Source organism: Fundulus heteroclitus, chromosome 1 (genome assembly GCF_011125445.2).
Source record: "Fundulus heteroclitus isolate FHET01 chromosome 1, MU-UCD_Fhet_4.1, whole genome shotgun sequence".
Lineage (NCBI taxonomy): Eukaryota > Metazoa > Chordata > Actinopteri > Cyprinodontiformes > Fundulidae > Fundulus > Fundulus heteroclitus.
Window position 1 is genome coordinate 36295524 of NC_046361.1, and position 71818 is coordinate 36367341.

Consider the following 71818-nt stretch of genomic DNA (forward strand, 5'->3'; position numbering starts at 1 on the left):
GTAAGGGCCTGGTGAATGATACAAAACAATAAACTTGATTCTGAACAAAAAACAGAAGAGGTTTTATTATCAAAATAATTGTAATTATTAATTTGCCCGGACATTTCATGACATTGGTGGAGAAGATTATACTATAATATAGACGTGTCCAAGCTGACCCATTTCCCCCTAATCAGTCATTTTGACCAACCTAAGTATCTCAGCCTCTGCGTCTCCAGTGTCTGTTGTTTCCGTGGCAACTGCCTTTTGCAGCCCAGTCTCAGTAATCTAATAATCAATAACATAGGTAACGCAGAGCTTGGTGACAATAAAAAAAGTTTTTTGCCTTACCAGGTAAAACAGTCGCAGTCACCTTTACAAGACAAAGAGACTCGTTAAAAGAAAACACAAAAAAATCTTCACTTTGATTTATTTAAATTGCACAGCTACTACAAGTAAATAACAAGTAGCTATTTTGGTCATAGTCTGCATGACTGCTTTCTCTACAAGAAGAGATGAAGAAGCAGCAGTCGCTCACATTTCGGATGTCTCACAGTGAGTTATCACATGTTTTCCATTTACTTTAATAATCATTATTTGTCATTGCAACATACATTTCAATGAAATCCGAATTTAACCCATTACTTAGGGAGCGGTGGGCTGCCACTTTGCACCATCTAGGTAGCATCATGGGGCTGAGGGTCTTGCTCAGGGACCATGAGTGGCAGTCTGTGGGATTCAAACCCAGAACCTTTTTAATGTTCTTTTTCAGGATTTAATAAATATACAATACAAAATGGCAGTGAAAACAACAGTCTGGTGCATGAGTTCAATTATTTAGCTGAATTTAATGGCTTTGTCAAATTCACAATTAATGAAACAAGTCTGACTTGTGTTTTAATTCACTATTTACATTCCAGGCATCTGGCAACATAACTGCACAAGGGAAAATAATACATGAATGCCTGAAAAAACAACTTTCCAAACAACAAAGAGAAAAAAAATCAAAAAAGCAATGATGACTTATCTGAATGAAAAAATCAACGGTCAAATGTCTTCTTGCTCTGTCTGTGGTACAGGCACAGACTGGGATTTTGACTGAAACAAACGACTGAACATCTGTCGTCCTCGCTGCAACAGCTGCCTGAACTTAGTTCCCAAATCCTCATTTACGTGGAGATAGACCAGCGGGTTGAGGGCGCTGTTCAGGCTCACAAGACCACGACTTGCCTGACGGGCATTGAAGACTACCCTTTCCCAGCTGGGGCATATTTTCTGCATACGAAGAAACCTGGAATACAGGCTGAGGTTCTTGAAGATATGGTAGGGCACATAGCAAAGTGAGAAAAGAAGTATCAAAATAGCCAACAGCTTCAAGCTCCGTCGTTTCAGGTCCTTTTTAATCGTATTGGAGCAGCAGACAATGATAGTCACATGTCCGTAGCTGCCAATGGTGATTAGGAATGGGATGCAAAATCCAAAGAATGTCCATGTAATGGTGTAGTCCAGATAACTCTTAATATGTTCGCTAGAGGTTGTGTCAAAACATTTTGTGTTATTAAATGTTTTGGGGTAGAACATGTCTGGAAGACTCTGAGCACTCACCAGAATCCAGACAATGACTGAAATCACCACAGAGTGAGTCGCTGTTAATCTCCCCATGGCTCTCATTGGATGGACGATTCCCAGGTACCTGTACACACTTATGCATGTGAGGAACCCGATGCTGCAGTATAAGTTCAGGTTGAAGCAGAACCTTGTTACTTTGCAGAAGACGTCTCCAAAGATCCATTTACTCCCTTTAAGGTAGTACACTATTAGAAAGGGAAGTGTGAGCAGATACAAAATGTCTGCAAGTCCAAGGTTTAGAACAAAAATATTAATATTTCCAAGTTTCTTCCAGTTGTGCCACAAAGACTTCAATCCCAATCCGTTGGCTACCAGTCCAACAATAAATACCAAGCTGTAAAGAGTAGGCAGAATTGTATGTTCATATAGTTTCTTGTCCAGTTTAACACACCTAGTTCCATTCATTTTGTCAGAAACAAGTCAATTCAACCCGTCCTATGAGGTGCCACTCACAAATGAAAGTAAAGTGAAAGAAAACTGGACCTAAATAACTGCCTCTTATAAGCCTTGCCCAGTCATATTTGTGTGTGTGTGTGTGTGTGTGTGTGTGTGTGTGTGTGTGTGTGTGTGTGTGTGTGTGTGTGTGTAATTATTTACCTGTTACTGTGAGCTGTAAAACAAATAGTCCTATGGGGACAATAAAGACTCCTTGAACCTTGACCAAATCAATGAATTCTTATATTCGAGAATTATGTAGAAAGCGAAAAAATTTTAAATAACTGGGTTGTCAGGTTCTTAAATGTAAAAAGAATATGGTGACTATTTCAAACATATAAAAATGATAAATATATTCATTAAGTTTCCCTTTTTTACTGTTACACAAACTTACCATTTTGCTGCCTTCTTTGGGAATCTTCAGAGTAAGATAAGTTCACAAAATGAGAATTTGTGTCTAAGAGCCTAACCATTACTGTGTTTTTTTTAAACCGTGTTTTATGAAACCTATGATAGGTTTAAGCTCTAAGTGCCTAAATAATTAGTTAATCTCTCTGAGATATGTAAAACTATGTCTCTGTCTCTCTCTCTCTGTCTCTCTCTCTCTGTCTCTCTCTCTCTCCCTCTCTCTCTGCTGTAGAGTCATCCGTATTGCACATTTTCATTTTTTTTCTGTAAATGTCTTGATGTTTTCTCCACTGCTTTTAAGCTGTTTAACTTGAATGTTTAATCTTTTTTTTACCTGAGTATGTCATATTATCAATAATTGTGCAATATTAAATAAGGTATTTAGTTTTACTTTTCTTTTTCTTTTTCTTCTGCTGCTTTATAACTAACTTTACATTAGCTTGGTTTTTATTACTATAAACTGTGTAACTTTGTATGTCTCTCATGTCCAAATTATTTTGTTGCCCTTATTGTGTGGCAATAATGGAATCACTTATCTCAGATCTGTTCAGACACGCAGGCCTATAAATTCTAAGATAAGAACAGGTAATCAACGGCATAGAAGGATTTGAGCAGACTTGCCCTTGAGACAAAACATGAAGATAGTAAAAATGAAACTGACATCGTGTTTGAACTGTCATATCTCAAGACTGACTAGGTAAATGCAAGTTAATGAGCTCATATACCGTTAAAACTGCATGATTAAGGTTCAGTCTACATCTCCAAAATTGTAAAATTAGTTTTGAAAAATAGTTAGCAAATTAATTTAAAAGTGCTATGCTTTTGGCCATTTAACAGCCCCAGTTCCACCTGCTCAGTTTAGGCTTGCACTGTTCGGTTCTGGCCACTGTTCTTCAGGGCCAGCCCGGGTTCGTCTGGGTTTGTCTGACCCTACTCAATAGCAGGTTCAAAATGGGGAGATTTAAGAGGTGTTTTGAGTGAATACACTGCTTTTCAGCGATTGTTCAAGGGGCAAAAATGTTTTCTCCGAGGAATCCCAGAAAACTTGAAGGGCGACAACATTGACATTGAGGACTACCATGAATAGTGGGTCAAATCAATTTGCCTATCGAGCAGGTAGGAGAGTAGAGAATGAAAAGCTTTTTTTATTTTAAATAGCTTATATACACATTTAGACAAACCAAAATGTCAAATGCCAGCCTTTGGTTTGCAGACCTTACTTCAGCTTTTAATGCAATGCAACCACATATTTTAACAGAAAGGCTGCTGTGTGATTTTAACTTGCCACACCAACTTGTTTTATATATTTTAGATTTTATGATTTTAGATTTTAGATTTTTTTTCTCTGTCAGAGACCAGTTTTTTTTTGTAAATGGTCATTTCTCAGACTCCTTATTGCTCTCTACAGGATCACCGCAAACGGAGTGTCTTTTCATCCCTTCTTTTTATCATTTACACAAATGGCTACAGAAGCACCCAGGAGATCAGCTGTTTATTGAAGTTTTCTGATGACATTGCGTTGTGGTCACTCCTCCAAGGGCCAGTATCTGACCACAGGAATGCTCTGACTGACTTTATCTCATGGCGTGATTACCATTTCCTTGACTTAAATGTATCTAAAACCAAAGAATTAATTATTGACTTTGGGTGAAATTGAAACTGCTTGAGAGAGCATCATACATAATGAAAAGGTGGACATTGTCTCATCATATATATACTTGGGCACGGTTTTTGATGACTACCTTGAGTTTGATATAAACAGGGCTGCCATTGAGAAGCGAGGGCAACAGATAAATTATCTAAACTCCTTCTCTGTCACGCCAGTCATCCTATGTAGGTTTAAATCAGTCTTTTATTGAAAGTCTTTTAAGTTTTTCTTTTATCTGTTGGTTTCAGAATCTGACAGTTAAAGACAGGAACAGCCTGAAAAACATTGTAAAAATCCAGTCTAAAATCATTGGTGTGAAACAGAGAGACCTTAATGTCTTCTGCAACCAAAACGAAGACAGCAGGTGTGCCAGCCTCTCCAGGTCATGCTCTGGCAAGTTAATTTTCTCTGTCGCCTTCTGGGCGTCGTTATGTGCTTCCTGTGTGTAAGCCGCACCAAATCCTTCATTCCTTCTACGATCACGCTTTTATACTCTGTGTAGGGTTCTTTAGGGGTTTTAAATGTGCTTATACTGACTGCTTGGATGTTGTGAATAATGTGTGTGATGTTTGCTATGTACTGTTGGAAACATGCTGCTCTTAACTAATTACCTTTTGTGTGATTAATACATTTGATTGAATTGAACTGAATTACTAACTAGTGTTCACATAAATCCTATAATCGTCTACTTATAATCTGAAAAAAGTATAAGGATCTTTTAAGCGTTAATAACTCCACACATACACTCACCGGCCACTTTATTAGGTACCCCATGCTAGTAACGGGTTGGACCCCCTTTTGCCTTCAGAACTGCCTCAATTCTTCGTGGCATAGATTCAACAAGGTGCTGGAAGCATTCCTCAGGGAGTTTGGTCCATATTGACATGATGGCATCACACAGTTGCCGCAGAGTTGTCGGCTGCACATCCATGATGCGAATCTCCCGTTCCACCACATCCCGAAGATGCTCTATTGGATTGAGATCTGGTGACTGTGGAGGCCATTTGAGTACAGCGAACTCATTGTCATGTTCAAGAAACCAGTCTGAGATGATTCCAGCTTTATGACATGGTGCATTATCCTGCTGAAAGTAGCCATCAGAAGTTGGGTACATTGTGGTCATAAAGGGATGGACATGGTCAGCAACAATACTCAGGTAGGCTGTGGCGTTGCAACGATGCTCAATTGGTACCAAGGGGCCCAAAGAGTGCCAAGAAAATATTCCCCACACCATGACACCACCACCAGCAGCCTGAACCGTTGATACAAGGCAGGATGGATCCATGCTTTCATGTTGTAGACGCCAAATTCTGACCCTACCATCCGACTGTCGCAGCAGAAATCGAGACTCATCAGACCAGGCAACGTTTTTCCAATCTTCTATTGTCCAATTTCGATGAGCTTGTGCAAATTGTAGCCTCAGTTTCCTGTTCTTAGCTGAAAGGAGTGGCACCCGATGTGGTCTTCTGCTGCTGTAGCCCATCTGCCTCAAAGTACGACGTACTGTGCGTTCAGAGATGCTCTTCTGCCCACCTTGGTTGTAACGGGTGGTTATTTGAGTCACTGTTGCCCTTCTATCAGCTCGAACCAGTCTGGCCATTCTCCTCTGACCTCTGGCATCAACAAGGCATTTCCGCCCACAGAACTGCCGCTCACTGGATGTTTTTTCTTTTTCGGACCATTCTCTGTAAACCCTAGAGATGGTTGTGTGTGAAAATCCCAGTAGATTAGCAGTTTCTGAAATACTCAGACCAGCCCTTCTGGCACCAACAATCATGCCACGTTCAAAGTCACTCAAATCACCTTTCTTCCCCATACTGATGCTCGGTTTGAACTGCAGGAGATTCTCTTGACCATGTCTACATGCCTAAATGCACTGAGTTGCCACCATGTGATCGGCTGCTTAGAAATTAAGTGTTAACAAGTAGTTGGACAGGTGTACCTAATAAAGTGGTCGGTGAGTGTATATCCAGATCACCAAAAACTATTGTTTTTGTATGGCCTAGCAAGAGCCCAGAACTAAGTTCAACACAAAAACTCCGAGTTCACCCGAAGGGGGCTGTGGACAAGAGACATCCTCACATTCAGATGTGTTTGGAGAACTTTATCAAGTCAGAGTGGGCAAATATTGCCAAGTGTGTGATGCTAATAGACTCCAGTCAAAAAGTATGAATGCTCCACAGAAATCACAAGTCGGTCTAACAAAGTATTGTTGCACAACTAACCATGGTAACTGTAACTGCACTTATCTTAGTTTTCCCCTAAAACGGATTAGTTTTTAATTTAATTTGACAGGATAAATTTTATATGAATTATAGGGGGAAAAGTTTTTTAAATGAATTATCATGGCCTTTTAAAAGGGGTGTGAAGACTTTTGAGAGCTACTGTAGGTATGGATTAGTTGATAGAATCCAGCATAATATTTGGAGATGTCCTGTTTGGTGGCTCACGGTGTGGTCAGTAACAGTTGTTACAGAGGGACAAACTGCTAATGAGGCATGATATGTAAAAAGAAAAGTTGCCTCCAAAAGTAAAAACAAAAACTTGTTTTAACATTTGTGTAAAAAAACAGTGGGGTTTACTACAAGGTCATGGTGGTGGGGGACGTATTTCGGGGAGCTAATTAAACTTTTGTAAGGAGCTCTCAGTCTGACTAGTGTACGAGTAGGCCCTGCGTTTTAAAGATTATGTCAGGCTGCCACCCTGTTCTATGCTGTAAAGTACTGTAGGTGATCTACTTTTAAGATCTTCGTTGTGATTTTACTGTAATCCCTCCCTTTGCTTCTACAGCTAAAGAATCCTTGGTGGGAGCCAAGAGCTTTGAAAAACAATTTGCATATTCGTCTGGAGGGAGCTGCCAAGCAACGAGCATGCATCAGCATGCACAATACAAAATGGGTGATGTGCCAAAGCCAGCAACGTAGCTGCACGTTATACCTTCTTCATGGAGGGGAGGGGAGCATAAGAGAAGGAAAGAATGGGTGAGAGCAAAAATGCATTTATCCCTCTAGCTCTCCTTGTTTAAATAAAGTTATGGATTACCTTTTATTTTTTGATATAAACATATTCTTAGGGTCTGTCCTAATTCAGGGGCTGCATCCTTGAAATGACCCAGCCTATGTAGACCAGGTCCTTTGTGGACCTCGAAAAAGAGAAGATTTGAGTGCCGGTATGGGGTATGACAGTTTTTTTTTTACCCACAGCATAAAGACGTGCAAATAAACATTTCCTTTGTAAAAATTTAAATCAAAAACTGTAAATTTAATTAATAAATTAAATGTATTCACACGAAAATCTATTTATTTAGAAGAAGTCTTCTTCTATGCTTCATTTTAAAATGAAAGATATATATGAAGTTATCTTCTTCTACACATACTGTATGTGCACACCTAGCTTGTGGCCTCTACGTCATTCATTCTCGCAAATATGCTCAATTGGCTGAAATAAGGGAAACTGTCATGCAGGTGAGACATCTAAGGTCAAAGTTAGTAATGAAGAAGGAGAGGATGCAGCTGGTGGGAAAACTGACGGTTTCTTGGCTATGTTCATGCACAGAGGTGTAATACTTTTTATCGTGATTCAGACAGGTGCAGTTAATTTTAAAGATGCGGTTTTACCTCGAATTCAGACCGGAACAGGGAAACCAGCAACCAGGTGTGGGGGCTGCGGTGAGCTGAGGTGTGTTGCCACGAGCGTGTTTACCTGCTGAGAAACAATCAGGAAATAACTGTTTATTTCTCTGATTAATAACAGCTTTACGGAGCACTCTGTTATTCTTACTCTGTGCCTCTCCACCAGTTTTCTCTCTCACTCGCTCACTCGTTATCGAACACAAATCAAATTAGACTTCTTTGTGTTTGTATCTTGCGCCATAAAGTCAGACTCAGATTTAGAAGCTGGTACATGAAATAAGTACAGTGAAAACACACACAGGTAGATCATCAGGGTTTAGAGACGTTTCAGCCTGTAGAGGTGTGACCGATCTTTCTCTCGCTCCATGCTGAGCCACCAATGCACCTGAAAATCCTTAGTATCCTGTTGTGTGTAACTTTATTGCAAATTAATTCAAAATATGTTTTATTTCAATAACCTTTGTTATGATGGCTGTGTTGTTGTAACTGCAGCTTTTTTTTTTTTTTTGAAGATTGAGGGTGCGTCAACCCGGTTGGGACACAGAAGGGGGTGCGCAGCTAAAAAAAATTTGGGAATTCCTGCTTTAGATTAACAGGGGAAAAAAAAGAGAAAAAGAAGAAGAAGAAGAAGAAAAAAAAAAAGATTAACACCTGCTGCCTAACAACCAAGACAGCATGATGCAACTATGAAACTAAACAAACGGACCACAAAGGTTTTCTGCTCTGTAAACAACTTCACACAGTTTTTATTTCCCCTGGCCTTTACATATTCATCATGGCCTTCAAGCTTTTATTTAAAAAGCTGCTTTATCATCTTTTATTTTATTCTAATTTATTAATCAGCCAAATGTTGAATTGTATGTTGAACTATACCGCGTAACAAAATTCATTGATGACAAATACCATTTGTGTAATTTATTAGAGTTATACGGCTGTTTTTCCCTCGGGCTTTTCCCTACACCTGTTGTCCCAGGCTTTTCCCCACGCCCTCTGTTTGCCTGCCAGCGTTTATTAAAAGCCTTTTTCTTTGCCAGCGTATTAGACACTTTTTTTTTTGTTTGTTTGCTATTTAGACGCTTTCTTGTTTGCCTATGTTTTCTTCTTTATTTTGGTTCGCCCTGGTCGGGTAGTTTTTTCTTGGGATGGCAAGCCAGCTGCAAGCCGACGAGGCGAGCCGCCTGTGGTCCAACCATGCCTGTGCATTTTTAAAATCAAGCAATATGTCAAGAAACCGTGCAGATATTTCTGTTTAACATAGCTAACTTCTTGCTTAAAAACGTTTTTAAAAATTACTTTTATGTCATAACAAGCATAATATATTCAACTCTTTTCACAGCTTTTCACTCAACTCCACCATTACTGCTTCTGGTTAAAAAGTTCTCTTCAACCTGCAATGAATCATGGGATACGATTAGCAATGAAGGATGCACCGGACCCATGAATTGAGACACAGCAAAAGTACTACATTTTGTACCTGACATATACATTTTGCTGTCAGTGTTGGTAACTTTACCCTGAACCTACTGATAATGTGTAGAACTCTCCATTCTGCACATTGTCAATTTGCAAATGCTCCTATTGTTTTTGGAAAGGATCAGAACTCTCCAAGCTGACTGGGTGAAGCGACACCTAGTGCCTGTCTACCAAAGGTTGGTTTCAGACAATCACAGTATCAAATTAAAACGTAAACAGCACTGTCATGCTATACCACAAGAAGGTAAGCTAGGCAAGGCTCTTCTTGCTTTTCTGCTTTCTAAGAAATTGTGGATTGTTATAACAGCAGCAGTGTCCTCATGTGCTGCCAGGTGTGTTTTGGTTCGGCTCTGGGCAAAATTGTAGCCTCTGGGCTCGTCAGCTGCTCTTTCGTTGCACCGGTATATCCCGCCTTAAACCTCAATAATGCAACGTGATTGGCCCGAACCACTTTTGGTTTGCTCTGGTTGAATCAGGAGCAAACAAGATGGATTCTCATGTGTTTGTGAACACACAAACACATGAGAATTCACAAGAATTCATCTTGCAGGCAAGGTTACTCAGACATGGCAAACCCAAAAAAGGTTGAAAAAATTTTTACTTAAATTCCATGATTGAAGCCATTTTGTTCTTCACCCGAAGGGCTTTTTCAATTCAAAGCAATCATACGAGAAGTTCCAAGCCTTTTACCTGCATCAGTGTGATGTAATTACACCTACCTTTGCTTATATGGTTAGTCCATGCCTGATGTGTTAGGGTACTGACCAAGGCAGCAACATGCTGTCTGAATGTAACAAATTAATCACATGATGCACTCTAAGGGTGAAAAGAAACACTGTTTATGGAATTTAACTGTACCAGTGGGTAATAATGATTCCAGTAAATCTTGAAGGAGAAAGTACAGCCATTTGTTTGTGACTTTAAACATAAGCAAACTTAAATTATGCAGCCAGAGGTTCCAAAACACACTGCCAAGTCAAGCAAATAAAAACAAATCTGGAAAGAGAAATGGGCAAAAAGTCCTACATTGCAATATAAAAGACCATAAACGATCCTAAAAAATGTGTGCACAAATACTTTTTCAAGGCATTGAACTTATAACTTTGAATACACTTTGTTGTTTAGAAAAAAATCAATGAAATTGTTTAAAAAAGATTTCACATTCAAGTGGGTTACACCATTCTCACATTTTATAATCCTTATCTGTTATACAGCAGTAAAAGTGAAACTGGTTTAGCTTTATCTCTTATTTAATTATGAAATTTCTAGCATCTGGCTAGATGGCTCCTGTCAACATCCTCAATCATCTGAGTCAATCTCAGATTGAACTGAATATTAAGCCTGTTGTAGTAACACAAAGCATACAAAACTGTACAAACTTTTGCTTAATGCAAAATATCACACATGATGCAGTTCATTTAAAAGAGCACTTTCTTTCCTAGGACTATCAACTTCTTGCTCAGTCTGTGTTTCAGAGCTGGATTTTGACTGAAACAAACGACGGGATATCTGTCGACTTCCCTGCAGCAGCTGCCTGAGCTGAGTTCCCATATCCTCATTTACATTGAGGTAAACCAGCGGGTTGAGAGCGCTGTTCAGGCTCACAAGACCACGACTGGCCTGATGTGCAATGAACACTCCAGAATTCCATGGGGGGCATGTACCCTCTTTCATCAGGACTCTGGAATAAAGGTTGAGGTTCTTGAAGACATGATAGGGAGCAAAACAAAGCGAGAAGTAAAGAATCAGCAAAACCAGCAGCTTTGAGCTTCGTTGTTTCACATCCGTTTTCACCGTATTTGAGCTGCAGACAACAAGAGTCACATGTCCGTAGCAGCCAACGATGATGCCAGAAGGGATGCAGAATCCAAGGAATGTCACGCTTAGGCTGTAGGGGAAATAATCCTCAACCTTATCCCAATCAGTTGTATCATAACATTTGTTAGTCATGTTCCCTGAATGTTTAGGGAAAAACATGTCTGGAACACTTTGAGCACTCACCAGAATCCATACCATGGCTGAGATTACTGCAGAGTTAGTCACTGTTAATGTCCTCAGTGCTTCAAATGGATAAACGATGGCCAGGTACCTGTAGACGCTTATACACGTGAGGAATCCGATGCTGCAGTATAAGTTCATTTTGAAGCAGAATCTTGTTATCGTGCAGAAAGCTTCTCCAAAGATCCAGTCATTCCCTTTGAGATAGTAATCCATCAGAAAGGGGAGAGTAAGCAGATACAACATGTCTGCTACTCCAAGGTTAATAACCAGGATATCGATGCCTCGAAGTTTCTTCCCGTTACGAAGCAAAGACTTAATTCCCCACACATACAGCACCAGTCCGATAATAAACACCAAGATGTAAAGAATAGGCAGTACCCTGTGTTCAAATAATTCCTTATTGGGTTTAGTACAGTTGCTGTTTTTCATTTTGTCTTCCAGAAATCAGTCTACTCAGCCCTTCTCCTCAGAGGCTCCGCTCGCAAAATGAAAACGGTGTGAGGGAAAACAGCCTAAATAACTTTGTGCAAATACGCTGCAAGCATATTTGTCTGTGCAACACCCTTTCCAAGGAAAGCTGCTTATTATAAAAGGTGTTCCTCGGAACTGAAACAGGTTTTCAAGTCTGGAAATCATAGGTTTGCAGATTCTTCAATCTTTTTATTGCATGATCTATTAAACACATTTTGTTCAACCAAGATTGTATTCATCATGTTAGATGTAACTGATAAATAAAGCTAAAAGCAATATTCTAAAATAAACTCATGTGGTTTAAACTGACATCACATTACACCTGCAGTGTACCTGGCATAGCTGATCATTAGGGTTTCAGTCTTTTGAGAGGCTATTTTTCAAGGAAACTTTTAAACTAAATAAGATGCTCTTCATGTACTGATTAATGCTTGTTTCCTCTCTATTCCTTGCCAAGCCCATCTCGTCTGCTGCAATCAGACTTGAATATGTGCCCTGCTGTATTTAGATGCTCTCCTGTCCACAGCAAAAACATCAAAAGCTCCTGCTAGTAGATGTCCAGCTCTTAATTATCTCTGCTCTCCACGTTACAACCTTGTCTTCTGCTTAGGATTTCCCGCCATGTCCTTGCCTTCGCAACTTATCTACCAACCTTCTGATCTCGTTTTTGCGCCCTGACCCTTGAGCCTTGCCCAATACCTGGATTTGTAAACTGACTTCTGTCCACATGTGTATGACCATTGCCCGTCTCCTGGGTTCTGGATTGCTCTCTGCTTGTCAGTCAGACACTGCTGCAGCGATCAAAGCCTGTTCTCTTCACTGCCAAGTTGCTGCCTGCTGTTATACCATTTATGACGTGACACACTCCAACTCCCATGATGCAACATGTTCCAAATGGCCACTGACTCCTGGCATGCATCATGGTCATCCTGACACCAGCCTTAGCAACGAGATAATGTTGCTACGAGACGATATATAAGCGCTTGGCACACTCAAATCTCCCTTCTTCAACGGCTTCACGCCAATTGGGAAGACATACAGCTGTTTCATCCCGTTGGGATCCATTCGATCACGTGGCACGTGTTTCGATTTCTCGCTGGACCGAGAACTTCCAAATTAAACTCATCCCTGCTTGCCTACGCAGGAGGTCGACTTTAAAAGGTACTTTGAATCCACTTCGATCAGAGACTGAGAGTCGCTTATCTCCCAGTGATCGTCGGGAACAGCGCTTTTGTTTGGCCGAACAAAGCATCTGAAGAGCCCAGAGACCGAAGGAATTTCCTCTCGTTCCTTGCTGCAGGACGCCACGTGAGAGACCTGGAGCTGGAACGTTTTACACAAGTAAAACGGGATTTCCCCCTTTCTTTCTTTCTCTTTTCACCCGTAAGGTGATATATTTTGTGCCTGGGCATAACCTATTAGGAATTTGTCTGTGACTTTTTTTTCCAGTTCCGCACACTTTCTTTGAAATCCTTGTTCAGGAGTAAGACCGCCTCCCAGTCAAAGCCCGCCCACACACTAGCATGTGCGCTAAATAGGTCATTAAGACCTGCCCCTCACGCAACATGCAAGGTCGTAGGTTATATGTCGTCATAGTTGCCTTCTTGGGAAGGTGCAGAGTAGCTAAGCGGTTAGCTAGCTTGTTGTGAACTACAGAAGCGTCCATCTAGTTTCTCAGAGCTATTTTGTCTTTCAATGCTGCTACGTCAAGTGCCGACGTCTTGAATGTGATGTTTAAACAACTGTGAGTTGAACTAAGAATTGCTACCTCTCATTTTAATCCATTTTGACTTGTTTATTTTCATTTATTTTCTGTTGCATGTTTATTTTAGTAGTGAGTAGGGTTTCTTAGGTTAGTTGAATTGTTGCCACAATTGGGTGCCACAGATTTTAAAGTTAGCAAAGTTTTTTTTGATAAAGTGTTTATTTTTGCTCATATTAAGTCAGCTTCACACAGCTTCACTACAATTTATTGAGTGTTTGAATGTTTAACACTCAAACAGAAATATGTTATCAGGGTATACTGCTAAAGTAATTAGACTTGGCATGATAATTAAAAAGACTACCGGTTTTCCAAGTTTGAACTGCATCTTAGTTAAGTTTTACATGCAATCAGTATGAGATCACAATTTTTATGTAAATGAAATGGACCATGTCAGAAATGAACTAGCTTTTGCTGGCGTTGAATGCATAATTTCAGCGCTTGAATAACCCCTGGAGGAGGCAGTGATCGACAGCTAGCATGCAGTAGGTTAATCATTGTTAAACATAGTTTTCTTCTCAGAAGGTCAGAACTTCTAAGTCAGCTGAAAAGCACCATAAAGTTGGTTTTTGGGCTTCAGACAGTAACTTACTAACATGAACTAGCTCCAACCAGAAAATCCAATAAGGGACAGGCACACATTTATGACCATTTGCTTTGTTGGTTGAATGCATGCCATGCAAAGAAATCAGTTTTTATTGGCTTGTGTTTTTAATAGTAGAAAGTCTGATCATTGAGCATGACAATTAGGCTGCATGCACACATATGTGACCATGTTTTCATTTAACTTATTTTCTTTTAAGCTTGTCTTGAATGCTATATTTCTGTCCGGGATCTACATAAAGAAGCAGGACCAGGTAACAATCCCCAGACAATATGCAACTTGTTCATTATTGACGTATTCATTACGTATTTAGAAGGTCAGAGGACTAAGAGATCTAAGTAACACACTCTCTCTGTCTCTGTCTCTCTGTCTCTCTCTCTGTGTGCTCCTGCTGCAGAACAGACAGAACGAGACATAAACCAAATATTTGCGTGTTTTGAAACCGAACAGCATCCGCTTAAACACCCGCAGCGCGATTCATTTACAAATTCAAGGAAAAAGCGCCAAATATTGCCCCGTCCAGTTAACAGGTCTGCTCCAACGAGGCAGTGTCAGGTTATGTTTTAAAAACACACACTGTTATTCACAAGACTGCAAATAACTGCGCCTATTAGTCTGTAATTATCGTCCCATGCTGCAATGTGGCACAGCGCTGCGCAGTTCACACCGATGGCAGTGCGCTATGTGGAGAAAATGCCGGCAGATGAAAAGCGATGAGCTTCTATGTTCAGGTGAAATGCTTTAAAATAATAGAAGAAAAACATAACCAGGACATGTGGAAGCAGCCTGGTGAGGTTATTGTTTCATTTTCTGAACGCAATCTCAGTCAGAAACGGCGCCACATAATCTCTCCAGAAACACAGGACGCACGAGACCGTTTTATTGGACAACTTCTGCTATTTGACATTTTATTTTATTAAATACATTAATCGGTATTATAAAATAGGATATTAAAACAGCTGCTTTGTCAACATTAGTACATAAAAAAAACTGTTCAGCACCGGTTCGTTGTTCTACCGGTTCGTGTGTCAGTGACGGTATTCGTCAAACACAACAGCTGAACGGAACTTCGTCAGCCTCCGTCAACCAAAAAGCTCATCTGGTCTCCAGTGTCCCAAGAGCAGCTTATCAGCGCTTCACATCCTCAAACTCCTGCCTGACAGCCCGGAGCTAAACAAAGTTCACTGCAGCTTCTGCTTTGCCAGAGACGGAAAGAAGGCTTATTATGGAAGATTCTGGAGATTTGGACTTGAAAGTTCACAGCTTCATAAGACACATCCCACATCAATTAAAAGAACACATACTTGCAAATGGCATAAACATTACGTTTGCGCATGTATTTCCTCCCTGTCTGCCAAACTTGACAAGGTTTCTGTTGTTTTATGTGAACTGAATTGGCTCCGCGCTCTGTTGCTACGCATCTATAAACCCTGCGTACTGGGTTGACGTCAGCGACTCTGTGCTTGTTAACCGCTCGAAGATTGATAAGAAATCAGTTTCTGTAATGAATGAACGCTTGTGTTCATTTCCTTTTTTTTCCCGTCACCTCTAAACTTTGTTCTTACTTGAATATGGGGCGTCTGCAGGATTATACCTGGAGGCGATGCACAAAGCGCACCTGGCCCACACCAACACTACTCCTAAGAGGCACGGTGCATAAAAACAAACCTGCAGGTCAGGTCCTGAGCCAAACAAGTATGCCACATTAGTGTGATTGGCATGGCGCACAGAAATAGCGCAATTATCCGCACAATGACCTGGGTAACAAAGACAGGTGAATAGCGACATTCAGAGAGAGAACCCATTTATTTCATTAATTACACACTGCACCACACTGAAAACACGGAGAAATACCTTTTCCCTCCTTTCTGTGGAAAAATGGCTCCTTCATATTATGGAGCTCTGCGGGTTACATAATTTCTATTTTAAAAAGTGTAGTTACTTTTCGACTTCTTTTGGTGATTAAAAGGCTGCACGTGAACGTGTGACAACAATGAGCACGCATGTCTTTACAGTAAAGGGGCCTATTAGTAGAGTTGATGAAACATCCCCATGACCCCCCCCCCCCCCCTCCACACACACACACACACACACACACACACACACACACTTTAAAGATTAATCCGTCGCCATTGAGCACACCTTTAATTTGGAATTCTAACTTGGAAAGTTGACTCACCCCAACATGAAAATCCAGAAAGTGTATGGCATGTATAAAATGCTGCTGCAATTGATAACTGGTTAGTTGCACTTATGATGTACATATCTTATTATCCCCGCGACCCCATGAGGGATTAAGCGGGTCAGAAAATGATGGATGGATGGACATCTTATTAGGTCAGTAGCAGACATTTGTGAACATATTCTGTTAATTTTTGTGCTTGACGTCACTGTGACAGGCTGGCACAAATGACTGCAGTAGGTTGTTTTTAAAGAAAACGAGGATCATCTGGTTGATCAGGCAACTTTATTTCCTGGTTGGCAAATGATTATCCATGTCAGTCAAACTGGCTCGTTAAAAATGGCTTGCGTGCAGCAACACGTTACAACAGAACATCACATTACCATTTAACCTCATCCTGAGTGTTTTATGGTATTAAACAAACAGAAAGTACAGAAACTGGTGTCAGGCACTTGCCCAGTAAGAACCTATTACAGTCTGTGTACCTAGATTAATAAAAACAAGTTTTATAACATAAGATAAAACTTTATTGTTCACCATGATGGAAATTTTCCCTATGTGTCAGCAATACAGTAGCCTAATTACCTGCACTATCATGCTGTTTCCACAGACCGACAAGTGGAATTCTACAAAATATATTAACTGTGTTACTTTTGAATTAATAACATTCCATTTGCATAAAATAGTATTTATCACAAATAAGTTGGGATTGACTTAGTGAATTGACTTGTATTGGTAATGATAGTTGCAGTTTTAAACATGCAACAGGACCATAGTGGGGGTGGATGTGACAGCAAGTTTTGACTTACGAGGCCACTGGAACGCAATACCTAATCTCAGACGTAAGGGAGTCTATGTTCAACCAGCAGCTTGGTTTAACTATGCTTTTTTATTTTTATTTCAACATTCCATCTCATTTGTTACTACTAATAATAAAAATCAATAACACTATATTTAATTAACTAGAAGTTATGTTCAGCATTCCTAGCAGGATTTTCCTTATTTCCTTCATTTTACCAAAAGACATTATGGAGAAGCATCAGAATAATTAATTTTGAGAAGTTTTGGAAGGTACCTTCATGAAAAACAACTGTACTAAATGATTTTATCAATTTCATAATATGTCATATTTATGCTGTATCTATGCTGAGCAGAATGTGTGAGAATCAGGCAAGTGAGTGGGAGGGTTTTAGCTCTTCGGAGCAGGAAGGTATGTAAATACAATTTATTGTTAATGTATGATAGAAATGTAAATACAAATAACTAGAAAGCAGAAAACAGTTGTTCACGACGACTGTTTTATTTTATATATATATATATATATATATATATATATATATATATATATATATATATATATATATTATTTTGGTTATTATCTATGACCTTTAATTATTTGAATGTATCCCTATTGGTTGTGTTTATGTTGAATATATGGAACCCAGGAACAGTAGCTGCAGACAACTGCAACTAAAAGAAAGAAAGAGCTAAATAAAAGGATCAAAATTATATAAATCATACAAAGATATCAATGAAAAGCAATTTATAAAAAATCCACAGCACTATACACAACAAGAAACTTTGAAGATGGTTATCAACGAATTGAGAAAATATGAAGCAACAGTTACCTTGAAAAAGCTGAACATTTTCTCCAAATTATTTAAAAAAAATCTACACAGAAACTTGAGGTGATTTTGGCCATCTGATCAGGACACCCTTTGGGTGCCTCCCTGTGGATGTTTTCCAGGCACATTCCACTGGGAGGAGACCCCTGGAAGAGCCAGAAGTCACTGGAGGGACTGTATATCTCGTTTAGGCTGGGAACACCTTGCTAGTCTGGGTTCCTCTCCTGGACCTGTTGACCCCATGACCCTATCTTGGATAAGCAGAAGACAACTGATGGATCGATGGAAGACAAAACCTCTTTAGTAAGGCAAAACAGTAGCTGTGGGGTAACATTAATGAGTTACACTGACCAAAGTTTTGCAGTTCAACTTTACATAGACAGCTGAATGATTTAGATGTGAAAAGGAAGGCAATAAAAAGCATGATATATCTCCTGAAATTTTCAAGACAGACTCTGTTCAGTGAGGCTCCCAAGAGGCTAACAAGAATTATGGAAGAGCCACAGGAATTTTTGATAATTACAGGTTGTGTTTCACATGTGATGACAATCTCTTGTGTTGCAGCTAAAGGTGCATTCATATTGGTGCCACAATGTCGTCACTTTTGCTTGCTGTCACTCACCTGAGATTATTGCCACCCGTTCAAACAGCCGGCGACAGCAGTCGCTTTAAACTACAATCAGTCATTCACCCATTCACACACACATTCACACCCTGACGGTGGTGAGCTATGTTAGTAGCTGCAGCTGCTTTAGGGCGGACTGACAGAGGTGAAGCTGCCATGCATTGGCGTCCCTGCAAAGTAGTCCAATGGCGCTATCTAGTGGCGCTTTCTTTTTTTAATTTTTTTACCCATGGGCAGTGTAGCATTAAGAATTTCTATCTTAATGTCAAATAGAGCCCAGTAGTTTTCACTTTCACAAGCGGATGATTACTGCTTTCACCATAGTGCTCCGCTTGATTTATATATGCAAAAAGCTTTATTAGATTTTATTCTGGGACTGTTTCACATTCAGTGGACACTAAAATGGAAAGGTAGAAGAGAAAAAAAGGAAGAGAAAAATATGAGACAAAATGCTAAACGGGAGAAAAGGTAAAAAAAACTACAGGAGAGGAAATGGAGAGAACAATATAACATCATCAGATTCTGCCTCTACACCTGCAAAGAAAGATAGAAAGAGAACAGCAGGCCCCAGAAACCATCCAACATTTCACAGCAGAGTGTAAGATACTAGCAGGGAAGGAATACATTTAACGCCATAATCAAGTGGCTGGTATGGTGTACAGAAACATCTGTTCAGAATACCAACTGGAGACCCCCAGGTGAAAATAGGAGTCACCTCCCTTGTTGGTGGAGAATGACAGAGCTAGGATCCTGTGGGACTTCCAGGTACAACCAGACAAAAATGGTAATGGCCAACCAACCAGACATTGTGATCATTGATAAGTAGCAAAGGACAGCCGTTGTGATTAATGTCACAATACCGTGATGGAAACATCAGGAAAAAAGCTTAGGGAAGAACTAGAAAGAGCCTAGAAGGTGAAGACAACAGTGGTGCCTGTGGTCATTGGAGCATTTGGGGCGGTAACCCCCACTCTGGAGAAGTGGCCCCAACAGATGCCTGGAGATGCATCAGACATCTCAGTCCAGAAGAGCGCAATCTTAGGAACAGTCAAGATCCTAAGAAGAAATCCTGAAGGCCCCAGGCTGTTGGTAAAAAAACAGAGAGAGAAAGAGAGAGCGACTATCTCAGAGACTGTTTGTCTCTGTCTCTGAGACAGAGACAGACAGGCAGATTAAAGTGTTGCGCAATTTAACCTTTTTTTTATTATGAATATTATTAATAATTATAATTGGATATTATAATTGATAATATGTTATTCTAATCAAAGAAAAGTAACAACGAAAAATGTTTCAAATAGTGGTGATTAATGATTAGAACTAGCAATTGGATTTATTACACAATTTATTAAACTTATTTACCATGAAAGCTGGATGTCTAGTTGGTTGGAAGACTGAAGTAGACTTACCACCAGTAAATGTCAATAACCTTTTAGTACTTGGAATCATTAATCATTAACCACAAGCAAAGGAAAATTATGTCTTATATGTAGCCGGGGCATCTTGTTCCAGAAGTAGGGTTACTGTGCACTCTTCCTCTTGCCCATATATGGAAGACGCTGTGATAGAGCGCAGCTGGTTTGTTAACGAGACAGGTAATCAGCATTTACACTTAAAAGCAGGTAGATCACTGAGGAGATCAGATCCCAGGCTGATGATTCCCACAGTGGTATGTTTAACATTGAGCGTAAGGTGGGTTTAGAATTATTTCTGATTTCTCCTCTTAACTATTGTAGGTAACACACTTCTAGAGTGACGCATAGAGCGCCATTGACTGGTTTCACTTTAGAGAAGGTAAAGGCAGTTCCTAATTACCTGGTTACTTAGGGTGCTGGTCTAACTTGATCTCTTTTGTGCGTAGGTTGGCCTGCTACTGTTTCAGTTTTACTTCCATTTTTAGTAAAGAAAGAGGGGGAGTTTTTATTGCTAAGCCCTCTGGCCTGTTTTAAACAAAATGAGGACCTATGCTGTCCCTGGGTCCTACGCTGGTTTTATCTAGATTGAGGAGACTAGTGAAAGGGGAGTTTTTATTTTCTTTGTTGTATTCACTAGGGTTTGTGAGGTGAGTGTGTTTTTGTTGGGGACACCAAAGTGCATTTAGTTGTATTTGTGTTTTCCTTATTATTCCTCCCCCAAACAGTCTAACTTACTTAATTTGGTTTTAACTATGTCTTTTAGCTACCAGGTCTCCAGGGCCAGCATAGACTCCTACATTTAATGTGGTTATGTTTGTACAATAAAAGAAACTGACGATCTATGTCCATAGGAACTTGTGAGTTCAATAAACTGTATTGAATTTGCAACAGTGCCTCTGGTAATTCTTACGAACTTATCTATGTGGTCTGGTAAAAAGAGGACTTAAGATCCCCCACACATAACAGTAATCGTACCCAAGGTCACATATATATATTCGTATTGTTAACCCAAAAGAATTGATTCATACTCTTAGAGACATTTCGATCGTTGATATAAAGATGACAGACAACCACAGCTAAACCATTTAAGATTTACTAACCAGTAATTCCCGGTTTCAGCAATCATTCTGTTTATTACTAATACTGCTTGAACACACGATCTACTAGATCAGAACAACATAAAATAGAAAAATAAAAAACAAAGTGAAACGGCAAAATGATGAAACTGGGAAGCAGAAACCTAGTCATTTTCTAAATTCTAATTAGGCATTGACTAATCATCATTTAAAAGAGTAGCAAATGATTTAAACATTGAAATGGATCTGGATTGATGTGATGGGGCCTTAAAGCAAAGCCTACTACTAGCCGAGTGGCTAAGTTACCAGCTCCAAATGGTGAGGGGTTATGCCTGAGCCAACAGCAACAGTTAAGACACCACAAACACGTGGTGTAACTGAGGGGCAGCTAACTCGAAACAAAGGCAACTGGCTCACCCAATGAATGCTACAAACAAAATCATCAGAAAGAAAAAATCAAAAGCAGCAGAAGAGAAGAAAGGAAATAAGAATCGATCGGGATTCTAAGAATAATCTTCAGAATAAACCTAGCGCTAATAACGCTGCCCATTCAGAATAATAATGATTAAAATCCACAATTTTAGTCAACCATCGGCACGGTTGATATTTTTCTAAATATATTTTGCCCAGATAAAGATTGGTTTCTGCATGAGAAATAAAAGAAGTTCTTTCTGGTCCCATGGAGAGAGAGATAGGTTGCTCCGACTGGTGTGGGGACAGCTCTCAAGCGCTCTTTGTGAACTGCTCGGCCAAAAACAGAAAAGATTGCCTCGTCTGTCAACGGAAAAGGGAAAGAAACTCCTTGTTTTTCCTTTAGTTGCGCACTGAACCTGATTAAAGTCCTAGGACCTCCTCCTCTCAGGAAAAAAACCCTGACATGACAGGCATGGTTTTACCTTTAAAAGTAAAAACAACTTGCTTTGAAACTTGTTGAAAAAGCAGGTTTTACAATGAACACACACATAAACACAAGACTCCAAGGAATGTAAGAATTAACTAGACAGTAAAGAAATGTAGTAACAAGGAAAAACATCTAACAAATCTGAAACATGAAGTGAAACTTATGGCAAAACCTTGACGGCAAAACTAATAACTATATATATATATATATATATATATATATATATATATATATATATATATATATATATATATATATATATAGCAAGACCTATATAACATAAATGACAGGAAAAACATGACTCATAACCAGACACTTCCAAATCATGACATGAGATGATAGTGGAGGCGGGGGTTGCTGACAGAAGCAGCACCGTGCTGTTTGAATGAAACCAAGTATTTGTGTGACGTATTCAGAGGGTAAACACTGTATTTGTATTTATTCACGATATATTTGTCCTATACTACAACGAGTTTGAAGATACATTTTTGAATGTGACAAAATAAACATCTTAAGAAATATGAACATGGAAACATACTTTTTCAAGGCATTGTATTAAAAATATTGGTTATATTGTGGATGAGAAAAAAATAAATAATTAACAAATGAAAAAGTCTGCACATTTAACTAGGTTTTACTATTCTCACATTTTATAAGATAAAGCTCCTGTTAACATCCTGAATCAGCTGAGTCATGACATCTAGAACAGGTTTAAACAGGTTGTTTGCATTCCGGACTGAAACAAATACTCAGCCTGTTGTAGTAATACAAAGCATACAGAACTGAAAAAACTTTAATTAATAATAATAATAATAATAATAAAATTACAATACATTTAATTTGTAATGCAGTTTATATGTATGTAAATCCCAAAGTGCTACATGATAAAACAGGTATGTGCTAAAAATAAAAACACATGGAGAGCATGAAAATAAAAAGATAGAATAAACAAACATAATAAGGATAAGAGTCAAGAGCTCTCCTAAAAAGGTGGGTTTTGAGGCTATATTTAAAAGCATCCACTGTCTGTGGTGTCCTCAGGTGGTCAGGGAGAGTATTCCACAGACTGGGAGCAGCTGAGCAGAAAGTCCGATCTTCCATTGAACGGAGTTTTGATAGGGTTAAATAAGAAAAATATCTTCTGTGATAGGACTGGCAATTTCTTGTTCTGTCTGTGGTACAGGAACAGAGCAGGAGTTTGACTGAAACAAACGACTGAACATCTGTCGACCTCCCCGCAGCAGCTGCCTGAATTGTTCACCCATATCCTCATTTATATTGAAGTAAACCAGCGGGTTGAGAGCACTGTTCAGGCTTACAAGGCCACGACTGGCCTGACGTCCTATGAAGGATATCAAATCCCACGAGGGGCATGTACGCTGATTAATCATAACTCTGGAATACAGGCTGAGGTTCTTGAATATGTGGTAAGGTGTAAAACAAACCGAGAAGAGAAGAATCAACAATACCAACAGCTTGATGATTCGTTGTTTCACATCCTTTTTCATCGTGTTTGAGCGACAGAGAACAAGAGTCACATGTCCGTAGCAGCCCAGAATAATGCCAGAAGGGATGCAGAATCCAATGAATGTCACACTGAGACTGTACGAGAAGTAATTCTCAACCTTATCCCAATCAGTTGTATCATAACATTTGTTAGTCTTGTTCTCTGGATGTTTGGGGAAGAACATGTCTGGAACACTCTGAGCACTCACCAGAATCCATACTATGGCTGAGATTACTGCACAGTTAGTCACTGTTAATTTCCCCATTGTTTTCAATGGATAAACGATGGCCAGGTACCTGTAGACGCTTATACACGTCAGGAATCCGATGCTGCAGTATAAGTTCACTTTGAAGCAGAACCTTGTTATCTTGCAGAAGGCTTCTCCAAAGATCCAGACACTCCCTTTGAAGTGGTACGTTATCAGAAAGGGGAGAGTGAGCAGATACAACATGTCTGCTAGTCCGAGGTTAATAACCAGGATATCAATGCCCTGAAGTTTCTTCCATTTTTGCAGCAAAGACTTCATTCCCCACACATTCAGTACCACTCCGACAGGAAACACCATGACGTAAAGAATAGGCAGTACTGTATGTTCAAATAGCTTATCTGGTCGAGTACAGTTGCTGTTATTGATATAGTCTTCCATAAAGCAGTCCGTTCAGCCCTTCTCTTCAGAGGCTCAGCTCACAAAATGAAAATGGAGTGAAGGAAACCAACCTAAATTACTATCTCTTGGCACTCTGCTGCAGGCACATATTTTTGTGCAACACCGTTTCCAAGAAACACTGCCTGTTATAACATGCGTTGTTTGGAACTGGTTTTTCTAGTTTTGAAAGTGAAAGTTCTGTAGATCCGATCAAAAGGGTATTTATCATTAATTCTTTGAGGTCTATGAGGTCATATACAAACTCACAGAGTATGTTGGACATTTTCTCGTGTATCTTTTCATCCATAAAAATCTATCAACTTACTTTTTTTGCATCCAAAACATGAGATCTTAGCCCTTCCGCTGATACCATCGAAGTTGCTTGCTCTCCCTAACCCGTGTAGCAAGCGGGTGAAAGTCAGAAAAGACTTTGACCATGACCAACTGCTGGTTGCTCTTTTCACTGGAGGCAGGTTGGAGGGTTTGTCTTTACAAGTCAACAGAAAAACATAAAGAATTTTTAACATGCAGCTCCTTCCACGTAGCACACAGGTCTTGCGCTCCTCCTCTCAGTTAGTCTGGCGCAAACTACCCAAACATACAGTTAGGCCCAGAAACATTTGGACAGTAACACAATCGTAATGATTTGGTCTCTGCATGCCATAACATTGGATTTGAAATGAAACAATTACAACAGAGCTGAAGTGCAGACTTTAAGGTTTAATTCAATGGGATGAACAAAAAAATATGATTAAAAACATGTAGGAATTGTAGCTATTTTTATACAAATGCTCCTCATTTCAGGGACTCAAAAATAATTGGACAAATAAACATAACTCTATGTAACATATAGGAAACTGGACCCAGAATTCAAACCAAACAGGTCAGCCGACGGAGGCACTCGGGGCTCGCTGCTCGCTCTTAGACTGGAAGTACCCTGGTAGCAGGACTCCAGAGCCTGGGGGTCTGACTTCGGGCCGGGGTTTCAGGGCTGAAGCCTTAGAGCGAGATACTAAATCCTCCTAATTATTCCTGTTATTATTAAATATTTAAATAAATATTGATAACATTTATTTTTTGACTTTTTCTGCAGAATATCTATTATATCAAATAGATATTCTATTTGATACAGCAGCACTGCAGTCAAAATATGGCCTTTTTTGACCTGCTGTATATTAGCCAGTCCCTAACCTGCCTTTAATCCTATAAATTTCCCCATCGTGAGATAAATAAAGGATTAGCTAAATAAAACTTTTTAATAGTATATATGTACTTCTTAAAAGGTTCATAAAAGGTCTTAATTATATTTTCTCTGTGGGCTCCAGTAGCATATGATAGATAATATCTACTTTGAAAGTTAACATGAAGTGCTGCTGAAGATGACCACTGATCTACCTGGATGTATTCTGGAGGACTGAAACGCCTCAGTCAGAGACGTCAGTCTGTGGGTCTGTCGGAGCAGTGAGAGAAGTTTCTTCTTCTTTTCTGTTTCTCGATGTCTGCTTGCTCATTATTTTTCTCGTGCTTAGATAAATTTGTTGTGTTTCCACTGCATTTAACCGGCTTTTTACAAAACATACAGCTTGATTTCATGTACGGTATTAAAATAAAGCCAAACGCCGCTTATTTTCCTCTTCTTGCTTTTCCGCGCGCTGTGCGGTCTCTCTCCCAGTCTGAACAGGAGCCCTGCGGTTGTTTGTGTGTTGAGTGAAGAGAAGCTGAGTGGGCGGGCCAGAGTGAGCCTGCGTGCTGATTGGCTGGTGCCACTGAGCCATGTACGAGAGGGGAGGGGGAGCAGCAGAGAGCCGGGACACACAGACTGCTGCTGCAGTTAGTGCGCGCGCTGACTGACACTGACCATTTTAATGATCAGAGGGTCCGTTTTGGTGCCCCCCTTCTGTCGTGGGCCCGGGACAACTGACCCGTTTGTCCCCCCCTGTCGGCGGGCGTGACAGGGAACACTAAACCATGGCAGATAGCAAATAAAACTAATAACATACACAGAATCAAAATACCAAATAAACCCAGAGCCCACACTGTGGCACAAAACAAACTAAGACAGATAAGTGGGCTGGCAGGTAAACCAAACTGAACTAAAAGCTTACAGAACCCTTACTGATAACATAAAAGAACAAGATCAAACCATAATAAAAACTCAAATCATGACATCCTAATTAAAATGTTACTTTTCAATGTTTAGTTGAGAATCCTTTGCAGGTAATGACTACCTCAAGTCTGGAACCCATGGAAATTACATAACGCTGGATTCCCTCTTTAGTGGTGCTTTGCCAGGCCTTTACTGCAGCTGTCTTCAGTTGGTGCTTGTTTGTGGATTTTTCTGCCTTAAGTTTTGTCTTGAGCAAGAGAAATGCATTTTCGATTGGGTTGAGATCTGGTGATTGACTTTGCTGCATTTCGCTGAATCTGAACAGAAATATGTACACTTCAGAATTCATCCAGCTGCTTCTGTCTTTTGTCACGTCATCAATAAACACAAGTGACCCAGAGCCACTGGAAGCCATGCAGGCCCATGCCCTCACACTGCCTCCACCTTGTTTTACAGAAGATGTGCTGTGTTTTGGATCATGGGCTGTTCCAATTATTTTCCAATTTTCTTCTTCCCATCATTCTGGCACAGGTGGAGCTTAGTCTCATCTGTCCAAAGAATGCTGTTCCAGAACTGGGCTGGCTTTTTCGTGTGATTTTGGCAAAGCCATTTCTGGCCTTTCTATTTTTGCAGCTTGTGGCGAATCCTTTGTATTTACTCTCATGAAGTCTTCTTTTTATGGTAGACTTAGTTACTCATATACCTACTTCCTGGAGTTGTGAAAGAGTTTTTCTTTACCATGGAAAGGATTCTGCAATCATCCACCTCTATTGTCTTCGGTAGAGGTCCAGGCTTTTTTGACTTCAGCTGAACTGGAAATTATATCACAGCCTCTGGGGTCAACTATTACAGAAACATTCGTAAGCAGAAGAAGACACATCTGTCCTAGAGAGACGAGGAGGTGGACTACCTTGCGCATCTGGATCGAGTTGAAGAGTAAGTAGCCTAATTGTTACATACAATAAATAACAGAGTAAAATATATGCATTCACAGTCTGGATCTTGATAAAACAGTGATACATTAGGCTCTTGTGTTTCATTTGCATCAGTTAGAGAAAGTTTGGGTTTCCTCTATCTGTCATGTTTGGGTTGGAGGTTGTAGTAGGACCCAAATGTAGAGAGACCAAGGCAGGGAGCGGTTATGAGTTAAATGAAAAAAACAAAAAACTTACAAAGCACTGGAGAACTCAGGAGCGCAAATCAAAACGTTGCCCTGGGGTGCAAAGAAGGAAGCGATGAAGCAAGGTGACACGAAGCAACAGCGCGAAGCCGTAGTAGCAGTTGACGCAGAAGTAGCAGACACAGTAGAAAGCAGACACAGTAGAAGAAACCAGCAATGAGTGTTGAAATAAGTGCTTAAATACTGAGAGGAAAGGAGCTGGAACAAAGACAGGGGTGGGTTGGTTAATTGGACACAGGTGTGGAGAAGGAGCTGGGAGAGAAACTGAGGAGAGAGAGCTAGTGGCAAAAGGGGGCGAGAGAGAGCAACAGGAAAACCAGTCTGAATGTAACTAGTGAAAAATACATACAAAACCCAAGAACTGAGTAACCCATGACATTATACAAGCATAAATACAATGTTATGTGGATAGACCATGTAAAACTCAAATTTCTAGTAGTTTTACTTTGGATACATATTTTTTTAGGTTTTTACTGGCAGTTTCTTTGTTGCTTTATTTTTCACATGTTTGGCCTAAAAAAGAAATGGTGCCTATAATATTATTATAATGTCGGTTAGTTTGACTGGCCTGTGTAACATACTGCGTGAATTTACATGTAAAGTTGCTATATGTGAAGCACTGCAAGTTGCACAAGATAATTTCCTCCCCCCTCATTTTCAATAGTGATGTGCCAGAGGTAAGCCCAAAGCATCAAAGGAAAAAATGCCAGTGCCCTGTACTCCCCAGGATGATCCCAGCTAGCGTGCATCCTATGGGGGGTGGAAGTGTGTGCTTTGTTTGACAAAGCACAAGAAGCAGCAGTCCACAACCTGGAAAAGCATTTTTGTGATTTCCCCCTGTGGCTGATAGTTGGTAGGAACAATGCTGACTACCATCAGCCTTAGGTAGAGACTTGCATAAAAACAAGTGTCTTTTTTTTTTTCTCCTGGAGAATAAACGTATTTTTAGATATGCTATAAATGAAAACCATTGTTCAAGTAGACTATGCAGATCATATTGCATGTTCATTGGTGTTTGATGTGTGTTTATCAATAAAACCTTGTAAGGATAAATTCCACCTAAAATTTTTCTTTGTATTTCTTGTTCTATATCTTTTATTACATTCGTATGAGCACTCCACAGTATTATATTATGACAATTCCGCTTATCCATGAAAAAAGGATTTATACCACTTGACTGAAACATTTAATATGGTGTTATAGCATCACAGTTAAATAACAAAAAGTCCAGGTGGAAATTTGCCCCATAAGGGCTTTAGATCTTGAAGGGTTAAATATAGCTGATAGATAAAGTTAAAAACAAAATTCTAAACATAAAGTCATATGGTTTAAACTGACATCTCATTACATCTGCAGTGTAACAAACAGGAAGACTCTGGAACAAATTGGGACAATAACTGATCATTTGGGTCTCACTGTATTTAGAGACTATTCTTCAAGGAGTGTTTAAGCAAAAATAAATGTCCTCCATTATTTTTTCTTTCATTGTCTACTTACTCTGCTTAGAAAAATAAGAATTCCATTTTTTTTTCTTCCAAGATCAAGGTGTAAAGATAACCATGCCTATATTTACAAAGAATCCTAAGACTAAAAGTAGCTCTGTGACGTCATTTTAGGAAGAATCTTAGGTTTTCCCAAATTCTAAGATTATTCTTAGAATTTTACCTTGGGTAAGAAACAAGTTATTTACAAAACTTCTTAGGCCTTAAGAGAGCTCATGAAGTGAAAAAATGTAGGAGTAGTGAGGTATACTTTTAGCAAGTCTAAGAGTGTCTTAAGCAGGAAAGATGGTGGAAACAGGGAGAGCTGATTGGCTGATCCACCACCTAAACAGTGGAAGAAATGAGCACATAAACTTCTTTAACAATCATACAATTAATATGTCAAAAAGATAAACTTTATCATTCCTCTATAGGGAAATTAATTAGCTTCAGCAGCCTGACGGGTTAAATGTGTGGCTCTAGTTACATCATTTTTATTAAGGGTAAATAATAGGAAAAATATTGAATAATCATAAATAAAAAGGGGAGACATTTGCAAAGAATATATTATAAAGAGGTATGAAAGAATTTTCTGTATTGCATGATAATGTCAGTAACCTAAATGGTCAGGTAGAAGTTTGCTTGTGCAATCTATTAAGTTTTGATTGCTGCATGGAGTGCTTCTCATTTTCCTGACTGGTGCGCAAAAGCACCAAGATGCGCAGAGAAAAAGATGCATTGATATTCTGTGGCAGTACACGTTAAAGTCCATGTATTTTCACTATGATCCAGGGACCAATTTACTTTTCAACACTCCTCTATTCTTTATTTTCCACCTTTTCTTTCCCATTTTATGTCATTCATTTTGCCAAACACAATGGCTTTATATAAGCAGGAAATCCCAGTACAATGTTGACTGAGCATTAATATCAAATATATAAAGTAGTACAATGACTAGTGACTAAAATAAATAAGCAAATCCAAATAATGATGAGGATATTTTGATGTTGAAGATCCATCATCATGTCACACATTTCTTAATCCAGTCTATTCGGTTAACCTCTCTCCTTTGAGTACTGGGGACACATTTATGTTTTTTCTGTTCTTGCACTATCTACCGATCACAGCTCTCAAAAGACAACATCACACCTAGCACTGGGGTCAACCACACTTTCTCACTAAGATAGGTATTTCTGTAATGTCCTTACTCAGAGTCTCTCCCAGCAGCTATCTGAATCGTTCTTAAAGCAGAAATAAAAAGTGTTTTGAAGCTAACATCACAAAACTAGAGGCACTAAACATACCAACTCTAAAAGATCCAAATAAAAAAATAATCATACTTTTAAATACAGCATATTTAAAAAAAAAACACTTCAGGTGCTTCCTTGATCATTTGACTGTGTGTGCTTGCATCTGCCCCTGAGGACAAATAGCAGCGAGCGGCAGAGTATAGCGTTTCGGGAGATGACATCACACAACCACCGGTTGACATATTGGCAGGATAAGCTTATGACTCATCAACAGTTGTTCAGTTTTGCAATGATGGTTTACTCGATTTGGGCCCCTGGATGCACAAACCACAGAGGGAAGTTAAAAGACACATTATTTTATCGCATACCTAAAAGATCCTGTTTGGAGGGAAAAATGGATTTCTTCCATTAAACGTCCTCAGAGCGCGATGAAGAAAAAAAAAACTTTTTTCTTTTTTGAATAAGTAAAGAAAATAATAAAAAAATATACAGAAGAAAATGTTAATAGAAGAGGAAAGTTCCATGCATCGATTCTCATTTTTCATGTTACAGATGTCAGTTGCTTTCAGAATAGGAATCTGTCAGATGTTCACTGTCTCATTCAGAAGAGCAGCACCACCACATGATTTTTTTTTTCTTTGTGATTAGTGTAATGACAGTTAGTTGGCTTTCTATCACCTGAAGAAACTTTCCAGGATTGAAGGACTAATGTCTCAGCACGATCTTGAAAAACTAATCCATGCATTTATCTTTAGTCAAATCAAGTGCTACGGTGTGTTAACAGGTCCATCAGACAGCTGCAGCTGATCCAGAACGTTGCTGCCTTCATCCTCACTAAGACTAAGAAAGTAGAGCACATCACCCCAGTTCGAAAGTCCTCACACTAGCTAGTTCTAGTTAACTAAAACTTTGTTACATTGTACTGAATGTCTTGAAAAATTACGACCCAAAATAAACATAATATCTACTAGAACCCGAACAGACAAAATTAAAAATTTCTGCACTCCTAGAGACTCTAAGTACACAACTAAATGTGTTTAAAGACCAAACAAAAGTTTGCATATGTCCTCTGTAAACAATTCTCAGGCTTTAGGTCATTGCTACAGGGGACGACTATGCACAGGCTTCAATAAAAATGACCAAATTAATACACTAATAAAGCTTAGAACTCGAAATTTTCAACCTGGACTAGTTTTAATGCAGCAGATCCTGCACTGACCATGAATTTTGTCTAACTGACAATTTCTGTACATTTACAGATTACAATAGACACATGCAGCCACCCCAACATTTTTTTTTTCAAATATGCTTCAACCATTGAGCTGTTTATTTCATTTTTAAAAATTTGGAGATAGTGTAGCTGGGAAAAAGAAAAACAAAATTGTAATTCTTTTTTTTGTACCTAACCCAGTGTCAATGGTATAGTGTTTCTATTTCACCAAAAATCCATCCCTTCTCTGCTTTCTTAAAGTAAGCTGGTTTTGGGAGTTTTATGGTACTACAGTTTCCTCCAGCAGCTTGTGGGATATGTACTGTATTATTTGCGTTCTCTTATCAGTCTGCATTTTACCTGTCTGGGAGAGGTAGGTATTTGGCACAGCTCAATTGTAAAAGAGAAATTTCAGCGTTGCAATATCTCTTAAGTTGCATACAGTGATTCCAACATGACCTGTATCAAAAGTACTTGTGAAAAGGATTATTTAAAGTATCCTGTTAAATTTCTTAAGTTGATTCTGAGAGCACAAAACACAGAGTTTCTGCTCAGGAAATATTTGTTCTACAATACAAAACGTACATTTTTGAATGTGACAAAAAAGAAACATCGTAAGAAATTTGAACAAGGACAAATACTATTTCAAGGAATTGTATCAAAATGTTGGCTGAAAATGAAAGAAATAATGAACTCAAATGAAAAAGTCTGCACATTTAACTGGGTTTCACCACTCACATTTTACAAGATATAGCTCCTGTTAACATCCTTAATCAGTTGAGTCATGAGAACTAGAACAGGTTTAAACTGAACCAAATACTGTTGTATTAATACAAAGCATACAGAACTGAAACAAACTTTAACACGGTTAATAAAGAAAAACATTTTCTGTGACAGGACTGCCAACTTCTTGTTCTGTCTGTGGTACAGGAACAAAGCTGGATTTTGACTGAAACAAACGACTGAACATCTGTCGACCTCCCCGCAGCAGCTGCCTGAATTGTTCACCCATATCCTCATTTATATTGAAGTAAACCAGCGGGTTGAGAGCGCTGTTCAGGCTTACAAGGCCACGACTGGCCTGACGTCCTATGAAGGATTTCGAATCCCACGCGGGGCATGTACCCTGATGAATCAGAACTCTGGAATACAGGCTGAGGTTCTTGAATATGTGGTAAGGTGTAAAACAAACCGAGAAGAGAAGAATCAACAATACCAACAGCTTAATGATTCGTTGTTTCACCTCCTTTTTCATCGTGTTTGAGCGGCAGACAACAAGAGTCACATGTCCATAGCAGCCCAGAATGATGCCAGAAGGGATGCAGAATCCAATGAATGTCACACTGAGACTGTACGAGAAGTAATCCTCAACCTTATACCAATCAGTTGCATCATAACATTGGTTAGTATTGTTCTCTGAATGTTTGGGGAAGAACATGTCTGGAAGACTTTGAGCACTCACCAGAATCCATACCATGGCTGAGATTACTGCAGAGTTAGTCACTGTTAATTTCCCCAATGTTTTTATTGGATAAACGATGGCCAGGTACCTGTAGACGCTTATACACGTCAGGAATCCGATGCTGCAGTATAAGTTCACTTTGAAGCAGAACCTTGTTATCTTGCAAAAGGCTTCTCCAAAGATCCAGACACTCCCTTTGAAGTAGTACGTTATCAGAAAGGGGAGAGTGAGCAGATACAACATGTCTGCTAGTCCGAGGTTAATAACCAGGATATCAATGTCCCGAAGCTGCTTCCATTTATGCAGCAAAGACTTCATTCCCCACACATTCAGTACCACTCCGACAGGAAACACCATGACATAAAGAATAGGCAGCACTGTATGTTCAAATAGTTCCTTATCTGGTGGAGTACAGCTGCTGTTGTTCATTTTGCCTTCCAAAAACCAGTCTGTTCAGCCCTTCTCTTCAGAGGCTCCGCTCCCAGAATGAAAATCGAGTGAAGGAATACAACCTAAATTACTTCCTCCCTGAACTCTGCACCAGGCACATTTGTTTGTGTAATACTGTTTCCAAGGAAAGCAGCCGGTCCTACCAGGTGTTGTTTCGTACTGGTTTTTCTCATGTTGAAAGTGAAAGTGTTGTAGATATCGTTTTATAGCTTAACATGTGAAAACACTTTCTATTGGATCAACATGTTACTTATCAACATAAATGCAGCTGATACATAAAGTTAAAAACGATATTGACAGGAAGACGCTGGAGCATATGGGGAACATAGCTAATTATTGGAGTCTTTCTGAACAATATTCCTCAAGGAGTGTTTTGATCTAAATAAAATATTCTCCATTATTTTCATTTTCTTTCTCTACTTAACTCTGCATAAAAAAATCAGAATTCCAGTTGATTCGTTTTATTTATTTGCTCATTTATTTTTCAAAATCAAGGTGTAATAACATAAAATACCTGAACTCTGTGTGGGTAATAATGTTGATGTTTTGAAGATAAGTATGGCTTTATTCCTAAAGTTTGCACATGCCCCAATATTTTTTACACATCAAGCTGCTTCCACACAATTTCTGGCACAGGAGAGAAAAATAAACAGATACAAATCAATGAACAATCAATCAAGTTTAGATGTGCAGAGAAATAAAAAATCTTTGAGAAACTGGGAAAAAAAAATAACCGGAACTGTTCCTGAATTTAAACGCCAGGTTATAAATTCGTTGCATCAGTGCCATAGATGAATTTAGTGAAACCCTTTTTTAATAAAGTACTTATTTGCACCCATGAGAGCCTCTTGCTTATGAAATCAGCATCACACAATGTACAACTTATTGAGCGTTAGAATGCTACACCAGTACACCAGGGTCTACTTTTCTCATTCTGCCAAGTTCTCCTACTGTTCTCCAATTTGCATTACTTGTTGTTATTTCAGCTTTTAACTTTTTCTTCTCTGTTTTTTTTTTTTCTTCATAGTAGGTACACCTGGTCTTGGGTTTTGTTAGTTGTGACATCATCCAGGGTAGGCAGATATTACCATATTACATCATATTACCATATAATGTAGAAATGATTCCTGGATCAATGTGTGATTCTGAGCTTTTTGTGTCTCTGTTTGTCTTCTATAACCCCCAGTGGGTCGAGGCAGATGACCGTTAATACTGAGCCTGGTTCTGTTGGAGGTTTTCCTCCCTGCTAAAGGGGAATTTTCCTCTCCACTGTCGCTTCATGCATGCTCAGTATGAGGGATTGCTGCAAAGCCATCAACAATGCAGACGACTGTCCACTGTGGCTCTACGCTCTTTCAGGAGGAGTGAATGCTGCTTGGAGAGACTTGATGCAACTTTATGACCAATCTGTACAGATTGAATTTGACATTGGAAAGTGCCTTGAGGTGACATGTATCACGAATTGCTGCTTTATATAGATAAAATACAAATTAAATGAATTTCCAGAACAATCGTGCTCTCTATCTGTTTTACCCGCCTGAGATCCAATTTCCAAGGCAAATGACATGTGCCGTGTCAGACAGTAGCAAGCTTTACGGTTTATTTTTATCTGGTGTTTTTTAAAATTTGATCTTTATGAACTTTCAGTAAAGTAAATTCAGTAAATTCTGAAAAATCAATACCAAATCCCATTTCTGGAAATGGATCTGTAGCAACAGAAAACTCTTCTCCAAATAAAAGAAATCCACCAGCATCTGCTTTTCATCCAAAATCAAAATGGTTTTCCTGACTCAAATCAATTTTAGTCCAATCAAAGAGGCAGACACATCTCTATTTTTAAGACTTGGTGCAGCCACCTCCACAATTTGTCATTAAATTTCAGAAAGGTATTCTCAAGCAGTGTTCTCGACAAACCAACTCCAGCTGCATCTTGTACATCCAAACTTGCCCCAAAAATTAAAGGTTCTTCTTGATGCCAAAGCAAATATGTTGTAGGTTCAAGTCTTTTCCATTTAATGCTTTAAGCATTTTTTTTTATAAAATATTGACATTTGATACAAGCATTACAGTTCACAATTTATTGGAAACAACGAAACATCCAACCTAAAACCTCATACTCTTCTCAAAATAATACTTATTATTGGCTTCCAGAAGACATTCTCCTCTTCCCATTAGTTATTTCTGATTAAACTGTAATTTAAAAGTTGCAGCCCTGCTCTCCAGATGAAAAAATCCCTATCCACCTTCCTCTTTTGGCAAAAAAAAATAATAAATAAAAAAACACAGTTTGGATTACCCACGGTTTATTGTCCCAAAAAAACCTTAACATACAAGATTTAATTTTTTTGAAGCATGAAGGGGGCTCCAAACATGCCAGCTTATGCCAACTTAAGCAAGATAGTCTTCCAATACAGAAACCAGTCTTTATTGACATCCATATAAATGTTTAATGACATACATATAAATACAGACTGTGGAATAACCAAAGTGCAAGTATTATTGGATCTTAGTGTAGCATTTGATACTGATACTGTCCATTCTGTTAGAGTGCCTGGAAAACTGGGTCGGCCTTTCTGCTAAAGCATTTGACAGGTTTAAACTCTACTTAAAGGACAGTGACAGTTATTTTGTGACAGTTTGGGTAACTTTACATTAGAGACGACCCCTAAGGGTCCATCCTGGGCCCCCTCCTATTCAATATCTACATGCTCCCTCCAGCTCAGATCATAAAACAACATCAGCTACCATAACTATGCAGATGACACACAGCTCTACATCACCATGTCACCAGGTGACTATGAACCAATTCAAGCACTGAATAAATGCTTAGAAGAAATCAATGCATGGATGTGCCAAAATTTTCTTCAATTGAATAAAAACAAAACTGAAGTAATTTTCTTTGGACCAATAGAGGAGAGATCAAAAGTTAGAAAACAGCTTCAGTCACTTCAGCTAAAAAACACTAATCAGGCCTGAAACCTGGGAGTAGTGATGGACTCAAATCTGAACCTCCAAAAGCATCTAAAGACAATAACAAGGTTGGCCTTATATCATCTGAAAAATATTTTCAGGATTAAAGGACTAATGTCTCAGCAGGATCTGGAAAAACTAATCCATGTGTTTATTTTTAGTAGAATTGATCACTGCAACGGTGTTTTCACAGGTCTGCCTGAAAAGTGGATCAGACAGCTGCAGCTGATCCAGAACGCTGCTGCACGCGTCCTCACTAAGACTAAGAAACTAGAGAACTTCACCACAGCTTTAAAGTCCTTACACTGGCTCCCTGTATCTCAGAGAATAAACTGTAAAATATTTCTGTTAGTCTATAAATCACTTTAATAGATAAGCAAATAAATACATCACAAACTTGCTATCAGTGTATCAATCCCCAGACCACTAAGGTCTTCTGGCTCCAGTCTACCCTGCATACCTAGAACCAGAACCAAACCCGAACCAAGCACTATAAAAGTGCTGAAAGCCTGAGTTCTTTTAAATCAAGATTAAAAACACATTTGTTTAGGATTGCCTTCAACTGTTTCTGTTAGACTGTTTACATAAACATCATTAGTTTAAGTTTGTAGTCAAACTCTTTTTATTATTTGCTTTTAGTTTCCACTTTCCCAGGTTTTATTTTGTTTAAAATGTTCTACATTTTATTCCAACTTGCTTCATTCTGTTTTTATTTTCCTATATTTTAATCATGTAAAGCGCTTTGCATTGTCTTTGTACTGAAATGTGCTATACAAACCTCTCTGTGAAAGATAATAGCTTCATCCTGCCCCTTAGCCTTTTACCTCTCCTATACCTGGGGAGGACCCAGCTCTCCTCTCCCGTTCTAAATTACCATCATTCCCCACAGTTTGACATACACACGGCTGTAATAAAGTTTAAACAATGCTTTACGACCATGTAAGCACACACTGACAAACTAAACTCTGATTAACCTTACATCTCTACAAACACAGGCTGCACACTATTCATGCCATTCTGTTAAAAGTGACAACATGTCTTGCTCAAGGTGTAAATGTAGAAGCAGAGCAGAAAATCTTCCATTATAGTATGGGAGATTGGATAGTTCCAGACCTAGTAAGGGTATAAAGAAGACGGCCTGACCTTTAACTATTGCCAAGTTTGACCCTGTTTTTATTACCAACTGAACATCCTCCTAACAATCTCAAGGGTGATTAATGTTTAGCTATTTTCTGTTATACACAGTACAACACTTATGTTCGCATTCCATTCAGGGATGATAGGAAACATCTGTTTTGGGTTGAGTTGTCCATGTGGACAAGTAAGATATCATGTTTGCATTTATGTAACTGTCACCCTATAAAAGGATGACAATTACCCCATGTTGGTGGGATTGTGCTAAATGAAGATGTGACTGTTAAAAACTTGGAATTAAAGTCACCCGGCTGGCTGGGAAGACGAAGCAGCTTTGTTTTGTCTTTACTTTTTTCCAGATCTTCCCAAGTTATCTTTTTACAATTGTTCGCCCTTTGATTATGGAATAATCACACAAATCAAATAAATCAATTCTTAACCAATCACTTAATCTGGATGGCATTAACTTGGCCTCGGGTAATAAAGTAAAAAATCTTGGTGTTATTTTCGACCAAGACGTCATTTAAATCACATATTAAACAGGTTTCCAGGGTTTCCTTTTTTTCACCTCCGGAATATCACCAAAATTAGAAATATTCTATCCAGGGATGATGCTGAAAAACTAGTCCATGCATTTGTTACTTCAAGGGTGGACTATTGTAATTCTTTACTGTCAGGAAGTCCACAAAATGCAGTTCAAAGTCTTCAGCTGATCAGAAAATGCTGCAGCAAGTGTTCTGATGAAAATCAACTAGAGGGATCATATTATCATGAAATCCAATTTTAGCTTCCCTTCATTGGCTTCCTTTTAAATCAAGAATAGAATTTAAAATTCTTCTTCTAACATATAAAGCCCTGAATAATCAAGCTCCATCATATATCAGAGCTCTGATTACCCCGTATGTTCCTAACAGAGCACTTCGCTCTCAGACTGCAGGTCTGCTGGTGGTTCCTAGAGTCTCTAAAAGTAGAATGGGAGGCAGATCCTTTAGCTATCAGGCTCCTCTCCTGTGGAACCAACTCCCAGTTTGGTCCGTGAGGCAGACACCCTGTCTACTTTTAAGGCTAATCTTAAAACTTTCCTTTTTGACAAAGTTTCTAATTAGAGTGGCTCATGTTACCTTGAGCTATCTCTGTAGTTATGCTGCTATGGGCTTAGGCTGCTGGAGGACATCAGGGCCTATTTCTCTCACTCCGCTGAGTTCTACTGTTCTCACATTTTGTATTTCCACTGCAGTTTCATGCATGCTCAGTATGAGGGATTGCTGCAACGCCATGTACAATGCAGATGACTCTCCCTGTGGCTCTATGCTTTTTCAGGAAGAGTGAATGCTGCTTGTCAATATATATATATATATATATATATATATATATATATATATATATATATCCATCCATCCATTTTCCAAACCGCTTCTTCCTCATGGGGTCGCAGGGGGTGCTGGTGCCTATCTCCAGCGTTCACTGGGCGAGAGGCGGGGTACACCTTGGACAGGTCGCCAGTCTGTCGCAGGGCAACACAGAGACAGACAGGACAAACAACCATTCACGCACACACTCACACCTAAGGACAATTTGGATAGCCAATTAACCTAACAGTCAGGTTTTTGGACTGTGGGAGGAAGCCGGAGTACCCGGAGAGAACCCACGCATGCACAGGGAGAACATGCAAACTCCATGCAGAAAGACCCAGGGGTGTACTTGAACCCAGGACCTTCTTGCTGCAAGGCAACAGCGCTACCCACTGCGCCACTGTGCAGCCCACTATATATATATATATATATATATATATATATATATATATATATATATATATATATATATATATATATATATATATATATATATATATATATATATATATATATATATATATATATATATATATATTATTTATTTTTAGATTTGTCTTTTTTAGATTGAGTTTTATAATAGGCATTCTTTTCAAATTGTGTTTTACAGATCATAAACATATAAGCCTGGATACTATTCATTTTGGCACAGTTTGTCCTGATAAATCACCTGTTGAGCTCACTGAGCATCAGATCAATAAAAGGGTTGAAAAAGGTTGTGTGGAACCTTTATCTCATTCCGACTCTCTCTGACCAACAGCAGTCATTATGCAGTTCTCACCAAGTTTAAAGCATTTTTTGTCATTTTGCAGCTGGCTGTGTTGCATCGCACTGCCCAGAAGTGTTTCACACCTCATTCCAAACATTATCAAAAAAACAACTTCTGCCTGAAGTAATTTACTGTCTGAACTAAAGTTGCAACTAAATCTACAGCTTACGAGGCCTGTACCATATCAGAGATAAGATTTTTTTCTCCAAACACTTTATGGAGTCTAACAAGATTCACTATAAATTCAAGATCTATCTGTGCTAGCAGACCTCGAGCCTCAACAGACGTTCTTGGGCTCTGTTTTAGGGGTCACATGAGGGAAGGCAGCTGTTACATAGAGCTATACTCCTCCACGTCTGGGACAGCTTTGACTGTATCTACTAAAACCGGACTTAGACAGTGGCCACTACAATGTATGTAAAATACATATTTTGCTTCTTATATTCTTTAGTTTGATCCAGTTTGATTTTTATTTTTTAATGAATTGTACATGTGTCTCAATTGATTTTTAAATAATCTGCTCATCTTAATCTAATTTACAATATTTTTTTTATTGTGACATTGATAATCCAAAAATATATATATATTTTACTTCTGTCTATAATTCAATATACCGGATATTTCCATGTAGATTTTCTTATAATCATATAAGAATAATTTGTATATAATTCTTCTTAATGTCCATTTTGTGTTCAGTTGTGACATTTGCAGACCAGTTATTACGACAAAACAAGTTTATTACTTTGTGAAACTTACTGCTAAATACTATTTGTCCCAAACCTCTGTTATAAACATATATGGATATATTTCTCTTACAGAAATGAATTAGCGTTGCATGGTTTAATAACTGAAAATTGTGCAAACTGACAACTACCTCATCAAGGGTACTTGATTTTTTTTTCTTTAAAGGATGCTGACATTGCTGCACACAAAGAATTTGAGGAAATAACAATGGCCGTGAATAAGGCCTGACATGAAGGTGCTGATGCTGTCGGCCACCTGTTGGAGTCATCATCAAAGGTTGTATTGACAGATGTTGCCAAAGGGTGTGCAGTTCTGTTAGTTGGTGCGGCTCAGAAGAACAACGGCGTGTGGAGCATAAGATTTCACCAGGATTTATGTGATAAAGACTTCTTCGAATTATCCCATCCATCCATCTTCCAAACTGCTTAATCCCTCATGGGGTCGCAGGGGTTGCTGGTGCCTATCTCCAGCGTTCACTGGGCGAGAGGCGGGGTACACCCTGGACAGGTCGCCAGTCTGTCGCAGGGCAACACAGAGAGACAAACAGGACAAACAACCATTCATGCACACAAATATATACAAAAACAAATTTTTTTAGACAAGTTTTTTATTGAAATTAAATTCATTTAGAAAGACATTACTTATTTTGTGCATTTTACTTTGTCACAAAGTGCCATGTTTGCCTTATGGTTCTTAAATTTGACTATTTTAATAGGGTTGAGTGTGTTGAACTTGTCAGATTTGTTTAATTGATGTAAAGAAACATACAAATTTTAAATGTTGGAATTACTTAATCCAGTTATCACAGCCATTCTAACTAAACTAGGTTGTTTAACTGGAACTTCAATAATATTCAGTGGCATCAATGGCATGATAGGTTAAGTGGGAAACAAAAGCTCAACACCTATTAGCAGCAACTAATTGTTTTGTGATGCATACAACTTTACTTTGATCCAATTTAAATTAAACATATATGTTAGCATAAACCAACACACTAGAAATTATATTTTATATAAGTTAAATGTAATTTAATTTTATACATAAAATTACAAATAAAGGCTTACTAATATTGAATATTATCAATATATCTATTGAACAAAAAATATTCACATCAATCCTTCAGTAAGCCAGCAAGGACAACCAACACTAGATGGTCGCACACTATCCAGCAGAACGTAAACGAAACATGTACAGTTCCAGTATTTTGATGATGGATGATCCGAGCTTGGGGACGTAGCATTTGTGCTCCATGGCTGTCTACTGAGAGCGTGCCCTGCAATTTCAAATGTTCATCATTTGTACAAACGTTGGTGGGCTGGCCCCAATATCAAAGCACCTCAACAGGATGTAGTCTACTGAGTTTGTCAGTAGGCTACAGACAGAGATATATAGACACAAATGTTTTCAACAGAATTTTGTAGGTAAGGGAATTTGTCTTTTATACAATATTCATTTGTAAAGAACGATCATGCCCCACTTATTATTGATAACATTGAGCTCGACAGTGACATCTGGTGGGGCCTGGTCCCACTGGCCCCAAATGTCCTATCCTATACAATATGATTAAGGATGAACATTTAAATTTGACAAAAAGAAAGATCATAAGAAATATAACCATGGACAAATAAGTAGATAAAAGTAAGTAAAAGTAAGTAAAAGTAATATTATTTTTATAACACCTTTCACAGCCATTGATATCACAAAGTGCTTCATAGGAGCAAAAACTATTTAAAAACACAAAACGTGCTTAAGCAAATGTCTAAATAAAAATGTTGTTAAATGTTTCTTAAAAGAGACTCTGTGCAGCGAAGAGACAGCAGAAGAGCGTTCCCAAGTGTCGGAGCCACTATAGCTGAAAAGCATGACCATTTAGTCAGCAGCCTTGCTGCAGCATTTTGCACAGACTGAAGTAGGATTTATTTAAACAGTTTAAAAGACTATTGCAATAGTCTCAACAGGAAGAAATAAAAGCATGAACAGTGATCTCTATTTCAGTCTGTGACACAGATGCTCTTGTTTTTTAAATGTTCCTTAAATTATAAAAGCAGTTACAAACTAGTGTTTTACAGTAATTGTCAAAGGATAAGGAACTGTAAACGGAAAAAAACATGCATATACCCAGGTTTCACAGTTGGAGTTAAGGAAGCAAGATGCTGCCTGATTTTAGCAATTTTATCATCAGGGGAAATAATGAGGATCTCAACAGAGGTCCCCAAAGTCCCCACGGGACAAATCCAATGGTCCCCCAACCCATCGGTGATGGAGCCGATCAATGGAGCCCAGAGAATGTATCTAATGTGGAGGCAGATGCTGACTCAAGACTAATACAATCCTACAAATGACCTCTGTACTGATTAATAGTGAGGAACTCAACTCTTCCAAATCATGAGGATAGTTTTCTCAGCGATACATAGGGCAGTGAAAGCCATGCAAACTTTGTTTTCGTAGTTCAAGTTTCCCAGCAAGCAAACTGAGGGGGAAGATGAAAAATTACATATCTCATACTTTAAAGTCTTCACATAGCTGGCCCATGAACATCTGAATAGGTGTGCATACCCTCAGGCATGAATATAATTGTCATGATTATTGCCTGAGCACGTTTTGATTTCTCACAAACACATAGTGAATGCCTTGAAAAAGTATTTCATTATGGACAGAAAAGCACAGTTTAAACAAAATACTGTTTAGTGTACAAACAGTTCCTGGATAAATGAGAAAATTCTCAATATGAGTAGAATTTACTGCAAAGTACAAAGAAGGTGGGTACATCGACTTTATCTCAAAGCAACGATTAATGCTTTAAATGAGACACTTAAAGATGCTTCAACTAATTGTTTTTGAAAACATTATCGAATTAAAAGGGAAAAATCCTGAATTCTTCTTTGACATTGTTTCAGCGCTTTTACCATCTATCTGTGCTCTTTCAAACACAGAGTGCAACCTCTTTTTAAATAAATTTGGTTGACAAGGTTGCCACGATCAGGGCCTGTATCTCCTCCTCTCACCTCTGATACATCAAGGTCCTCTTTTAACCCAGTTTCACTGCAAGGCATCACAGCTCCGCTTGGTTTGAATGAAACTATTTGTAAATTTGATTATCCTTTGGATGATAAACATTTTTAAATAAATCAGATGAATCAAAAAGAGTCTGCACATTTAACCAGTGCTGCCAAGTATCCTTGTTATAAGAGACTTGGGGTTCTTTGTTTATAAGATAAGATAAGATAAGATAAGATAAGATAAGATAAGATATGACAGGCTTTATTGATCTCACATTGGAGAAATTCACTTGACACATCGGCTCAGTAGTCAATAATCAGAAGAAGGTGCCAAAAGTAGGAAAAGGTGCATCAGTTATATACAGTGTGTCCTCGTATATACAGTGGATCAAAAAAAAAAGTAAATAAGAAAAATAAGAATAAAAATACAAAAATAGAAATGAGGCAGAGGATGTCTTATGTACATTCACGGTGACTTATATACATATGTATTGACATATATTCAGGTGGCAACAGCAGCAGAAAGTTGCGGGTTGGAGTTTTTTTTAGGGTTTGTTTTTAATGTGAAGTCATTTATTTGGACTTGGCTTTTTTTTTTTCCAAACAGCACTTCTTCCAGTTTATTCAACACTTTCTAATCCTTTGTCTGTTATTCCAGTACAGCAGTGAAAGTGAGACTCTTTTAGCTTGATTTCTTATTTATTTTAAACTTTGTAGTATTTGGCAAAAAGAGTCAGTAAGACAAAAGAATACAAAGCGTACCTCCTGCTAATATCCCAAATCATCTGAATCGTGGCAACTAGAACAGGCTTAAACCAAAGGTATTTGTTGTCTGCATCTCAGATTGAGCAGAAAATTAAGCTATGTTGCATTAATACAAAGCACACAGAGCTGTACAATTTTTTTTTTTACAAAATGTAAACTTTCACACATGACACTGTTAATCAGAAGGAACAAATCTTTCTGTCACTGGACTGTCAACTTCTTGCTCTGTCTGTGTTACAGGCATAGAGCTGGACTTTGACTGAAACAAACGACGGGATATCTGTCGACTTCCCTGCATCAGCTGCCTGAACTTAGTTCCCATATCCTCATTTACATGGAAGTAAACCAGCGGGTTGAGAGCGCTGTTCAGGCTCACAAGACCACGACTTGCCTGATGTGCAATGAAGACTCCAGAATTCCATGGGGGGCATGTACCCTCTTTGATCAGGACTCTGGAATAAAGGTTGAGGTTCTTGAAGACATGATAGGGAGCAAAACAAAGCGAGAAGTAAAGAATCAGCAAAACCAACAGCTTTAGGATTCGCTGTTTCACATCCTTTGTTATAGTGTTTGAGCGACAGAGAACAAGAGTCACATGTCCGTAGCAGCCCAGAATAATGCCATACGGGATGCAGAATCCAATGAATGTCACGCTGAGGCTGTAGGGGAGGTAATCTTTAACCTTATCCCATTCAGTTGTATCATAACATTGGTTAGTCTTGCTCTCTGAATGTTTGGGGAAGAACACATCTGGAACACTCTGAGCACTCACCAGAATCCATACCATGGCTGAGATTACTGCAGAATTAGTCACTGTTAATGTCCCCAATGTTTTTAATGGATAAACGATGGCCAGGTACCTGTAGACGCTTATACACGTCAGGAATCCGATGCTGCAGTATAAGTTCACTTTGAAGCAGAACCTTGTTATCTTGCAGAAGGCTTCTCCAAAGATCCAGTCACTCCCTTTGAAGTAGTACGTGATCAGAAAGGGGAGAGTGAGCAGATACAACATGTCTGCTAGTCCGAGGTTAACAGCAAGGACATAAATGCCCTGAGATTTCTTCCAGTTATGCAGCAAAGACTTCATTCCCCACACATTCAGTACCACTCCAACAGGAAATACCAAGATGTAAAGAATAGGCAGCACTGTATGTTCAAATAGTTCCTTATCCGGTGGAGTACAGCTGCTGTTATTCATTTTGCCTTCCAGAAACCAGTCTGTTCAGCCCTTCTCCTCAGAGGCTCCGCTCCCAGAATGAAAATCGAGTGAAGAAACACACCTTAAATAACTTGCTGAACTCTGCTGCAGGCACAGTTGTTTGTGTAATACCGTTTCCAAGGAAAGCAGCCTGTCCTACCAGTTTTTTTTTTTGAATTGGTTCTCTAGCTTTGAATGTGAAACTGTTGTAGATGTAGCCATCTTTTTATAGCACAACCTTGTAAACACTTTCTATTAGATAAAGAGAGTATTTATCATATTAAATGTGGGTGATAGATAAAGCTAAAAACAACATCCTAAAATAAACTAAAATAAATAATGTGTGGCATGGGAGAGAAAGGCAAGCAGACACAAATCATTGATTTGTCAATCTATTTTAGATGTAATATGAAATCAGACTCTCTAAATAAGCTGTGATAAATTGAGAAAAATTAACACAAAAATCCCCTGAATTTAGAACCGCACAGTTTAAAAGTTGAGATTTCTTTTACCAAACCTAAACTTGATGTGTCATATTAAAGTTAGTGAAACATCTTTTGATGACGTGTTAATTTGTGTCCATAACAGCTCCTTACTTATTAAATCAGCGTCACACAATGTACAACCTATTGAGCGTTTGGCTCCATCCAAATATCCTTATTGAGCAATGACTCTTTAGCCAAAGCGGAAGAGCGTCAGCAGTCGCCATGATAAGTACTGTCCGAATAGGACAGTCAGTAAGGAAGGAGGTAGGAAAAGGAGCCTGTATGCTCCCACAAACTAGTTTAGCCGAAGAACCTGTCGACGTCCATTACCGATGCTAAGAAACCTTAAGGTATCCCACAATGCTTTGTGCGACGTGCCGTACAAGCACAGCTCACCTTACGGGTATCAATGAAAAGGTCCAGAGAGAAGAGAACGTGCATTTTGTATCTCAATTTTGGAAGGTCGTAAGCCCAGATTTGATCATCCATTACGTTTCCATCACTTAATGGCGTCGGAGTTAAAGGCTGTTCGAAATTGGCACAGAAGCTCCTTTCCTCACCACGATAGGGTTCTTACTGTTGACCCTGTGAAAGGTTGCAGGGCAGGGGCAAGGAGGAGAAGGTTGGAGCTATTACTAAGGCTATTCGGATGGAGAATTTGTATTCTTAACATATACAGAACTCTATTGATATCCGGTCATACTCCTAAAAGTAATTAGGCCAGTCACTTGGAATGTCAATTAAATAGACCACTGCTTTTCCAAGTTTGTGTCTGATCCTGGTTCAAGGAGCGTAGTGCAAGTTCCAGAGTTTTTCCATATGTCTGCCCTCTCTGTCAACAAGTGCAAATGACACCAGCGTTGTTGACATGCATAGAAAAAGAGAAAAAGCATCTGAACAAGCCTTTTGTTCAGAGGTGCAATGTCTACTGAGGTACGAAAGTTATAATCATTGAAGTTAGCCGTTTTCTCTCGCTAAAGCATCAATGACAGCAGAAACGCAACAAAGCAGCCAGGTGGGGGAGAATGCAGCGCATCACACCTACAGAGAATATGACCTAAATGAGTCTCTCTTGAGCTGCTATAAATAGAGGAAAATTCATTTTACACATCCAGGTATTATAAAAAATAATATTTAACCTTTAAATGTGTGCAATGCTCCTTTAAATCAGTCTGAGATCGATTTAAAGGATTTATTTATAAAGTCCATTTAAAAAAAAAAGAAGCAATTTTGCCAAAGTGCTGTATATTTTAAGATGTATAATGAATGGAACCAAACTTTCAGCCAGACATATAAAATACTTACTACTTAAAATACTATAACAAAGACAAAGACAAGGTAAGGAATTAAATGTTTTTAAGAGAGACTTAAGCAAGCAAAGATGTCTGTCTAGCGTTTAAGGCAGTGTGTTCCAAAGTTTGGGAGTCATAACAGAAAAGGCTTGATCTACTCTAAATATATATATATATATATATATATATATATATACACCTGTGTGTGTGTGTGTGTGTGTGTGTGTGTGTACTGAGGTTTGAGAAGAAGCAGATAAACTCTGAGCCAGTTTTCAGGTATGCCCAGAATGATGTGGGCTCTTCTCCAGAGGTGTTATGCATGTATTTTAATGTTCAGTGATTTGAACAGGGGGAGAGACCTTACGAAACTGGGTTTACGATAAATGCTCAATGGAAACAAAAACTTTAATGATCTGTTCAAACAAAAACGAACAGAGATAATCTTTGTAAATGCAACAACAGATATAAATTACAATGGAAAATATGCACCGATGAGCCAAAAGACCTTCAGACTCAGAAAAATGGGGACCTGACCCAATTAGCCTTTGGAGTTCTGAGCCAGCCTGACCCCCGATTGTCCTGTTTTTTCTTACTGCCTGCCCGTTGCCTGACTGAATCTGATTTTCATATATTAGAGCTTGCCTGTCCCCTGTTTTTGATTATTTAGTCTTACCATTTATCAGTTTTGGACTCTTTTGGTTTTTGAGCTTTGTTGTCCCGTTTTTGGCTTGATGGCCCTTTTGTTTCCACCTGATGGTTTTCTGTTTAATAAATCCCTTTAAAATATCATTCTTTTTGTTCAGCCTGAATACTGGGTCCACCTGTCCCCGTTTCATGACAGCCGGAGGTCAAAACAATCAATAAACATGACACACCAGACCAACTTACTCCTTCAGCACATTTCACTCTGCCGAACCTAGAATGTATTCTCTGGTCACTTTTACTTACCATCTACTGTATATGATCCTCCAAGCTCAGGTCAAAGAATACTACAACATATCTTACTACTACATCTATGCTGATGACACACAGTTTTATATCTCTGTGTCACTGCATGACCATAGTTGCTTAATCAGTCAGTGTGTCCATAACATCATCCTAAAGCTTAATGCAAAAAAGGCCCCCAAAAAATGTAAGAATAGAGATCAGAGATTAACTGAAGTCTAAAGATTCATTTTGGTCTCATTTCTAAATTTTAACAATTACAAAAGTTTTTATAAAATTACTATCATCTTTAAATATTGCTCGTGTGAAGGGTTTCCTTTCGAAATAGGACACAGAAACTAGTGCAAGGCTTTATTGTCATTAGGTTAATGGTGTCTGTAAAAAAAATCAATCAGGCTGCTGCAACTGAATCCGAAATGCCGAGCCCACAGGAAAAAAATGCATCATATCACACCAGCTCCTAAATCACTGCATTGCCTCCCTTTTTGTAAAATTATGTTTTTCTAAATTCTGCAATTGGCAAGCCAGATTGATAATGTGTAGCGCTTTCCGTTCTGCACATTATCAGTCTGGGTCTGCTCCCATAGACATCATATACGTAGACGCCCCATTGTATGCTGTCGGCCGCTAGGCCGACGTGCCTACAGGGCGGCCATCTTGGGTCAGACCACAGATCAGACATCTGCTGTCAAAATGAATAGGAGGCAGCTCAGATCTAATTTTAATCATATGTTCACAATGCTACAATGCTCGTGACCTTTCAGACAAATTACACATATTTATCCAGAATCAAAACTATTTATACTATATATATATATATATATATATATATATATATATATATATATATATATATATATATATATATATATATATACACACACACACTATACATATATATATATATATATATAGGCTATATATACACCGATCTACAGACAACAGCACTGATCTACATAGGAGCAAAACTATATACAGACAAGTGAGAGCAGAGGTGCCCATAACAGCATTTCAAAATGATATAATACAAACCGCAATCAGGGGGGGGGGATTAACAAAAAAACTAATAACACATCTTAGAATCAAATACATTACAAAATCATAGCAAAAACTGTATAATATTTTAACCCCCCCCCCCCCACACACACACACACACACACACACACACACACACACACACACACACACACAAACAAAACATGTCTATCCAGTAAACATAAAGTACATTTTCCTGAATTGACGCGTATTCTGTCTGACTGCAGCTTGGTCTGACCTAAGATGACCGCTCTGTCGGCACGCCTCTCACCCGAGAACGCGGCGTCTACGTATTCATGTCTGTGTCTGCTCCCATTGAATCCATTCAGGGAAAAGAGGAACGTTCAGCAGAAATGTCCGAGCTGATTGGGCGAACCCACGCCTAGTGCCCGCCTACCAAAGGTTGGTTTTAGCCAATGACGGAATCAGATGAATATGTAGCAAGCAGCAGGCCCCATGAGAAACCACAAGTTACGCTAGTCAAAGCACTTCTTGCTATTATCCTTTCAAAGAAGAAATTGTGGATACTTACAAAACAGATGTGATAGCAGCAGCTACGCGTGCATCCTCCTGTGCTGCCATGTTTATTTCCTTTAAAGCTCTAAATGGTCTAGAGACAAAATATATTTCTGAGTTGCTTGTCAGGTAAAAAACTTATAGATCCTTTAAGTCTTCAGAGATCTGATTATTTACAGTTCTAAAGACGAGAACTAAAACTGGTGAGGCAGGATTTAGTGTCTTTGCTCCTCAACTACAGGAGCAAAAAGTTTATCAGGGAACAAAAGGCTTTCTTTTCTGAGCAGCTTTGACTTTTTATTTGTTTTCTATTAGTACAAAGCATTTGCAATTCATGATAATTCAAGAACTTCTCTCTTTAAACTAAACTCCTGCATGTTTGTCTTCGGTAAATAGTATCTGCTGAATTTCTCCTGGATTTCATTGTATCAATATTTTAGCATTCTTTACACCTACCGAATTTGCAGCATCAGCTCCAATTATCTGTTTTTCACTACACAAAAGGCAGTGTGCAAACTAACTGCAGCTGGACTGATCTAGTTTGAGTAATGTGGCAAATCTCATTCTTGAAAAAGCTACGTTATTGTAGTTTAGCTGGAACTGTATAAGTCTAACAACGAACACAACGAACACAACGAAAAAAACATCCTCTGGATGAATTATTTTTTGTTGAAACATTTTGTCTCTTCTCCAACAGACTTCTTCAGTTTGAAGAGTTATACATAAACTGTCACAAATTAGGCTTTTGTTTGTTTATTTTGGACTTTTCTGGGATCAGCCTTCACCTCCCTGCTACTATCCACTCAGCTCAGTCTCCTTCCAGCCAACACCGTTGCTGTTAATTAGATCCACCTGCTGCACTAATTAGTCAACTCTGTTCACCTGTCTACATAAACTTGCCTCAGCCAACTCATACCTGCCAAAAATGTTTCTTCTCATCTGATCTCATCTTGTCCTTTGTGATGTGCCCTGGTCGGTCACTACCTGCTGCTGTGATGGCCAGGTGTTTAACAATTGCATGACTCATTAATGTGAAATAGGCTACTGTGGTGATGTAGTCATTAGGAGAAACAAGCTGATAACGGTTCACTCAAGGGTAACAGTGCTTGTAAGAATTACATGAAGAATTGTTATTGTTTCAACACAAACTGTAATTTTCTACTGAAGTGAATTAAAGGCAGAAAAGGCTCACAACACAGTTTGTTTAAATCTTTAGGTTCTTATGACTTCCTGCTCCTGGATCAATCACCGTGCACATTTTCACTTCATCAACAAAATATAAGCTGCAGGCTTTAATGCCACTACTTTTGTCCTGGGTGGGACGTTGTGTTGTCTAGTGATGCCGAAGTTTGGCATTCTAAGAACAACATCATTGCTCTTTTGCCATTTTTGTTTGCATTTGTGGCTTCCTTTTTTGTTTTGATTTTTCTTCTTTCTCAGTTGTTACATGTCTTCTTTATATATTTATTTAAGTCATGGGAATTCATTTTATTGGGAGCTAAAGCCTGAAGTTAACTGAAAAGGAAAAGTTGGTCAAAATAAAAAGTTCTCTTTAAAGTGACTCAACATCAAAATAAAAAGAATATTAAATGCCTTTTTCTATAGAAGTGTAAAGTTATATGCATTTATTCTAATTATTCATCAAAGATGTCAGTTGAGGGTATTTTCAGATAAGGAATTTGTCGGTTTCAGACGTTCACCACATCTTTCAGAAAAATCCACCCACATGATTTTTTTTTTTTTTTTTTTTTTGTGATGAGTGTAATGATAGTAGATGGAAATTACTACAGCAGTTCCCACAAACCACTGCAAGAACAGGTGGGGAAAATGACGCAAGAGCTTCAAGGCCCACTTCCTTTTTGATCAAGATTGAACAAGTTATGTGTTGGCAGCAAAGAGCTGGATTACAAACCATTTCTTAAAAATGAACTATAAGAGGCTGATTCTGTCTGGGAGCCAGTGCTGCTGGTTAAACCCTTTCAGTTGCAAATCATGCAATCTTAAAGCCCCTCTGCTAGAAAACATGGTTTAGTTTTAGTTCCCGTTTCTGTAAGGGTTATTTTCTGTCACAAAAGAACTGAGAAAATCCAAGCAAATTGCATTTTGTTTTAGTTGCTTTCAAGCCATACATATCCTGAACTAGGCTATATTAAACCTTTGATTATGTATATTACTGTGACTCTACATTTCTGTGACAGTGATACCTCCCACATCTTCACAGTATAGGTTAAAGAAGAAAAATAAAGTGTCTGAAATACATGTAAGCATTGGCATGAGTAACATTGCTTTTATGTTCCCCTTGACATATAAGTCAGATCCTGGAATCGTGCTGCACCCAACTTCAGCCCCGTTCTGGTTCCTAGTTGTAAAATCAGTGCCATTTGTGACCTTTTGTTTTTAGAGATTAAATATCTTTTTTTTGTAGCAATGCACGGCAAAAACAATGCACCTCTCTGTATTTTGTACATGCAACACACATAAATAACCTGTTTTGTAACAAATTGTACATCACTGCATGGGCCACTGATCTGTGTGAAATACAAGTGCAGTTAAACAGTTTATTCTATAACAATCCCTGCTTGCTTACACTGACTTTCTAACCATAGAGGTTGGAATTGGTTTCTGACTTTAGTTGATTTTGCATCTAACTAATGCACAATTCTGGGTATAGATGGAAAATCGCTGGAGTTGTTGGTGTCACTTGAGAAGTGTTGAGATGCTAATATACATTGCTAAAACATGTCCTCTTTATCATATATGGATGATGTAATTGTATTGTAGTTTCCATCATGATCACATCGGTATGTTAAACATGTTGGACTGATTCCCATCTTTAAAAACAGAAGTTTGCTTGTGTCACTGTCCTTTCTGACTGAAAGCTTTTAAGCATTCATCTATGCATGATAATGAAAGCTTTACAGATACCATCACTCAGTTAGAACATCAGGATGTCAAAAGTGATAAAAACCAGAGCAGTTGACATGCATCCTGTTTGACTGAGAGGTGTAATAATTTGCAAACTTAACTTGAGCTTCCTGTGCTGCGTGAATGCCTTTGGCATGAAACACATTCGGTCTAGCAGCCACACTCTGCATCTTGTTTTTAACACGAGTCATTTTTTCCACAGAACACGCAATAACCTGCACCACAAATTACACACATGCCAGTAAGTTCTTCTGAAAATATTGAGCAATTTATTGACAGTTACAGTTTGGGAGTGGGTTCCCGGATTTGTTAAAACATGGACTAGGAATTGCACATCTGGATGAGTGTCAGAATTACTTCATGTATTTCTAAATGTGCTTAAGCGTAGAGTGTGGGTGTTTGCTGACAGCTGATTTGTAGCTTGGCGAGTTCGCCGGCACAACTGTCTGAACTGAGCGTAAATATCCTCATTTACATGCAGGTAAATCAGAGGGTTGAGAGCACTGTTCAGGCAAACAAGACCACGACATATGCGTTGAGCGATGTAGACTCCGTCACACCATTTGTGGAATATTCCGTGTTTGGAAAGAACTCTTGACCAGAGGTTGAAGTTCTTGAGCACATGATAGGGGATGTAACAGATTGAGAAGAGAATAATCAAGATGATCAACAGTTTCAAGCTTCTTTGCTTGAGGACTTTGTCGACATTATCCTTGCAGCAGAGGACAATGATCACATGTCCGTAGCAGGCCACCGTGATGAGAGACGGAATGCAGAATCCAATGATCGTCCAGCTGAGGCTGTACTGCAGGTACTGCTCAACATATTCATTAGCTGTTGTATCAAAACATTGTAAAGTCACATTCTCTGCATTTTTGGGGAAGAACATGTCTGGAAGACTTTGAAGGCTCACAAAAATCCAAACAATGACCGAGATAATGACAGAGTGTGTCACAGTTATTCTCCCCATCACCTTCATTGGGTGTACGATTCCCAGGTACCTGTACACACTTATGCACGTGAGGAAGCAGATGCTGCAGTATAAGTTCAGGTTAAAGAGAAATCTTGTTACCTTGCAGAATACTACTCCAAATATCCATTCACTTCCGTTAAGGTAGTGCGAAATCAGAAAAGGGAGCGTGAGCAGATACAGCATGTCTGAAATCCCGAGGTTGAGGACAAAAACATTGACACACCCCAGTTTCTTCCAGTTGTGCCGCAATGACATAAGTCCCCATCCGTTTGCTATCAGTCCAATAATAAACACCAAGATGAAGACAGGAGGCAGAAAATGCTGCGGAAAAACAAAGCTGATCGCCTTGCAAGATGTGTTATTCATTGCTGGTCTGCAGCAGCGTTCCTCCTCTTGATGAGTGTGAAGGTGTTCAGCTCTTGTACAGTCAGAAATACACTCCACATGGCCCAGACACTTCCTGTTTTATAGCGCTTAAACTGCCTTTTTCCAGGAAATAGATTGACTTGACAATGAGTGAGATATGAAACTAACTGAATTAGGCGTATCTGAAGTAGAGCCCAGCCGAAGTTAAAATAGAATCTAAGCTGAATTTGTAGCTATGTAATAGACACACATGGGTGTTTCAAAAAGATGAGTGTGAAGTTTATGAAGGGTTTGTTAAATACTGTTGTGTTTTTGAGGCTGCAACAAAAATAAAAGTGGACCATTGTCTGAAGCTCACACGTATTCATCTTGGGAAAGAATGTCATGGTGATTTAGGCATTATATAATTAGTTTGAACCATTCTTTTTTTTCAGGGTAGACTATTAGTACCAAATACAATAATGATTTAGTTTTTTTTAGTTTAGTTTATTTATTTGATAGGGACAAGTGTGTACATTAAATATGTAAACGCTGTAACATTTATAGACACTGCTTATTTGCAATGTCTGTCCCTAGAAGGGCCTTTAAAAACAACATAAAAGAAGAAACATAACCTTACAAGAGTTCAAAAATTCACATCATACAAAAGTCCAATTTAAAATAATTTAATTCAGGTTCAAATATGCCTGCAGTGTTGATTTCTTTTTAAAACACGTTTCGATTCATTTCTAAAAGCCACCAAGTCAAGGTCCTGTTTCATTTCAGGAGACAAGGAGTTCCACAGTTTGGCACCCAGGAGAGAGAAGGCTGACTGCCCAAAGGAGGCTTTTTCTCACGGGAAATTTGACATTTCCATTTGAAGCTCCTAATGTTTAATGAACCCACTGATCTGAGAGGGACTATGAACTGCCTGAGGATGTCAGAGGCCAAATTGTGTACAGATTTATACATTAATTTTAAACTGTAAAATATACAGTTTAAACTGAGAAAATTAAGTCTCTGCAAAACTTCCCAATGGTGTGTTCAGATGGATTTTCTGTCAAGTATTTTCAGTGCTCTGTTGTAAATCGTTCTCATTGTGTCAGGATTTGGGTTTTGTTTCAGCTGTTTGTTAATTTTGATTTATTAGTTAACTCTCTGGTCTTTAAAATCAGTTTTGGTTTTGGGCTCTTTCTTGTTTGGTTTCTATTATAGCTTGTGTGTGTTGTGTTTAGTCTTAGGTTTAGGTTCTGTATTAGTTTTGGTTTATGGAATAGGTTAGATTTTATTGTAGTTTGATTTTATTTATGTTTCCAGTTCAGTTCTGTCTCTTCCCAGCAATCTGTTTATCTGTCACTCCCCAAACACCAGTTACCAGCCTATCACATCTGCTCACCTGTCAACCTCCAGTCACTAGCCAATCAGTTCAGTTTCCACCTGTCACTTGTAATTAGTCTTCACTCCCGTTCACCTGCTCACTCCACTATATAGTTCTGCCTCGGTCTTCAGTTATCTGCCAGATCATTAACGAGCCACGGTGAGTTTAGTTCCAGCATTCTTTATTCTGATTGACCTGTTGATGATAGCCCGAGAGCCTTTTTGATTCTGAGCCAGCCTGTTCCCTGATCTGTTTTTCCTGCCCTGTCTGACTGATTTACCGGTTTACCGACTAGTTTCTGTCCCATGGTTATCCGAGCTTGCTTTGCCCTGTCTGTACCTCTGCCTATTTTGGACTGCTTTTTGTGTACCGGATTTTGGACTGCCCTTTTGACTATTGAGCCCGCCTGTCCCTGTTTTCATTATTAAAATCCTGTTTTTTGCCTTAACCTCACTTGTTGGGTTTGAATACTGGGTTTGCCTGATTCACGATCATAACACATTGGTTTGATTGTTGTTGTTGTTGCTTGAGACCAGGAGGTTATACAGAAACCGAGATGAAAAAAACCCTAGCATGCATGGAAGGAAAAACAGTGATTTTGAAATTGAACAAATTTGCTCTGGCTGTTCTTATAATCTTTTTAATGTGGCTTTCAAATGATAAATGAGAGTCTAGAATCAGGCCCAGGTATTTAATTTCTTTAACTTGTACAATATTTCCGATGATGTGTCATGTGAAAAGTTTACATGCTGGAAAAACCCTTTTTTTTCTGTCAAAATGTCAGTCACCCACATTTTACGGAAAAAGGAGAGTGTAGGAGCCATAAAAGTATTATGTTTGTCACACGGTGAATGGTTGCTATGGTGATGTGTAGCGTGTATGTCATGTGACACATTTGGTGAAGGGGGCTGGTTGCTTCAAAAGAGGCGTGCTCACCTGTACCAGGTTTGACAGGAGAGAGGGGAGCGGGGTAGCCGTAATTTTTGTTGACCGTTTTGTCTTGCTAAGATGAACTACAGATCATGTAACACCATATAGACCTGTTTCTAACTGAGTGTAAGCAACGTTGAATGCCGCTGTTTAATAAATCTTTCACGATATAATCCTGGATCCAGTGCGCTTCTCTTCTCAAGCGACGGCAGTGCGTCAGACAAACAGGACCCTACCTTTCCCTTTAAAGCGACTAGGCCTATTGTTGAATTTAATTGATTTGTATTTTTTCTTACATCATATCAAATTCACACTTGTGCTACCTGAGCTTCCTGTTTATCAAGATGGCCCTAAAATCTGTGAATATGGAGTCCAATCCAATACTTTTCACAGTATACTGATTAGAAAATATTTGATGAATTGGCAACTTTTACAAACCAAGGAAAGCCGTGAACTGCAGGAGCGTTACTAAATACTACGGTCAAAATGTTCAAGGCTAAAAAAACTCAAGTGCCGGTTATTAGCAAAACAAATGACAAGGGCGATCTCAGTGTCAGGTTGCCTCAGCCTTCCAAGGTATAACAAGGTCTGCATTGATGGGCAAATAATCCCTTTCATAGCCATTAGACAGTAAGGTCCATGGCAAGCCAAACCCCATTGGCTGAAAGGTTTTTATTATTGCCTCTCCAAATGGTGTGGTACTGGATTTCAAGGTATATCAAGGAAAGAAAACATTCAAGGGCCAAAGGCTAGAAGCTGGACTGGAGCCATTATGAAGAACAGAATACCAAAGCCATGCAAGCTACCAGAAGATAAACAACTGCCAAAAGAAGGGAGAGGAACGACAGTGATACCTGTTCGGAGGGGGCCTGAACTGGCAGTAACAAAATGGTTTGACAACAAACCAGTGGCGATGGCTTCCACCATTTATGGGAAAGATCCTCAGGATATTTGTAACAGATGGTCCAACAAAGAAAAAGCTGATGTTCAGTTGCAACAACCGGCAGTGATCAACAACATGGGTGGAGTAGACCTTTGTGACTGAATGCTGAGCTTTTATCACGTCAACCAGGACCAAGAAATGGACGTCACATGTGATCACTCATTTCTTTGACGTCACCATCACAAATGCTTGGATTCAATACAAGTCTGACAGTACAGCACTCAGCCGACCAGCTAAGGACACCCAGCAGTACCTTGACTTCAAGCTGCACCTGGCTGAGGAGCTCTAGGATAGTCCTTCATTTGGTGACAGCAGCGAGGACAGTGAAGATCAGTATCAGCCACCAAACAAAAAAGTTTCCCCATCCAGAACCGTCTGTGTGCGGACTAGGAGCCAGGCGTATGCCGGAGATTCTGGATATTAAGCACGCAGGAAGATGCAGGAATAAGGGACGCAGTGACAAGACATACATGAGGAGTACCGAATGCAAGATGTTTCTCTGCATTTCCAAGAAAAAAAACATGCTTCCAGGATTAAAGCTTCCAGACAAAGAAAAAATCAAAAATCCTTGCAAATGATTGGATAAACCACTTGTCATCTTTACTGATGTGCTACAAGCTCTTGCCAAACCTGGTCAGGAGAAGGGCGAGAACATTGTTTCCACTAACAAAAGCATTCAAAGCCATCCTCTGTTGTTCTTTTAAAGAATTAATATTAGATTGGACAACACTGATGAAATAGCAACATCAATGTTAGCGCTTGCTTCCTCGCCATGAGCCAGCATTGTTGTCTGAATCCAAGCAGCCACTTCTCTGATACGTCACATCGACAAAACCCCGCTCTGGAGATCCTGATTGGCTCGTTTGTTTTATATGGTATTGAAATCCCTCCCAATGGCAGCGATTCCAAATGAATGTGTTGACGCCGTGTGGAGCTCGGTGGAACTACATCCATCTGGTCAGTGTCAGGTTAGCTTCCTCCCACGGTTGGTTGGCTGGCTGGCTGGATGGATGGATGGAGTGATATTCTGGAGCCTTTCCATTTTTTTTAAATCAAATTTGAACATTTGAACACTAACTTCAAGAAATCACACTTTGAAAAGATGAAGATGTCACAGCCCCAGTTTTGAATGTAATAAGATTCAATTTTGTGTGACATCTTTAATAAGTACATACAAGCGCCATGAAATGAATAATAAATAATTCTGTTTTTAAAGAATGTCCCAGAAGAATTTGCAGAATTGTAGCAGTTAGAAAGCGTGCTGTTTTCCTACACTGTGCAGAGACAAATTCAGACTTAAAATCTTGGACACAACATTCAGCTGAGTCAGAGGAGCTGCACAGGATGAAACAATGATGCTACATACTTTTTTGTTGGTGCTTCTCTGGGAAATATCACATTGATTTTTGCACTCAGACTGCGTTTGCAGTATTTAAACCCCATGCACAAGGCTATGCTTCTATTGTTCATCTCAAGGTAAACTTTCTGTTCAATTCTCTTTAGCAATTCCACCGATTCTGCAGTAGACTGTTCAGACCACTAGATGTCAGAATATGCTGAAAAGAGTACGCCTAAAAATCCACTGCCTGAATGCAAGTAGAGACAGCATAAAAAATACCAAAGATATATATAATTCATTATTAAAAAAAATATAACATGGTTCTCTGTGTGTGTGTGTGTGTGTGTGTGTGTGTGTGTGTGTGTGTGTGTGTGTGTGTGTGTGTGTGTGTGTGTGTGTGTGTGGACTTCAAATAGTCTTAAAACAGTTTTTTTGACAAGACACACAAGTGTAATGTTAACCAAAAAATCTTCTAAACTAAATACAATAGTACAATATGTTCAAAATGCCACAATACGTAGGAAGAATTCAAATAAACACTTGTAGAAACACTAAATTTAATGAGACTAAAAGTCCGTGAAACAGAATACAAAAATATATGTTTCAAGAAGCATCTTTTCAGAGAATATTTACATCATGCACAACAAATTAAACAGTGCAAAAACAATAAACTGCAAATACAACATTGAAACTGTAGATTTCAGAGGTTGCACTACTGTCTAAGAAAGAACATTTTTAAATCAATGCTCAAGGTTATTCTTTGAGAGAAACTATCAGCAAATAATGTGTGTATACTAGAACGAATTTACATTTGTAACCTTATATCCAGAAAGATCAAAGGTTGCATAACCTTTTTTCAGGTTTACAGTAAAAAAATGTATGTTATTTTTATTAACTTGGATACAATTACAGTCCCTGCAGACAAAATCACACCCACTTTAAAATTACATTTTTCTATATATTTTTGTACAGTGCCATGAAAAAGAATTTAAAGACTTGGAAATTTATTTTGTTTTGGCATTTTTATCCCACCTCCATGTTTCAGATTTTCTTATTTTAATATCAGACAAAGATAACCTGAGTAAATATTAAGCACACTTTTTAAATAATTTTATTCATTGAGGGATTAAATCTATGAAATATGATTAAACCTAACAAACCTTTTAACTGCTTGTACCACCCTTGGCAGTAGCACCTTTGGCAGTTGCATCTGAGATATTTGTAGCTACGTGCAATTAGTTGTCCCGGCCATAGAACACTGGATCAGCTCTATACCCTCAGCAGGATCTTGGAGGTGGCATGGGAGTTTGCCCAACCAGTCTACATGTGCTTTGTGGATCTGGAGAAGGCATTCGACCGTGTCCCTCAGGGGGTCCTGTGGGGGGTGCTCCAGGAGTATGGAGTTCCGGGCCCTTTAATAAGGGCTATTAGGTCTCTGTATGACCAGTGTCAGAGTCTGTTTAGTCTGGTCCATAGTTTCTTTAATTTTTTTTTTTAGATCGAAGCACGACAAGCTGCTTTGTTATAAATAATTTTCACCTACTTCATCAAGCCAGACATATTCTATTTACGTTTATTATTATTATTATTATTATTATTATTATTATTATTATTATTATTATTATTATTATTATTATTGTTGTTGTTGTTGTTGTTGTTGCAGGGTCCGGGATTTAATAAGGGAGGGGGGAAATTCCTACTTCAAATAGAGTCAAGTTGGTTCAGATAGCGTTTTTTTACTCTTGATAAATGGAACAGTAATTTTAATTTTAAAATCTGCTTTTTGCAGTCTTTGTCTGGTAGGTGATTTGAAATCTCAGTTGGTGATTCTGTGACAGAATATGATGCAAATATGCATTAACATGAAGCGCAATGAAAGTTTGAACGTTTGAGTTGCTGTAAGGGGGTAGAAATCCACTTCTTCCGGTCAGCCATTGTTTTACTGGAACAGTGAATTGTGGAAATGTCTTTCAACTTTCCAAGCTGCAGAGAGTTTTCTATTGCAGGAAACAATGTGAAGTATCCCTTTAAGAGAATGTTTCTACGAGTTTTTTAGTTTGTGGAAAGAAGGTGAGCATGTAATGCTTTACAAGGTGCTGAAGCATCCTGAAGCCTTCAAGAGAGTGCAGAGTTCATCAATGTTTCTAAATCAACATTCGTCTAGGTCAGTCACAGTTTCCTCTAACTATTTTCATGTCTATCGTCATTGAAATTGAATCTTGTGTTTTTCATCTCTCAGGTTGTCAGATCAGTCGTCTTATGCTCAGCGCGTTCGTATGTCAACAGAGCAATCAGGGCCTGTGTGGCCAGAGAGCAGGGTTACTGTAGGGCGCGTAGGGACAGTTGTTGTGACAAACGCATGAGTGGATCATCATCACAGCCCTCTGCATCAGTCTGCCTGTGGGGCAGCGGAAGGTCACCTGAGCGGTGGAGGTTTTGTGGGGCGTACAGCATCGAGAGTCGGTGCACTGTCCGCAGTACCGGAGCTGGTAGACTCCAGTGCTGGAGCAGCCCTGATGCACGAGCCGGATGGGACCTGGTGTCCGATAGCTGGCCTTGCACCTACCCAGGTGTCCTTTCTGGCAAGTCAAGTGTACCAAAGACAAAAAAAGAGAGAACATTTAGAGGAAAAGTACTTTTTCCGCATGGCCCAATTTAAAACTTCTGCCGTAAATTTACATTTTTTGCAAGTCTAACAATTAAACTTTGAAAGCAAAGCTTATTGAGCAAATAGTAAAAAAATAAAGTCAGTAATTGGTATAGTTTCCCTTTGCCTTCGAAACAGCATCAAATCATATGGGTACACCTATTAGTGTCTGTTATCAGGAACATAATCAGCAGTTTGATTATGCTAATATGCTAACCAGGTGATAGCAATTATCAATTTTTCATATAGACTGAGACAAATTCTTCAGCTAATAAGGAGACAGCTGTGTAGAAGGCTTAAAACTGAGTGAGGGACAGCAACCTTCGGCTCTCCAGGTGAGGTTGTAGAAGACAGTTCATTGTTACAAGTCACACAACATGGCAAAACTGAAGACAGCAACAAGACACAAGGTAGTTATGCTGCATCAGCAAAGTGTCTCCAAGACAAAGAGCTAGAAGCAGGCTTGGGTTTTACAATGTGCTGTTGAAGCTCTTTTGAGGAAGTGGCGAATTATTGTTAAAGCAGAGATATGCAGATGCTGTCTTCAGAGATGAGGAACTTAGTGCAGCAGATATAAAACACAAGAAGGTCAAGGTAAATTATATATATATATGTGAAACACACTGGAGGTTTACTGCAATTGTAGGGTTGCATTTTTGCAAATGAAGTTGAAGATTCAACTGAGAACATACAACCAATGTCATTCAGAACTACAGTATCTTCAGTGAGAAGAGAAACAAGGAGAAAAGGGATGGTACAGAGTCTATGGACCCTGCAGAACCTTGATCTCAACATCATGGAGTCTGGCTAGAATGAGTCTAAACCTGTAGATCTTTGGTTCATGAGCTGAGTTCCTTAAAACATTGGGTGGAGGTTTTCTTAAAAGAACTGATGCAGTTTGTGAAGCAACAGGTGGTCGCAACAAACATTAATGTGATTAAAGTCTCTCTTCAGTCAATGTACTGCATTTTCTCAATGGAAATAAACTTCTAATGCTTCCATTTTTGAAAAGATTCTCACTTTACAAGTGAGAATCTTTACAGTTTTTTTTTTCAAACCAGCTCAAATTGTTTGTGTAGCTTTGAATAGGCTTTTTAAATTCTTCCTCATGTAGCAACTCCTTGTTGCATCTATAATTAAGCTAAAAAAGGGGAAGGATGATGAACATGGTATAGATTAGAAGAAGAGCTAGAGTTTGGTTACAGATAAACATCAGAACACTGAGGTCAGGACAGAAATGTTTGTGGTGAGAACGAAAAAAATGTGTTGCAGGAAGGCTCGAAAAAGAGTATGTCGAATTACCACTGTTTTTCATCTCTTGCAGCAAAACTTATGATTTAGGTTTTAGCACCATAAAATTCGACTTGCAGTCAGCAGCTTAAATGTAACAACACCACGGCCTCTGACAAGTTCTTGCTTCTGTTTGTATGTTTCTGTTTCTTGCTGCATATTTATACACTACTGCACAGCTAGAAAGAAAAGTTCCCGTGTTGCTCATGCTGATCGATTTGAGTCATCTTCAGGTATGCACTATAGAAACCAGCCACATCAGTTCCTGTCTCTAAATTTTTGGAACAGTCCTGATGCAAACAGAAGTTTGTTCATACATATTTGAAACATTGTGATTATGATTAGCTAATCTAAAGCAGAAAGTATCATCAGAATTATGTATACATAAAGAGTATTGAATGTTGTCTGAGCTTACCGTGGGTTTACCGTGGGACTGAACATGCCGGCACGGTCGCACTTTACAAAGTCGGGTCTCCATTTGCAGCTTGCAGGCAGGATTCTGGTTGGAGACGCGTGTGGAGACCCCAGCCCCGCAGCTCTGGGAGCAGGCGCTCCATTGGGTGGACTGCTCTACGCAGGTGGAGGCCGGCAGGATCAGCTGTTTCAGGAGGTGAGTTCTTGGCATTTTTGGCCACGACCTGGCCGGGCTCATGGCTGGGCAAAAAGAAAAAAAAAAAAAAAAAGTGCAAAATGTAGTTTATTGTCAACCATTATATACCAGTATATTTTATTTATTTATTTTAGTCTTTAAAGTACCAGAATTTGAATGTAATATTTTTGTTAGTCCGATTACATCCTTTTTAAATATTAAATCCCATGTTATGATTGGTCACTCAGTAGTTGATTAGCCTTCCTACCAAATATAAATATTTTTTTAATTCTCATTTGAATAATTTCTTGGTTGGCCTCTTCTTACTTTTACTCGAGTAAAAATATGTTGAAATAGTGATACTTGAGTAAAAATCTTTTGTCAACTCTGCCCACTTCTGCTAACAAAAACACTAAATTCAGCTTGCTATATGAGAGTTTCAGTTTTTTTATGATAATCTGTTGAGATGGACCTGTAGGTCTATATCCCTGGAGTGGAGCCTCCCTACTTTCAGAAAAAAGGGCCTAGGAAAGCACCAGCTGCAGGATATATTCCAGGATGTAAAGTAATGCTTGACAGGCACACAGCTGTGGATGTTGTTGTGGAAGTAGGAAACTCTGCCCGGAGAGAAACATGTTTCTGTCAAAACCATATATCCCATGACTTGACTTTAGGAGTTTCGCTGTGGTCAGGCTCACTCTGCTTTAATACAAAACCTTACTCGTGAAAACTTCTACCTATGGTTGATCTTCTTTTTAATAAATGCACTGTCCCCACAATCTTACCCATGCTCCTAAGCTTAAAGAGCAAAGTTTTAGAAAATCACTCAGCTTTTTGATCTACTATAAACATTAATGTGTCGTTAAAAGTTGTTCAGCTCACAATTTCCAATGTTCTAGATTCTTGTACAATAAATAAAAAATCTTCCTTTTCAACACTAAATAAGTAAAGTGATTTTCAAGCCTAAGTATAACCAACATGTCCCTTTGCTGTCTCCATAATGAAGTTTGACCCAGACAGTGTTTGGAACTTGCTTCTTTTTCCCTCTCACCACTTTCATGCACAAACACCGTCACACCCCTTTTAACAGAGTAACGTAATCTTCGTGTGTTTAAGCCTCTCCTAGCTGCGGTTCTTGTTATGAAACTAGGAAACATGGTGACTGACAAAATTAAATGTTTTGAACAAAAAAAAAAAAAGTGGTTTATATGTGGACTTTTGGAATTTTCCTTTGGCTAGACACACCCTGGTCTGAAGCAAAAACGATCCAGTAAAAGCTTCCAGACATGACCACCAGTGACAGAGCTCATAAAGGGGATTGAACGATTATTTTACACGTGAGCCAGTTGATCAACACTGGAGAGCAGAAATGAAGCCACACATGCCCAAACACTGGAAACAATGTTGTCAGTTTCCAGCCCAGGTTTCAGAATAAATGTTAATGGAATGCTGAACTTTGGCAATTTTTCAAATTGTTGTTAAATACAAAGTCATATCCTGCAGACAGCTTAACTTAGCTTAGTTTAACTAAAGTCTGGAAACAAACGGGACAGAAAATCCTTTCTAAAGCTCATTAATTAACACAGTTCAAGTGTTTAATCTTTTAGATTACAAATCCTCTGGCTTGGCTCTTTATCAACATGTTCAGCCTTTCATTTTTCCACATCTTAAACCAACCCAGACAGCTGTTTATCATAGTGTTGAACATCTGCTACAGTGCATTGCAAAAGTATTAGCACTGAGTTTCTCACATTTTGTCTGGTTAAAAAAAGCAAGCATGGTGTATTTAGTTTGGATTTCATGTGACAGACCAACATAAAGTAGTGCATAACTGTGAAATGGAGGGGAAATCCAATAAGAAAATTATAAATCTGAAAAGTGTGATTTGGATTTCTGCAGTTTTTGTTTTTTGAATTTTTTTTCCCTAAAGACCTAATCTGTAGAGCGCATGACTAGTAGCTGCCCTGACAGGTTCTCCCACCTGAGCTGTTGATTTCTGCAGCTCCTCCAGAGTTACCATGGGCCATTGGCTACTTTTCCCATTGCTGCTCTCCTCACCTAACTTTTCATGCAATTAATAAATCCAATTTGGACTGTTTGTGCTCATTCATCCTTCCCTCCATTGATCCATCCTGTGTTTCTTACCTCTTATGGCATCTTGAATGACCGTGTTGTCGAGGTTTTCACACACCCATTCCCTGCAGCACTTCCCCGGTAGCCGGACAAATTGTGGGCTGGGACAGTCTGGGGTGGGAAGACGAGCAGTCAGCGGACAGGCTGGCACGCAGGACACCCCTCCGCCTCGGCAGTGGCAGTAGGAGTCACAGGATGGCTGGAAGGACTGGCCGTTGAGGTAAGTGATGCCATTGACCTCACAGCTCAGATCCTCCTCAGCTGGGGGAAAAACAAAACAGGAAATCTTTTGTTCACTTTGCAAAATCAGACTTGCAGCTTGGATTGATGGGGGAAACATTTGTGAGCCTAAAGTGAGGCAAAGTGAGGGCCTCTTATCTGTTTGTTGTTTTTCACCACAACCTGTCATCCTCAATGGACATTCATTAAATGAAAAGTGTCAACAACAGCCATGGAAATAGATGTCAAAACATTTTGGCTTCCTGGAATATCACCACCGCCCCTCACTTGTTCCCTCCTGGCGACGCCGACTCTAAACATGCAGTCTGTTTCGCTCACTCATGCAAATCAACCCTCCCAAGTGTGTCCTGTACTCACAGACACACTCTCCAGGGTCTCCAGGGAAGGTGGCACTGAAGTCACACTGCAGTCCTTTCTGCCTGTCGCAGGGCAACATCTCTGAGCAGGTCTCGCCTCGCTGCCGAGCACACACCTGGCAGCACCGGCAGCCATCCAGCACCAGGGGGACACCCGCGGGACACTGAGGGACAGAATTAGGGCAAAGGCAAGGCCTGTTGCACAGCTGGCACAGCACCTTGGGGAAAAAAATATGAAAGGTTTAGGACAGGGGTGTAAGACTCATTTCTATATTGGCATCATGAAGTCATTAAAAGATCCGGCTGCACCGGTATAGATGACACTTTAGATTTCATAATTTCGTTTCAGTTCACATAAAAGTGTAACAAAATGCACAGTAACATAAATGGAGCACACTAAGGCCCATTTTACTCAGTTTATCTGCAAAAAGGTTGCGATTGGGATCAGTTACACTTTTACACGTTCTGCATCACTTTTTCTCTTTTTGGACATTTCAGGGGGAGATTGGCACCAGCACCCCTCGCGACCCCATGAGGGATAAGCGAGTCAGAAAATGGATGGATGAATGGATGAACATTTCTGGGTTGTTTTGATGTGTTGTGGAAAAAAAACTGACATCTAGCGGCAGGATGTTGTTACTACACAGTTAAAAGACTCAACATTAGCTACAGGACGCACAGTTTTAGCCACTTTATACACTTTAAACGGATATATGCCTCTACTTTATGATATGATATGCCTTTGTTGGGTCTTGAGGGCCGGCTAAATTGCCTTGACAGGCCGGATTTGGCCCCCGGACCTTGAGTTTGACACATGCGGTTTAGGACATCATAGCCTGAAAAGATGTAAATAGCCAGGAGACTGCTCCTGAAAGACAACAATATAACTATTTTCTGGAGATGCATTTCATTTGGGGAAATTGTCAAGTTTTTCTCTTGCTTATGGACAATCTCTGAAGAGTAAAAGTAGAAAGTAAAATACTTTGAGGAGACATTATCTACCCATTGTCTACAAAAGTGGTCCTCAATTCCAGTCCTCGAGGGCTGGTGTCCTGCAGCCGTTAGAGGTGTCTCTCATCCAACACATCTGGATCAAATGGCTGAATAACCTCCTGAGTATGCAGTCATGATCTCCAGAGTCTTGCTAATGATCTTATTATTTGACTCAGGTGTACTGAAGCAGGGTAACAAATAAAAGCTGCAGGACACCGGCCCTTGAAGACCACAATTGAGAACCACTGATCTACAGTATGCGCTGTAAAGCTGGGGTAGAGGTCCGTCCTACTGTGAGCCACCTAACACCTAGAGTTGGATCTTCAGATAATCTTCACAAATCAGTTATATATCAAAAGGACTGAAAATACCATATCTTCTGCTATACTTGTTAAACATTATGTTAAAGGTAATGAATAAACGCAAATTGTTTAATGGTATTCCAGGTGCATGAGCTGTCTTTGTGCCAGTGTTTTGCTCATTGTGGGTTTCCACTGAAGTCTGGCCTGAAAAGTCAGAGGTTTCTCTGCACCCCTGTTCAACTAAATCCAATATGGTTGCCCTGCTCACAAAAACACAATGATTCCAGCAGCATTAGATACTATACATACTGTCTGTGTACTTTTACTGTTAAATTAAATAAGTTGTTGTCAGTTTTATAAGTTAGTCTCATCACTCTGCTGTTAGAAAGTCCTACAATTATCAAAACTATAGCTGAAACAGTGTTAAATTGGTTTTGATAATATTCCAAGATTTACTTTTTTAACTTTTCCATAGAAGGAGCTGCGCCTTATTAGCAGTCTCCCAACAGTGATGGGATCACCAGTTATTATTTGGGTCAGAAGCTGAAAGACTTGGGAACCACTGATTGACAAGATGACAAATTACAGCATTATCATCACTAATAAAGGTGTGTCCAAATGGTCTAAAAAAGATTGTGGTTGCAGAAGAGCTCTTTGTGATGTAACACAGTTCATCGGTGATATTTTTAACCTCTATTATCCTTACTATGCATAGAGGCAAGATAATCTCGGTTCCTCCTCGTGCTTTTTTTACTGTTCAAAGTATTTTAAAACATTACACTCTTGGTCTAAGTGTAAATATGGACAGGCTTAGAACATTAAAATTGCTTTGTAGCCAATTATAAAAAATCATCAAACACCTGTTTTACTCTGATAGCATTTTCTCTTATTTTTCCCATTTCTTAAAATTAGACTTTTTATCTACTCAATAAACACACTCACATTAACGTGTGAATGTTTCTAAAATGATTTGACATCAATTAAAGGTTTGATTTCTTTAAAACTGTTTACACACCTTTGATAGTGTGTGTGTCTGTGTGTGTGTGTGTGTGTGGGGTGGGGGGGGAGGTCATCTGAAAAACAACTAATTAACCTTTCATTCACTTTAGAGCTGCTGAAACATTAAAGGGGAGATGTGTGAAATACTGTTTATTACTGGAGGTCAGAGATTAATGTTTTAAAAAAAATTACTATTAGCAAACATATCTAATTGTTTAAAGTATTCATGTTTTCTATGTAAAATGATCATGCTTTTTTATTTCCCTCATCAGAAACTAAAGTTTTATTATGGTTCTGTGCTAAGGACCTGTTAAAACAGCAATGCAAAATATTTAGTTTGAAAAATGAAATGCTCATTAACAGTGAAAAAAATCAATAACTATTAAAATAACTATATTAATGATGGCTGACTTTAATCCCTGCTTTTCTTTTAGTTCCAAATACCGTCTGTATAAAAATGTAACCAGTTCTCTTCTCAGACTCATAACATAAACACAGGCATTGAATACATAAATGAATCAGGTTGTAACTGAGTTGTTTTCCTGCTTCTTCAGGTTTTCACAGGAATGTAACTTTCTTGTTTTCATTCTGACCCTTCTTACACTTCCTGACACACAATAAAAAGTTATAGTAAGGTAATGAGCATGAGCAGATCTCACCTGTGTCGCCACATAGAGCAGCACAGCCAGAGTAATCACGCAGTGATCCAGTCGGTCCATTGTGTTACTGATGCAGGTCAGTCTCTCCCGCTATAACCAGTGTGGTGGATTGGTGCAGCCAGTGGAGCTGTTTGCTAAGAGCTCATTCTCATGCCTGCTGACATTTATAAAGTCTGGACTCTGATGTCACAGGCTGACTACTGTGTAAACAGCCACTGGTCCAGCATCAGAAATGTTTCACATTCCTCCTCCTCGCTGCCCATTTCCACTTCCAAGCACGTGGACACACCTCCGCCATGCCTTTTTTTTCCTCTCCTCGCACTCTCTCCGGTTTGTTGGCACTCTGAGTTTACAGGGCTTCACTGGAACTCAGGGGAGGGAAAAATGCATCAGCCAAACTGGTCTTTTAAGTAACAACCAGGCTTTTGTGACAACAAATGTGAAGTTAAAAGTTGTCATACTTGATGGTTTGTGTCTAAGCGATAAATATGTGGAACAACTAAATATATATTATAAACTTATAACAGTTCTTTTTTCAAAACACTTAAACTCAAATTCAAAGGTAATCCTACGAGCTAGTTAAAATTGTATTTAAATCATTTAATTCCTTCTAATACGGTAAAAAAGTAAAATTTATATATAATTACACACATCCCATTTTGATATTAATTATGGTAAGGTACAGTCTAAGTGAGTTGATCATATATGTGAATGCCACTCACACAATGCAAACAAAAGAGTCAGTCTACAATGCCAAGAATGGAGAGAATCGCTTAGTAAATTAAAATCAAGCAATTTATTTATGAACTAATAAATTCACAAAGCTTTTGCAAAAGGAAAAAAAGTGGATCAAGGAATTTGGACCAGAACAGCCAGAACTAAAAATCCAGCTATGCCCAAGTGAGGGATTTATGTTCAAGTACAGTTTATTGTTGGGTTGTAATGCCCAACCTCTAGCAGTGGTTCCCAACCCTGGTTCTCAAGTACTTATGCTGCTTGTCGGGACTTTGATGCAATCAACTGGTTTCCTTATATAGGACATTTTTGACCAATCTGTATAATCTGACCCAATCTGTATAGTATGATTGAACTTGACTTTGTAAAGTGCCTTGAGATGACATGTTTCATGATTTGGCGCTATATAAATAAAATTGAATTGAATTGAATTGAATTATGTCTGCAATTTTATTTATATAGCGTCAAATTACAACATACGTCATCTAAACGCATTTTACAAAGTCAAATTCAATCAAATCATACAGATTGGTCAGAAAGTTTCCTCTCTAAGGAAACCCAGCAGGTTGCATCAAGTCTTGACAAGCAACATTCACTCCTCCTGAAAGAACGTAGAACTGTAGTCCCGTTAATTCAAGATGCCTTTTGTTTGTTTTGTTGCCTTTTGTTTTACGTGGCATGTTAGGTTTTCCTATAGCTCCTTATTTCTGCACTAAGATTTCAGAATTTATTCCTGGAATCTGCTGAACCCATAACCCAGTTCTAGTCCCATAGTATCAAGAACTTCAGTGACGACAAGCCTAACTGAGGCCCTGACTTTGTAATTGACAAATGTTTTACTTTTCTTATTTTATTTTTACCATCAATAAGAGCTCACTTCATCTTCTGCTACACCCTTCCTCTTCCCCCTCCCCCTCTGCCCACGACCACAGATTTGTGGAGCATAGAAACTCAATGCTGCTTCTCCGTGTTTGGTTCTGGTTCTGGGTATGCAGAGTATACCACAACCAGAAGATCTGAGTGGTCTGGCAGGTTGATACAGCAACAACAGGTCTTTATTATATGTTGATGCTAATTACAACATGTATCTGTGCCTTTTCCTGCTACAACAGCCTTTACGGGGAGTGGTGGTCTGGTGGTTACAGAGCAGGTCACTTACGTCCTGGAGAGGCTGCAGGGTTCCCGTTTCCCACAGACTGCCACTCTGTCTCCACCCTGAGCAAGACCATCATTCCCAGAATGCTCCCTGAGCGCCGTGCAGTGGCAGCCCACTGCTCCCTAAGGGATGGGTAAAATGAAGAGGACAAATTTCATTGGAATGTATGTTGCAATGACAGTCCAACTGTGGTCCCACCTTTGGTGCATACGTATGTCCCTGTCTCAGGGATATCTCTACATTGTCTTGGAATCAGTGATATTTGCCAACTCTTTTGGTCAGCTCTGCATGCTTGTGCTTGCTCTGCTATGATCAGTGTCTCCATACAGTCCTTCAGTCTATCTTTCTTTAACTACTGGCAGAATCTGTCTAGATCAGCTAAGTTATGATGGTGCCTTTTCATCCTCTCTTCTTAGGGTTTCTGCCACTTGAGAGATTCCAGGTATACTGTTGCACTATAGACTCATGAGATAAGCTTTAGGCCAATGAAATAATCATGGTACAATTCCTTACCCTGTAACATGCTGAATTCCTCACCCCTGTGACCTCTTCGTTTTTGCTTTTGAGGCTTTTTTATGCCTCTCACAAACATCTGGTATGCTGTGTTCTGTTGGCTGATTCCATTTACTGTGATAAACTTTCCTCTCTGTAGTCTAATCCAAATAACATTCCATTGCCATCACTGTAGGTCCTGCTGAGGTGGATCTGTGAGTCAGTGTCTAGCTCATTATGAGCACATAGCTTGATGTCATCCATGTGGAGGTGGTGGCTGCTTCCTTTTGAAACTGTGTCCATCATCACTCTTTCTGATATTTTAGCCGAGACAGTTCATAAACTTGCTGAACCACACTGGAGACAACCGTACTGAAGTTAACTTGTGAAAATGGCTTTGTGTTGTATCTTATTTTTATTCTTCATTCTTTGCTAAGGTCATGAAGTGCCGTTAAAATGTTTACTTTGTTAGTTACTGACTATATTGTATGTTATTATTTGCTTTGTAATTTATGAGATACACTGAGCACCTATTTTAGTTTTCTACCTTAGGCGGGGACCTTGGCGTTCCGATCCTCGGCTGCAGAAGCTGGCTCTTGGGACGTGGAATGTCACCTCTCTGGTGGGGAAGGAGCCTGAGCTTGTGCGCGAGGTTGAGAGGTTCCGACTAGAGATAGTCGGACTCACCTCAACGCACCGCTCTGGCTCCGGAACCAGTCTCCTTGAGAGGGGCTGGACATTCTTCCACTCTGGAGTTGCCCATGGTGAGAGGCGCCGAGCTGGGGTTGGCATACTTGTTGCCCCCCATCTCGGTGCCTGCACGTTGGGGTTTTCCCCGGTGAACGAGAGGGTGGCCTCCCTCCGCATCCGTGTGGGGGGACGGGTTCTGACTGTTGTTTGCGCTTATGCGCCAAACAGCAGTTCAGATTACCCACCCTTTTTGGAGTCCTTGGAAGGGGTACTGGAGAGTGCCCCTCCTGGGGACTCCCTCGTTTTGCTGGGGGACTTCAACGCTCACGTGGGCAATGACA

The 71818-nt window shown here is 39.1% G+C and overlaps 7 protein-coding genes across 7 annotated transcripts; all 7 read right to left on the reverse strand.

Annotated features, from left to right (window-relative positions):
• Positions 1–610: 610 nt before the first annotated feature.
• On the reverse strand, positions 611–2049 carry LOC105918342 (P2Y purinoceptor 1). The gene has a single exon (XM_021311085.2). It carries the CDS (start codon positions 2011–2013, stop codon positions 1027–1029), a length of 987 nt encoding a protein of 328 aa, XP_021166760.2. The 5' UTR covers positions 2014–2049; the 3' UTR covers positions 611–1026.
• Positions 2050–10377: 8328 nt separating this feature from the next.
• Positions 10378–11649, reverse strand: LOC105918364 (P2Y purinoceptor 1-like). Its single transcript, XM_012853435.3, has one exon. It carries the CDS (start codon positions 11632–11634, stop codon positions 10603–10605), a length of 1032 nt encoding a protein of 343 aa, XP_012708889.2. The 5' UTR covers positions 11635–11649; the 3' UTR covers positions 10378–10602.
• Positions 11650–22149: 10500 nt separating this feature from the next.
• Positions 22150–24239, reverse strand: LOC110366952 (P2Y purinoceptor 1). The gene has a single exon (XM_021310915.2). It carries the CDS (start codon positions 24014–24016, stop codon positions 22985–22987), a length of 1032 nt encoding a protein of 343 aa, XP_021166590.2. The 5' UTR covers positions 24017–24239; the 3' UTR covers positions 22150–22984.
• A 7183-nt stretch (positions 24240–31422) lies between these two features.
• Positions 31423–33178, reverse strand: LOC105918143 (P2Y purinoceptor 1). Its single transcript, XM_012853162.3, has one exon. The coding sequence runs from the start codon at positions 33133–33135 to the stop codon at positions 32113–32115; it is 1023 nt and encodes a 340-aa protein (XP_012708616.2). The 5' UTR covers positions 33136–33178; the 3' UTR covers positions 31423–32112.
• Positions 33179–43669: 10491 nt separating this feature from the next.
• On the reverse strand, positions 43670–45133 carry LOC105918151 (P2Y purinoceptor 1). Its single transcript, XM_012853174.3, has one exon. It carries the CDS (start codon positions 45088–45090, stop codon positions 44065–44067), a length of 1026 nt encoding a protein of 341 aa, XP_012708628.1. The 5' UTR covers positions 45091–45133; the 3' UTR covers positions 43670–44064.
• Positions 45134–52534: 7401 nt separating this feature from the next.
• Positions 52535–53669, reverse strand: si:dkey-78k11.9 (P2Y purinoceptor 1). The gene has a single exon (XM_012853770.3). It carries the CDS (start codon positions 53625–53627, stop codon positions 52647–52649), a length of 981 nt encoding a protein of 326 aa, XP_012709224.2. The 5' UTR covers positions 53628–53669; the 3' UTR covers positions 52535–52646.
• A 6196-nt stretch (positions 53670–59865) lies between these two features.
• Positions 59866–68597, reverse strand: ccn5 (cellular communication network factor 5). Its single transcript, XM_012853769.3, has 5 exons — positions 68405–68597; positions 65453–65669; positions 64868–65116; positions 62549–62787; positions 59866–60775 (listed from the first exon to the last, which is right to left on the reverse strand). Exons 1-5 carry the CDS (start codon positions 68462–68464, stop codon positions 60488–60490), a joined length of 1053 nt encoding a protein of 350 aa, XP_012709223.1. The 5' UTR covers positions 68465–68597; the 3' UTR covers positions 59866–60487.
• Positions 68598–71818: the final 3221 nt, after the last annotated feature.

Excerpts from the sequence above, each read along its gene's own strand:
- si:dkey-78k11.9 (XM_012853770.3), bottom strand. The coding sequence starts at position 53,627 with ATGAATAACACATCTTGCAAGGCGATCAGCTTTGTTTTTCCGCAGCAT.
- ccn5 (XM_012853769.3), bottom strand. The coding sequence starts at position 68,464 with ATGGACCGACTGGATCACTGCGTGATTACTCTGGCTGTGCTGCTCTAT. Across the intron at positions 62,788-64,867 it reads CATTCAAGATGCCATAAGAG|CCATGAGCCCGGCCAGGTCG; the intron begins GTAAGAAACACA and ends CTTTTTGCCCAG. Across the intron at positions 60,776-62,548 it reads AGTCCCACGGTAAACCCACG|AAAGGACACCTGGGTAGGTG; the intron begins GTAAGCTCAGAC and ends TTGACTTGCCAG.
- LOC105918143 (XM_012853162.3), bottom strand. The coding sequence starts at position 33,135 with ATGAACAACAGCAGCTGTACTCCACCAGATAAGGAACTATTTGAACAT.
- LOC105918342 (XM_021311085.2), bottom strand. The coding sequence starts at position 2,013 with ATGAATGGAACTAGGTGTGTTAAACTGGACAAGAAACTATATGAACAT.
- LOC105918364 (XM_012853435.3), bottom strand. The coding sequence starts at position 11,634 with ATGAAAAACAGCAACTGTACTAAACCCAATAAGGAATTATTTGAACAC.
- LOC110366952 (XM_021310915.2), bottom strand. The coding sequence starts at position 24,016 with ATGGAAGACTATATCAATAACAGCAACTGTACTCGACCAGATAAGCTA.
- LOC105918151 (XM_012853174.3), bottom strand. The coding sequence starts at position 45,090 with ATGAATAACAGCAGCTGTACTCCACCGGATAAGGAACTATTTGAACAT.